The 72,089-nt window shown below is 45.1% G+C and overlaps 1 protein-coding gene across 1 annotated transcript; it reads right to left on the bottom strand.

Annotated features, from left to right (window-relative positions):
- Positions 1 to 20,519: 20,519 nt before the first annotated feature.
- On the bottom strand, positions 20,520 to 51,444 carry LOC123993816 (nectin-2-like). Its single transcript, XM_046296286.1, has 3 exons — positions 51,305 to 51,444; positions 27,840 to 27,933; positions 20,520 to 20,756 (listed from the first exon to the last, which is right to left on the bottom strand). Exons 1-3 carry the CDS (start codon positions 51,442 to 51,444, stop codon positions 20,520 to 20,522), a joined length of 471 nt encoding a protein of 156 aa, XP_046152242.1.
- Positions 51,445 to 72,089: the final 20,645 nt, after the last annotated feature.

Genomic DNA, 72,089 nt, shown 5'->3' on the forward strand with positions numbered 1-72,089 from the left:
GTGCCCCATTTTTAATTCAGGCTGTAACACAACAAAATGTGAAAAAAGTCAAGGGGTCTGAATACTTTCTGAAGGCGCTTTATGTGTGAGACACGGAAAGAGCAAGAAAGGAGGGGGAGGAGTAAACAACAAATGTCACTATTAGTTTTGTGTGAGAGTGTGGGAGGCAGTTGAAGAATGGAAGAATGGAAGACAGATGGAAATAGCAAGAGAAACAGAAAGAGGACTGCATATCAATTGAGGATGTGTGGAAATATTTAAAAAAGGGTGCTATGAAATGAGAGAGGGTCGTACGATCATGAGAGAGGGTCGTATGGTCATGAGAGAGGGTCGTACGGTCATGAGAGAGGGTCGTACGGTCATGAGAGAGGGCCCTATGGTAATGAGAGAGGGTCATGCGATAATGAGAGGGTTAGGGTTCGGGTCCTATGATAATGAGACAGGGTCCTATCATAATGAGATGGGGTTAGGGTTCGGTTCCTATCATAATGAGACAGGGTCCTATGATAATGAGACAGGGTCCTATGATAATGAGATGGGGTCCTATGATAATGAGACAGGGTCCTATGATAATGAGACAGGGTCCTATGATAATGAGATGGGGTCCTATGATAATGAGAGAGGGTTCTATGAAAATTAGAGAGGGTTAGGGTTCTGGTCCTATGATAATGAGACAGGGTCCTATGATAATAAGACAGGGTCCTATGATAATAAGACAGGGTCCTATGATAATAAGACAGGGTCCTATGATAATAAGACAGGGTCCTATGATAATAAGACAGGGTCCTATGATAATGAGATGGGGTCCTATCATAATGAGATGGGGTTAGGGTTCGGTTCCTATGATAATGAGATGGGGTCCTATCATAATGAGATGGGGTTAGGGTTCGGTTCCTATGATAATGAGACAGGGTCCTATGATAATGAGACAGGGTCCTATGATAATGAGACAGGGTCCTATGATAATGAGACAGGGTCCTATGATAATGAGACAGGGTCCTATGATAATTGGGCGAGACAGAGTCAAGACTGAGATGGGGAGAATGGGCCCGAGACAGAGTCAAGACTGAGATGGGGAGAATGGGCCCGAGACAGAGTCAAGACTGAGATGGGGAGAATGGGCCCGAGACAGAGTCAAGACTGAGATGGGGAGAATGGGCCCGAGACAGAGTCAAGACCGAGGTCAGAAAAATGTGAGTCCAGTTCAAGACCAAGATTATTATAATTTGTCATATTACCTCCATAATAAGTTCAAAATGTCCAGTATTTACTTTAAACATTCAGAATAGTGAACATTTACATTTAAGTCATTTAGCAGACGCTCTTATCCAGAGCGACTTACAAATTGGTGCATTCACCTTATGACATCCAGTGGAACAGTCACTTTACAAAGGCATACTGAAGGCAAATAGAGCCACTCTATAAATTATTACTAACCCAAACACAGTGGGGAACAATGGGCCTTCTACGCCTTCAGAGAAGGGCTAAGGATTTACTAAATAATTATCCGGGGTGTCCTCGGATGGGGCCACAGTGTCTCCTGACCCCTCCTGTCTCAGCCTCCAGTATTTATGCTGCAGTAGTTTATGTGTCGGGGGGCTAGGGTCAGTTTGTTTATCTGGAGTACTTCTCCTGTCCTATTCAGGTGTCCTGTGTGAATCTAAGTGTGCGTTCTCTAATTCTCTCCTTCTCTCTTTCTTTCTCTCTCTCGGAGGACCTGAGCCCTAGGACCATGCCCCAGGACTACCTGACATGATGACTCCTTGCTGTCCCCCGTCCACCTGGCCATGCTGCTGCTCCAGTTTCAACTGGCCTGGGCCCTAGGACCATGTCCCAGGACTACCTGACATGAGGACTCCTTGCTGTCCCCAGTCCACCTGGCCATGCTCCTGCTCCAGTTTCAACTGTTCTGCCTTACTATTATTCAACCATGCTGGTCATTTATGAACATTTTAACATCTTGGCCACGTTCTGTTATAATCTCCACCCGGCACAGCCAGAAGAGGACTGGCCACCCCACATATGCTCTCTCTAATTCTCTCTTTCTTTCTCTCTCTCGGAGGACCTGAGCCCTAGGACCGTGCCCCAGGACTACCTGACATGATGGCTCCTTGCTGTCCCCAGTCCACCTGACTGTGCTGCTGCTCCAGTTTCAACTGTTCTGCCTTATTATTATTTGACCATGCTGGTCATTTATGAACATTTGAACATCTTGGTCATGTTCTGTTATAATCTCTACCCGGCACAGCCAGAAGAGGACTGGCCACCCCACATAGCCCGGTTCCTCTCTAGGTTTCTTCCTAGGTTTTGGCCTTTCTAGGGAGTTTTTCCTAGCCACCGTGCTTTTACACCTGCATTGTTTGCTGTTTGGGGTTTTAGGCTGGGTTTCTGTACAGCACTTTGAGATATCAGCTGATGTACGAAGGGCTATATAAATACATTTGATTTGATTTGATTTGATAATAGTAATAATAAATTATATTATTATGTTCAATGATGTATGATTTAATCTCTTCATTTTAAATGATCAAAATCTAGCTATCTCAGTCAGCCATTGGCTAGGCAATCAGAAGAAAGGCATCTGTCATTCAACTGTATGAGGGCAACATTTTGGAGTGACAGTGGAATCAACCAATCACATTTTTACATAATGAGTGGGACCGTTTAATGAAAACTTTGGCCTTCTTCTTTGTGACTTTTTAAATGTTTTACTTTAGTTTATTTGGTAAATATTTTCTTAACTCTTCTTGAACTGCACTGTTGGTTAAGGGCTTGTTAATAAGCACTTCATGTTAAGGTTTGATTTCATTTGATTTGTTATCAAAGAGGATGTTGTTGCTAATTTACATTTCAAATTATCATCATCTGGTTAGTGGGACTGTGTTTAATGCAGCACGCTTGCTGTTGTTAGCCATCTCTATGTGTAATTTAATGCAGCACACTTGCTGTTGTTAGCCATCTCTATGTGTAATTTAATGCAGCACACTTGCTGTTGTTAGCCATCTCTATGTGTAATTTAATGCAGCACGCTTGCTGTTATTAGCCATCTCTATGTGTTTTAATGCAGCACACTTGCTGTTGTTAGCCATCTATGTTTTATTTAAAAAAAAAAATGTTCACCTTTATTTAACCAGGTAGGCAAGTTGAGAACAATTTCTCATTTACAATTGCAACCTGGCTAAGATAAAGCAAAGCAGTTTGACAGATACAACGACACAGAGTTACACATGGAGTAAAACAAACATACAATCAATAATACAGTATAAACAAGTCTATATACGATGTGAGCAAATGAGGTGAGAAGGGAGGTAAAGGCAAAAAAGGTCATGGTGGCAAAGTAAATACAATATAAATAAAAATATTATAAATATAAATAATGGGGTGCAAAGGAGCATGGTGGGCCATGGTGGCAAAGTAAATACAATATCGCAAGTAAAACACTGGAATAGTAGTTTTGCAATGGAAGAATGTGCAAAGTAGAAATAAGAATAAGGGGGTGCAAAGGAGCAAAATAAATAAATAAATAAAATACAGTTGGGAAAGAGGTAGTTGTTTGGGCTAAATTATAGGTGCGCTATGTACAGGTGCAGTAATCTGTGAGCTGCTCTGACAGTTGGTGCTTAAAGCTAGTGAGGGAGACAAGTGTTTCCAGTTTCAGAAATTTTTGTAGTGGGTTCCAGTCATTGGCAGAAGAGAACTGGAAGGAGAGGCGGCCAAAGAAAGAATTGGTTTTGGAGGTGACTAGAGAGATATACCTGCTGGAGCGTGTGCTACAGGTGGGAGATGCTATGGTGACCAGCGAGCTGAGATAAGGGAGGACTTTACCTAGCAGGGTCTTGTAGATGACATGGAGCCAGTGGGTTTGGCGACGAGTATGAAGCGAGGGCCACCCAACGAGAGCGTACAGGTCGCAATGGTGGGTAGTATATGGGGCTTTGGTGACAAAATGGATTGCACTGTGATAGACTGCATCCAATTTGTTGAGTAGGGTATTGGAGGCTATTTTGTAAATGACATCGCTAAAGTCGAGGATTGGTAGGAAGGTCAGTTTTACAAGGGTATGTTTGGCAGCACGAGTGAAGGATGCTTTGTTGCGAAATAGGAAGCCAATTCTAGATTTAACATTGGATTGGAGATGTTTGATATGAGTCTGGAAGGAGAGTTTACAGTCTAACCAGACACCTAAGTATTTGTAGTTGCCCACGTATTCTAAGTCAGAGCCGTCCAGAGTAGTGATGTTGGACAGGCGGGTAGGTGCAGGTAGTGATCGGTTGAAGAGCATGCATTTAGTTTTACTTGTATTTAAGAGCAATTGGAGGCCACGGAAGGAGAGTTGTATGGCATTGAAGCTTGCCTGGAGGGTTGTTAACACAGTGTACAAAGAAGGGCCAGAAGTATACAGCATGGTGTCGTCTGCGTAGAGGTGGATCAGAGACTCACCAGCAGCAATAGCGACCTCATTGATGTATACAGAGAAGAGAGTCGGTCCAAGAATTGAACCCTGTGGCACCCCCATAGAGACTGCCAGAGGTCTGGACAGCAGACCCTCCGATTTGACACACTGAACTCTATCAGAGAAGTAGTTGGTGAACCAGGCGAGGCAATCATTTGAGAAACCAAGGCTGTCGAGTCTGCCGATGAGAATGTGGTGATTGACAGAGTCGAAAGCCTTGGCCAGATCAATGAATACGGCTGCACAGTAATGTTTCTTATCGATGGCGGTTAAGATATCGTTTAGGACCTTGAGCGTGGCTGAGGTGCACCCATGACCAGCTCTGAAACCAGATTGCATAGCAGAGAAGGTATGGTGAGATTCGAAATGGTCGGTAATCTGTTTGTTGACTTGGCTTTCGAAGACCTTAGAAAGCCATGGTAGGATAGATATAGGTCTGTATTAGTCTGGGTCAAGAGTGTCCCCCCCTTTGAAGAGGGGAATGACTGCAGCTGCTTTCCAATCTTTGGGAATCTCAGACAACACGAAAGAGAGGTTGAACAGGCTAGTAATAGGGGTGGCAACAATTTCGGCAGATAATTTTAGAAAGAAAGGATCCAGATTGTCTCGCCCGGCTGATTTGTAGGGGTCCAGATTTTGCAGCTCTTTCAGAACATCAGCTGAACGGATATGGGAGAAGGAGAAATGGGGAAGGCTTGGGTGAGTTGCTGTTGGGGGTGCAGTGCTGTTGACCGGGGTAGGAGTAGCCAGGTGGAAAGCATGGCCAGCCGTAGAACAATGCTTATTGAAATTCTCAATTATGGTGGATTTATCAGTGGTGACAGTGTTTCCTATCTTCAGTGCAGTGGGCAGCTGGGAGGAGGTGTTCTTTTTCTCCATGGACTTTACAGTGTCCCAGAACTTTTTTGAGTTAGTGTTGCAGGAAGCAAATTTCTATAATGGCTTCTAGCTTCCCTGAACAGCTGCATATCACGGGGGCTGTTCGATGCTAATGCAGAACGCCATAGGATGTTTTTGTGTTGGTTAAGGGCAGTCAGGTCTGGGGAGAACCAAGGGCTATATCTGTTCCTGGTTCTAAATTTCTTGAATGGGGCATGTTTATTTAAGATGGTTAGGAAGGCATTTAAAAAAATATCCAGGCATCCTCTACTGACGGGATGAGATCAATTTCCTTCCAGGTCGATTAGAAAGGCCTGCTCGCTGAAGTGTTTCAGGGAGCGTTTGACAGTGATAAGTGGAGGTCGTTTGACCGCTGACCCATTACGGATGCAGGCAATGAGGTAGTGATCTTGGTTGAAGACAGCAGAGGTGTATTTAGAGGGCAAGTTGGTTAGGATGATATCTATGAGGGTGCCCGTGTTTAAGGCTTTGGGGAGGTACCTATGTGTAATTTAATGCAGCACACTTGTTGTTAGCCATCTCTTTGTGTAATTTAATGTAGCACGCTTGCTGTTGTTAGCCATCTCTGTGTAATTTAATGTAGCACGCTTGCTGTTGTTAGCCATCTCTGTGTAATTTAATGTAGCACGCTTGCTGTTGTTAGCCATCTCGGTGTAATTTAATGCAGCGTGCTAAAAACACTTAAAAAAATAGGACGCTTGCCATCATTCACTATGAACTGGACTGTGTGTTTACAGACAGTAGGGCCTGCCATCATTCACTATGAACTGGACTGTGGGTTTACAGGCAGTAGGGCCTGTCATCATTCACTATGAACTGGACTGTGTGTTTACAGACAGTAGGGCCTGCCATCATTCACTCTGAACTGGACTGTGGGTTTACAGGCAATAGGGCCTGTCATCATTCACTCTGAACTGGACTGTGTGTTTACAGGCAGTAGGGCCTGTCATCATTCACTATGAACTGGACTGTGGGTTTACAGACAGTAGGGCCTGTCATCATTCACTATGAACTGGACTGTGTGTTTACAGACAGTAGGGCCTGCCATTATTCATTATGAACTGGACTGTGTGTTTACAGGCAGTAGGGCCCGTCATCATTCACTCTGAACTGGACTGTGTGTTTACAGGCAGTAGGGCCCGTCATCATTCACTATGAACTGGACTGTGTGTTTACAGGCAGTAGGGCCTGTCATCATTCACTATGAACTGGACTGTGTTTACAGACAGTAGGGCCTGTCATCATTCACTATGAACTGGACTGTGTTTACAGACAGTAGGGCCTGTCATCATTCACTATGAACTGGACTGTGTTTACAGACAGTAGGGCCTGCCATCATTCACTATGAACTGGACTGTGTGTTTACAGACAGTAGGGCCTGTCATCATTCACTATGATCTGGACTGTGTGTTTACAGACAGTAGGGCCTGCCATCATTCACTATGAACTGGACTGTGTGTTTACAGGCAGTAGGGCCTGTCATCATTCACTATGAACTGGACTGTGTTTTAACAGGCAGTAGGGCCTGTCATCATTCACTATGAACTGGACTGTGTTTACAGGCAGTAGGGCCTGTCATCATTCACTATGAACTGGACTGTGTGTTTACAGGAAGTAGACCTGTCATCATTCACTATGAACTGGACTGTGTGTTTACAGACAGTAGGGCCTGCCATCATTCACTATGAACTGGACTGTGTGTTTACAGGCAGTAGGGCCTGCCATTATTCACTATGAACTGGACTGTGTGTTTACAGACAGTAGGGCCTGCCATCATTCACTATGAACTGGACTGTGTTTACAGGCATTAGGGCCTGCCATCATTCACTATGAACTGGACTGTGTGTTTACAGGCAGTAGGGCCTGCCATCATTCACTCTGAACTGGACTGTGTGTTTACAGGCAGTAGGGCCTGCCATCATTCAATTTGACAATGAATCTTAATGGTTGTGCAGTCGTCTCAAATAAAACTGAAGGACCTCGGCGTTACTCTGGACCCTTTTGACAAAAATTTCAAGTCTGTTTCAAGGACAGCTTTTCTCCATCTATGTAACATTGCAAAAATCAGAAATTGTCTGGCCAAAAATGATGCAGAATAATTAAGCCATGCTTTTCTTACGTCTAGGTTAGACTACTGCAATGCTCTGCTTTCCGTCTACCCGGATAAAGCACAAAACAAACAGTTAGTGCTAAATACGGCTGCTAGAATCCTGACAAGAACCAAATCTTTTTATCATATTACTCCAGTGCCTAGCCTCCCTACACTGGCTTCCTGTCAAGGCAAGGGCTGATTTCAAGGTTTTACTGCTAACCTACAAAGCATTACATGGGCTTGCTCCTACCTATCTTTCTGATTTGGTTTTGCCATACATACCTACACGTACGCTACGGTCACAAGACGCAGGCCCGCTAATTGGCCCTAGAATTTCTAAGCAAACAGCTGGAGGCAGGGCTTTCTCCTATAGAGCTCAATTTTTATGGAATGGTCTGCCAACCCGAGACACAGACTCTGTCTCAACTTTTAAGTCTTTACTGAAGACTCATCTCTTCAGTGGGTCATATGATTGAGTGTAGTCTGGCCAGGAGTGTGAAGGTGAACAGAAAGGCACTGGAGCAACAAACCACCCTTGCTGTCTCTGCCTGGCCGGTTCCCCTCTCTCCACTGGGATTCTCTGCCTCGAACCCTATTACAGGGGCTGAGTCACTGGCTTACTGGTGCTCTTCCATGCCGTCCCGAGGAGGGGTGCGTCACTTGAGTGGGTTGAGTCACTGACGTGATCTTCCTGTCTAGGTTGGCGCACCCCCCTTGGGTTGTGCCACGGGGGAGATCTTTGTGGGCTATACTCGGCCTTTGTCTCAGGATGGTAAGTTAGTGGTTGAAGATATCCCTCTAGTGTTGTGGGGGCTGTGCTTTGGCAAAGTGGGTGGGGTTATATCCTGCCTGTTTGGCCCTGTCCGGGGGTATCATTGGATGGGGCCACAGTGTCTCCTGACCACTCCTGTCTCAGCCTCCAGTATTTATGCTGCAGTAGTTTGTGTCGGGGGGCTAGGGTCAGTCTGTTATATCTGGAATATTTCTCCCGTCTTATCCAGTGTCCACTGTGAATTTAATTGTGCTCTCTAATTCTCCCTTTCTTTCTTTCTTTCTTTCTTTCTCTCTCGGAGGACCTGAGCCCTAGGACCATGCCTCAGGTCTACCTGGCATGATGACTCCTTGTTGTCCCCAGTCCACCTGGCCGTGCTGCTGCTCCAGTTTCAACTGTTCTGCCTGCGGCTATGGAACCCTGCCCTATTCACCAGACGTGCTACCTGTCCCAGAACTATTATTTGACCATGCTGCTCATTTATGAACATTTGAACATCTTGGCCATGTTCTGTTATAATCTCCACCCGGCACAGCCAGAAGAGGACTGGCCACCCCTCATAGCCTGGTTCCTCTCCATGTTCCTTTCTAGGGAGTTTTTCCTAGCCACTGTGCTTCTGCACCTGCATTGCTTGCTGTTTGGGGTTTTAGGCTGGGTTTCTGTACAGCACTTTGATATATCAACTGATGTAAGAAGGGCAATATAAATACATTTGATTTGCTGTGTGTGACTGCCGTCTCTCCATCAGCCCTGTGTCGTGGTGCTTTACCATCATGCTGTGTGTGACTGCTGTCTTTCCATCAGCCCTGTGTCGCGGTGCTTTACCATCATGCTGTGTGTGACTGCTGTCTTTCCATCAGCCCTGTGTCGTGGTGCTTCACCATCATGCTGTGTGTGACTGCTGTCTTTCCATCAGCCCTGTGTCGTGGTGCTTTACCATCATGCTGTGTGTGACTGCTGTCTTTCCATCAGCCCTGTGTAGTGGTGCTTTACCATCATGCTGTGTGTGACTGCTGTCTTTCCATCAGCCCTGTGTTGTGGTGCTTTACCATCATGCTGTGTGTGACTGCTGTCTTTCCATCAGCCCTGTGTAGTGGTGCTTTACCATCATGCTGTGTGTGACTGCTGTCTCTCCATCAGCCCTGTGTAGTGGTGCTTTGCCATTATGCTGTGTGTGACTGCTGTCTTTCCATCAGCCCTGTGTCGTGGTGCTTTACCATCATGCTGTGTGTGACTGCTGTCTCTACAACAGCCCTGTGTAGTGGTGTTGGGAGAAGTGGGTATACTCTAATGTAGCCATAAAGGGCCCGCCCAGCGAAGGAAAGGCACCCTTTATGAAAAATGTTTTCCTGTTTTATTCAGATTTTCAATCTCAAAATGTAACTTCTTTTAATAGAAGTCCACCACAATGCTCAGACCACATCAATCTGATCTGAGCCTGGCTCCCCATTGGGTGGGCCTCTGCCCACCCAGGCCCATCCAAGTCTACGTCCCTGATGCAAACAGCACATGATGAACCCTTCCCAAGGAGAACATATGTTGATTGGTTAAACCAGGTATTTTATCTGTTTCCACGTCTATGTTCAGACAGCTCTTCCCTTTACCACCTGGTTGTTCTGTTCAGACAGCTCTTCCCTTTACCACCTGGTTGTTCTGTTCAGACAGCTCTACCACCTGGTTGTTCTGTCCAGACAGCTCTACCACCTGGTTGTTCTGTTCAGACAGCTCTACCACCTGGTTGTTCTGTCCAGACAGCTCTACCACCTGGTTGTTCTGTTCAGACAGCTCTACCACCTGGTTGATCTGTTCAGACAGCTCTACCACCTGGTTGTTCTGTTCAGACAGCTCTACCACCTGGTTGTTCTGTTCAGACAGCTCTACCACCTGGTTGTTCTGTTCAGACAGCTCTACCACCTGGTTGATCTGTTCAGACAGCTCTACCCTCTACCACCTGGTTGTTCTGTTCAGACAGCTCTACCACCTGGTTGTTCTGTTCAGACAGCTCTACCACCTGGTTGATCTGTTCAGACAGCTCTACCCTCTACCACCTGGTTGTTCTGTTCAGACAGCTCTACCACCTGGTTGTTCTGTTCAGACAGCTCTACCACCTGGTTGTTCTGTTCAGACAGCTCTACCACCTGGTTGTTCTGTTCAGACAGCTCTACCACCTGGTTGTTCTGTTCAGACAGCTCTACCACCTGGTTGTTCTGTTCAGACAGCTCTACCACCTGGTTGTTCTGTTCAGACAGCTCTACCCTTTACCACCTGGTTGTTCTGTTCAGACAGCTCTACCACCTGGTTGTTCTGTTCAGACAGCACTTCCCTTTACCACCTGGTTGTTCTGTTCAGACAGCACTTCCCTTTACCACCTGGTTGTTCTGTTCAGACAGCACTTCCCTTTACCACCTGGTTGTTCTGTTCAGACAGCTCTACCCTTTACCACCTGGTTGTTCTGTTCAGACAGCTCTACCCTTTACCACCTGGTTGTTCTGTTCAGACAGCTCTACCACCTGGTTGTTCTGTTCAGACAGCTCTACCCTCTATCACCTGGTTGTTCTGTTCAGACAGCTCTACCCTTTACCACCTGGTTGTTCTGTTCAGACAGCTCTACCCTTTACCACCTGGTTGGTCTGTTCAGACAGCTCTACCACATGGTTGTTCTGTTCAGACAGCTCTTCCACCTGGTTGTTCTGTTCAGACAGCTCTACCACCTGGTTGTTCTGTTCAGACAGCTCTACCACCTGGTTGTTCTGTTCAGACAGCTCTACCCTCTATCACCTGGTTGTTCTGTTCAGACAGCTCTACCACCTGGTTGTTCTGTTCAGACAGCTCTACCACCTGGTTGATCTGTCCAGACAGCTCTACCACCTGGTTGATCTGTCCAGACAGCTCTACCACCTGGTTGTTCTGTTCAGACAGATCTTCCCTTTACCACCTGGTTGTTCTGTTCAGACAGCTCTTCCCTTTACCACCTGGTTGTTCTGTCCAGACAGCTCTACCACCTGGTTGATCTGTTCAGACAGCTCTACCACCTGGTTGTTCTGTCCAGACAGCTCTACCATTTCCCGTGACAACAGGAGTGGTGGTTAACAAAAGGACAACAGAAAATAGCAGTGGAGCAATTACAACCCTGGGTAGGTCATTACCTTGCCCTAACCCTAACCCAATTACAATCCTGGGTAGGTCATTACCTTACCCTAACCCTAACCCAAACCCTAACCCAATTACAACCCTGGGTAGGTCATTACCTTGCCCTAACCCTAACCCAATTACAACCCTGGGTAGGTCATTACCTTGCCCTAACCCTAACCCAATTATAACCCTGGGTAGGTCATTACCTTACTCTAACCCTAACCCAATTACAACCCTGGGTAGGTCATTACCTTACTCTAACCCTAACCCAATTACAATCCTGGGTAGGTCATTACCTTACTCTAACCCTAACCCAATTACAACCCTGGGTAGGTCATTACCTTACTCTAACCCTAACCCAATTACAATCCTGGGTAGGTCATTACCTTACCCTAACCCTAACCCTAACCCAATTACAACCCTGGGTAGGTCATTACCTTGCCCTAACCCTAACCCAATTACAATCATGGGTAGGTCATTACCTTGCCCTAACCCTAACCCAATTACAACCCTGGGTAGGTCATTACCTTACTCTAACCCTAACCCAATTACAATCCTGGGTAGGTCATTACCTTGCCCTAACCCTAACCCAATTACAACCCTGGGTAGGTCATTACCTTGCCCTAACCCTAACCCTAACCCAATTACAATCCTGGGTAGGTCATTACCTTACTCTAACCCTAACCCAATTACAATCCTGGGTAGGTCATTACCTTACTCTAACCCTAACCCAATTACAACCCTGGGTAGGTCATTACCTTGCCCTAACCCTAACCCTAACCCAATTACAATCCTGGGTAGGTCATTACCTTGCCCTAACCCTAACCCAATTACAACCCTGGGTAGGTCATTACCTTACCCTAACCCTAACCCAATTACAACCCTGGGTAGGTCATTACCTTACTCTAACCCTAACCCAATTACAACCCTGGGTAGGTCATTACCTTACTCTAACCCTAACCCAATTACAATCCTGGGTAGGTCATTACCTTACTCTAACCCTAACCCAATTACAACCCTGGGTAGGTCATTACCTTACTCTAACCCTAACCCAATTACAACCCTGGGTAGGTCATTACCTTACTCTAACCCTAACCCAATTACAATCCTGGGTAGGTCATTACCTTACTCTAACCCTAACCCAATTACAACCCTGGGTAGGTCATTACCTTACTCTAACCCTAACCCAATTACAACCCTGGGTAGGTCATTACCTTACCCTAACCCTAACCCTAACCCAATTACAACCCTGGGTAGGTCATTACCTTACTCTAACCCTAACCCAATTACAACCCTGGGTAGGTCATTACCTTACTCTAACCCTAACCCAATTACAACCCTGGGTAGGTCATTACCTTGCCAGTGAAAGCTGCATGGCAATCTCCCAAAGACTGAGGCCTACTCATTAGTCTCCAACTCCTTCATTTTGATAATACAGAGCCCTTCTCAAACGTGGTTCCCTAAATCTCTGTGATGTCATATTGATGCCAGGGGTGTAACTGTGTATCCAGGAAAATGACCAGGAGGCAGGAAAATGGATGAGTATCTACACACAGACAGAGGATGCACTCTAGATGTGCAGACGGATACTCTAGATGTGTATATACACTGCTCAAAAAAATAAAGGGAACACTTAAACTACACAATGTAACTCCAAGTCGATCACACTTCTGTGAAATCAAACTGTCCACTTAGGAAGCAACACTGATTGACAATACATTTCACATGCTGTTATGCAAATGGTATAGACAACAGGTGGAAATTATAGGCAATTAGCAAGACACCCTTAATAAAGGAGTGGTTCTGCAGGTTCCTATGCTTCCTGGCTGATGTTTTGGTCACTTTTGAATGTTGGCGGTGCTTTCACTCTAGTGGTAGCATGAGACGGAGTCTACAACCCACACAAGTGGCTCAGGTAGTGCAGCTCATCCAGGATGGCACATCAATGCGAGCTGTGGCAAGAAGGTTTGCTGTGTCTGTCAGCGTAGTGTCCAGAGTATGGAGGCGCTACCAGGTGACAGGCCAGTACATCAGGAGACGTGGAGGAGGCCGTACGAGGGCAACAACCCAGCAGCAGGAACACTACCTCCGCCTTTGTGCAAGGAGGAGCACCTGCTAGAGCCCTGCAAAATTACCTCCAGCAGGCCACAAATGTGCATGTGTCTGCTCAAACGGTCAGAAACAGACTCCATGAGGTTGGTATGAGGGCCCGCCGTCCACAGGTGGGGGTTGTGCTTACAGCCCAACACCGTGCAGGATGTTTGGCATTTGCCAGAGAACACCAAGATTGGCAAATTCGCCACTGGCGCCCTGTACTCTTCACAGAGGAAAGCAGGTTCACACTGAGCACATGTGACAGACGTGACAGTCTGGAGACGCCGTGGAGAACATTCTACTGCCTGCAATATCCTCCAGCATGACCGGTTTGGCGGTGGGTCAGTCATGGTGTGGGGTGGTATTTCTTTGGGGGGCCTCACAGCCCTCCATGTGGTCGCCAGAGGTAGCCTGACTGCCATTAGGCACCGAGAGGAGATCCTCAGACCCCTTATGAGACCATATGCTGGTGCGGTTGGCCCTGGGTTCATTTACATTTTACATTTACATTTGGCTGGAATGTGTCAGCAGTTCCTGCAAGAGGATGGCATTGATGCTATGGACTGGCCCGACCATTCCCCAGACCTGAATCCAATTGAGCACATATCATGTCGTCTCGCTCCATCCATCAACGCCACGTTGCACCACAGACTGTCCAGGAGTTGGCGGATGCTTTAGTCCAGGTCTGGGAGGAGATCCCTCAGGAGACCATTCGCCACCTCCTCAGGGGCATGCCCAGGCGTTGTAGGGAGGTCATACAGGCACGTGGAGGCCACATGCACTACTGAGCCTAATTTTGAATTGTTTTCAGGACATTACATCAAAGTTGGATCAGCCTGTAGTGTGGTTTTCCACTTTAATTTTGAGTGTGACTCCAAATCCAGACCTCCATGGGTTGATAAATTTGATTTCCATTGATCATTTGTGTGATTTTGTTGTCAGCACATTCAACTATGTAAAGAAAAATTCATTCATTCAGATCGAGGATGTGTTATTTTAGTGTTCCCTTTATTTTTTGAGCGGTGTAGAGACTCTAGATGTGTAGATAGAGACTCTAGATGTGTAGATAGAGACTCTAGATGTGTAGATAGAGACTCTAGATGTGTAGATAGAGACTCTAGATGTGTAGATAGAGACTCTAGATGTGTAGATAGAGACTCTAGATGTGTAGATAGAGACTCTAGATGTGTAGATAGAGACTCTAGATGTGTAGATAGAGACTCTAGATGTGTAGATAGAGACTCTAGATGTGTAGATAGAGACTCTAGATGTGTAGATAGAGACTCTAGATGTGTAGATAGAGACTCTAGATGTGTAGATAGAGACTCTAGATGTGTAGATAGAGACTCTAGATGTGTAGATAGAGACTCTAGATGTGTAGATAGAGACTCTAGATGTGTAGATAGAGACTCTAGATGTGTAGATAGAGACTCTAGATGTGTAGATAGAGACTCTAGATGTGTAGATAGAGACTCTAGATGTGTAGATAGAGACTCTAGATGTGTAGATAGAGACTCTAGATGTGTAGATAGAGACTCTAGATGTGTAGATAGAGACTCTAGATGTGTAGATAGAGACTCTAGATGTAATAATAATAATAATAATAATATGCCATTTAGCAGACGCTTTTATCCAAAGCGACTTACAGTCATGTGTGCATACATGTGTAGATAGAGACTCTAGATGTGTAGATAGAGACTCTAGATGTGTAGATAGAGACTCTAGATGTGTAGATAGAGACTCTAGATGTGTAGATAGAGACTCTAGATGTGTAGATAGAGACTCTAGATGTGTAGATAGAGACTCTAGATGTGTAGATAGAGACTCTAGATGTGTAGATAGAGACTCTAGATGTGTAGATAGAGACTCTAGATGTGTAGATAGAGACTCTAGATGTGTAGATAGAGACTCTAGATGTGTAGATAGAGACTCTAGATGTGTAGATAGAGACTCTAGATGTGTAATAGAGACTCTAGATAGAGACTCTAGATGTGTAGATAGAGACTCTAGATGTGTAGATAGAGACTCTAGATGTGTAGATAGAGACTCTAGATGTGTAGATAGAGACTCTAGATGTGTAGATAGAGACTCTAGATGTATCCCAAATGCCACCCTACTTTCTTTATAGTCTTTATAGTGCACAACTACATAGGGACAGAGCCTAGCAACAGGAGAACACCAAGCCTGCATGACTTTCCCAGAGTTAAAAACGTATTCTTCTTCCCCTTCATTATCGGCAGGGACAATTGGTTTTTCATGGGGTGAAAGGATAGTAATTACGTTATGCTTGACAGATCATTCAAAAAGTGTGGTTGATATGATGATTAGGAGTGGGGGACAAAAAAGCAACGTCTTTCCTCAGGTAAGGAATGTGGGAAACCAACCTTTACAAGTGAATAAAACTTAATAAAACTAGGTAGATTTTCTTATGCCTGGCAACCATTAACATTTACATTAACATTTAAGCCATTTAGCAGACGCTCTTATCCAGAGCGACTTACAAATTGGTGCATTCACCTTATGACATCCAGTGGAACAGTCACTTTACAATAGTGCATCTAAATCTTAAAGGGGGGGGGATGAGAAGGATTACTTTATCCTATCCTAGGTATTCCTTAAAGAGGTGGGGTTTCAGGTGTCTCCGGAAGGTGGTGATTGACTCCGCTGTCCTGGCGTCGTGAGGGAGTTTGTTCCACCATTGGGGGGCCAGAGCAGCGAACAGTTTTGACTGGGCTGAGCGGGAACTGTACTTCCTCAGTGGTAGGGAGGCGAGCAGGCCAGAGGTGGATGAACGCAGTGCCCTTGTTTGGGTGTAGGGCCTGATCAGAGCCTGGAGGTACTGAGGTGCCGTTCCCCTCACAGCTCCGTAGGCAAGCATCATGGTCTTGTAGCGGATGCGAGCTTCAACTGGAAGCCAGTGGAGAGAGCGGAGGAGCGGGGTGACGTGAGAGAACTTGGGAAAGTTAAACACCAGACGGGCTGCGGCGTTCTGGATGAGTTGTAGGGGTTTAATGGCACAGGCAGGGAGCCCAGCCAACAGCGAGTTGCAGTAATCCAGACGGGAGATGACAAGTGCCTGGATTAGGACCTGCGCCGCTTCCTGTGTGAGGCAGGGGCGTACTCTGCGGATGTTGTAGAGCATGAACCTACAGGAACGGGCCACCGCCTTGATGTTAGTTGAGAACGACAGGGTGTTGTCCAGGATCACACCAAGGTTCTTAGCGCTCTGGGAGGAGGACACAATGGAGTTGTCAACCGTGATGGCGAGATCATGGAACGGGCAGTCCTTCCCCGGGAGGAAGAGCTCCGTCAGCTCCGTCTTGCCGAGGTTCAGCTTGAGGTGGTGATCCGTCATCCACACTGATATGTCTGCCAGACATGCAGAGATGCGATTCTCCACCTGGTCATCAGAAGGGGGAAAGGAGAAGATTAATTGTGTGTCGTCTGCATAGCAATGATAGGAGAGACCATGTGAGGTTATGACAGAGCCAAGTGACTTGGTGTATAGCGAGAATAGGAGAGGGCCTAGAACAGAGCCCTGGGGGACACCAGTGGTGAGAGCGCGTGGTGAGGAGACAGATTCTCGCCACGCCACCTGGTAGGAGCGACCTGTCAGGTAGGACGCAATCCAAGCGTGGGCCGCGCCGGAGATGCCCAACTCGGAGAGGGTGGAGAGGAGGATCTGATGGTTCACAGTATCGAAGGCAGCCGATAGGTCTAGAAGGATGAGAGCAGAGGAGAGAGAGTTAGCTTTAGCAGTGCGGAGCGCCTCCGTGATACAGAGAAGAGCAGTCTCAGTTGAATGACTAGTCTTGAAACCTGACTGATTTGGATCAAGAAGGTCATTCTGAGAGAGATAGCGGGAGAACTGGCCAAGGACGGCACGTTCAAGAGTTTTGGAGAGAAAAGAAAGAAGGGATATTGGTCTGTAGTTGTTGACATCGGAGGGATCGAGTGTAGGTTTTTTCAGAAGGGGTGCAACTCTCGCTCTCTTGAAGACGGAAGGGACATAGCCAGCGGTTAGGGATGAGTTGATGAGCGAGGTGAGGTAAGGGAGAAGGTCTCCGGCAATGGTCTGGAGAAGAGAGGAGGGGATAGGGTCAAGCGGGCAGGTTGTTGGGCGGCCGGCCGTCACAAGACGCGAGATTTCATCTGGAGAGAGAGGGGAGAAAGAGGTCAGAGCACAGGGTAGGGCAGTGTGAGCAGAACCAGCGGTGTTGTTTGACTTAGCAAACGAGGATTGGATGTCGTCAACCTTCTTTTCAAAATGGTTGACGAAGTCATCTGCAGAGAGGGAGGAGGGGGGAGGTGGGGGATTCAGGAGGGAGGAGAAGGTGGCAAAGAGCTTCCTAGGGTTAGAGGCAGAAGCTTGGAATTTAGAGTGGTAGAAAGTGGCTTTAGCAGCAGAGACAGAAGAGGAAAATGTAGAGGAGGGAGCGAAAGGATGCCAGGTCCGCAGGGAGGCGAGTTTTCCTCCATTTCCTCTCGGCTGCCCGGAGCCCTGTTCTGTGAGCTCGCAATGAGTCGTCGAGCCACGGAGCGGGAGGGGAGGACCGAGCCGGCCTGGAGGATAGGGGGCATAGAGAGTCAAAGGATGCAGAAAGGGAGGAGAGGAGGGTTGAGGAGGCAGAATCAGGAGATAGGTTGGAGAAGGTTTGAGCAGAGGGAAGAGATGATAGGATGGAAGAGGAGAGAGTAGCGGGGGAGAGAGAGCGAAGGTTGGGACAGCGCGATACCATCCGAGTAGGGGCAGTGTGGGAAGTGTTGGATGAGAGCGAGAGGGAAAAGGATACAAGGTAGTGGTCGGAGACTTGGAGGGGAGTTGCAATGAGGTTAATGGAAGAACAGCATCTAGTAAAGATGAGGTCGAGCGTATTGCCTGCCTTGTGTGTAGGGGGGGGGAAGGTGAGAGGGTGAGGTCAAAAGAGGAGAGGAGTGGAAAGAAGGAGGCAGAGAGGAATGAGTCAAAGGTAGACGTGGGGAGGTTAAAGTCACCCAAAACTGTGAGAGGTGAGCTGTCCTCAGGAAAGGAGCTTATCAAGGCATCAAGCTCATTGATGAACTCTCCGAGGGAACCTGGAGGGCGATAAATGATAAGGATGTTAAGCTTGAAAGGGCTGGTAACTGTGACAGCATGGAATTCAAAGGAGGCGATAGACAGATGGGTAAGGGGAGAAAGAGAGAATGACCACTTGGGAGAGATGAGGATCCCGGTGCCACCACCCCGCTGACCAGAAGCTCTCCGGGTGTGCGAGAACACGTCGGCGGACGAAGGGAGAGCAGTAGGAGTGGCAGTGTTATCTGTGGTGATCCATGTTTCCGTCAGTGCCAAGAAGTCGAGGGACTGGAGGGAGGCATAGGCTGAGATGAACTCTGCCTTGTTGGCCGCAGATCGGCAGTTCCAGAGGCTACCGGAGACCTGGAACTCCACGTGGGTCGTGCGGGCTGGGACCACCAGATTAGGGTGGCCGCGGCCACGCGGTGTGGAGCGTTTGTATGGTCTGTGCAGAGAGGAGAGAACAGGGATAGACAGACACATAGTTGACAGGCTACAGAAGAGGCTACGCTAATGCAAAGGAGATTGGAATGACAAGTGGACTACACGTCTCGAATGTTCAGAAAGTTAAGCTTACGTAGCAAGAATCTTATTGACTAAAATGATTAAAATGATACAGTACTGCTGAAGTAGGCTAGCTGGCAGTGGCTGCGTTGTTGACTTTGTAGGCTAGCTGGCAGTGGCTGCGTTGTTGACACTACACTAATCAAGTCGTTCCTTTTTCAATGGGAAAAAAACTGACATTCTGATCTTTTATTCCCAAATCGGTGTGGGTCTTCTTTCCTGTGAGAGTTTATTTAGGGAGAGCCTGACATAGTTTATCTTTTACTTCATGGACCTCAAATGTGTGAAGTTAGGACAGAATCCATCCAGACATTGAATATGAACGAGATCTTGAGTAAAATAGTTTAAGGATTCCTAGCAGTCCCAAACGTGGCATACCCACCCCTGACAAATCAGTCGTTGTGGGAGCTTATCGTCTTGCAGCTGGACATGAACAGGGGAGGAGACTGCTGCTACCGTCTGTATGTACAACCGCCTGATAGGCCCGGAGGTTGTCAGTACCCTGTACACCAACATGGCTCTGCAGTACCCTGTACACCTGTACACCAACATGGCTCTGCAGTACCCTGTACAACATGGCTCTGCAGTACCCTGTACAACATGGCTCTGCAGTACCCTGTACAACATGGCTCTGCAGTACCCTGTACAACATGGCTCTGCAGTACCCTGTACAACATGGCTCTGCAGTACCCTGTACAACATGGCTCTGCAGTACCCTGTACAACATGGCTCTGCAGTACCCTGTACAACACGGCTCTGCAGTACCCTGTACAACACGGCCCTGCAGTACCCTGTCCAACACGGCCCTGCAGTACCCTGTCCAACACGGCCCTGCAGTACCCTGTCCAACACGGCCCTGCAGTACCCTGTCCAACACGGCCCTGCAGTACCCTGTCCAACACGGCCCTGCAGTACCCTGTCCAACACGGCCCTGCAGTACCCTGTCCAACACGGCCCTGCAGTACCCTGTCCAACACGGCCCTGCAGTACCCTGTCCAACACGGCCCTGCAGTACCCTGTCCAACACGGCCCTGCAGTACCCTGTCCAACACGGCCCTGCAGTACCCTGTCCAACACGGCCCTGCAGTACCCTGTCCAACACGGCCCTGCAGTACCCTGTCCAACACGGCCCTGCAGTACCCTGTCCAACACGGCCCTGCAGTACCCTGTCCAACACGGCCCTGCAGTACCCTGTCCAACACGGCCCTGCAGTACCCTGTCCAACACGGCCCTGCAGTACCCTGTCCAACACGGCCCTGCAGTACCCTGTCCAACACGGCCCTGCAGTACCCTGTCCAACACGGCCCTGCAGTACCCTGTCCAACACGGCTCTGCAGTACCCTGTCCAACACGGCTCTGCAGTACCCTGTCCAACACGGCTCTGCAGTACCCTGTCCAACACGGCTCTGCAGTACCCTGTCCAACACGGCTCTGCAGTACCCTGAACTCCTGGCCTTTACACATGTACAACATGGAAGTATCGTACCCTGTACACCTGTTCAACATGGCTCTGTAGTACCCTGTACACCTGGCCTATACACCTGTACAACATGGCTCCGTAGTACCCTGTACACCTGTTCACCTTGGTCAAGGCTGCTCTACTCACCGGCTTGTTAGTGAAGGGTGTTGACTCAGAGGGTACCATGTCGTAATATGGAGGCTGCAGAGGAAGCTTCTTGTCCAGGGTAAGCACCTAAACAGGAAACACCACAGCTCAGAGTGGAGTAATGTGAAAATGGAGACGCCATAGAAATATCATCAGTAGAACAGACCTAGTCACCCTTATTGGTATACAATATATGACTATTACCACAGGATGGATGGAGGGTCATAAATCAAATGTCAATCATTAATAAAGCCCTTCTTACATCAGCAGATGTCAAAGTACTATAACGAAACCCAGCCTAAAACCCCAAACAGCAAGCAATGCAGGTGTAGAGGCACGGTGGCTAGGAAAAACTCCCTAGAAAGAGAGAAACCTAGGAAGAAACCTAGAGAGGAACCAGGCTCTAAGGGGTGGCCAGTCCTCTGGCTGTGCTGGGTAGAGCGGAACCAGGCTCTGAGGGGTGGCCAGTCCTCTGGCTGTGCCGGGTGGAGATTAAGAGTACATGGCCTTTAAGGCCAGATCGTACTTCAAGGTGTTCAAACGTTCATAGATGACCAGCAGGGTTGTACAGTGTGCAACAGGTCAGTATCTCAGGAGTAAATATCAGTTTACTTTTCATAGCCGATCATTCAGAGTGTCTCTACCGCACCTGCTGTCTCTAGAGAGTTGAAAACAGCAGGTCTTTAAAACACAGGCTTCCAGGGAAGGCAATTTTAGGGCTTCACCATGTTTTATCAAAATGTACAGCTAGGTGTCGTCCACATAGCAGAGAAAGTTGACATTGTGTTTCTTAATGACATCAGCAAGATGTAGAATATATAGTGAAAACCGTAGTGGTCCTAAAATGGATCCTTGAGGAACGCTGAAACGTAAATCAAATCAAAGTTTATTTGTCAGGTGTAGTGGACCTTCAGTGAAATGCTTACTTACAGGCTCTAACCAATAGTGCAAAAAAGGTATTAGCTGAACAATCTGTAGGTAAAGAAATAAAACAGTAAAAAGACAGGCTATATACAGTAGCGAGGCTATAAAAGGAGCAAGGCTATAAACAGACACTGGTTAGTCAGGCTGATTGAGGTAGTATGTACATACAGCTCTTTCAGTAGTTTAGTTAAGAGGGTCCAGATTGTCTAACCCAGCTGATTTGTAGGGATCCAGATTTTCCAGCTCTTTCAGAACATCAGATGTCTGGATTGGGGTGAAGGAGAAATGGGGGAGGCTTGGGCAAATTGCTGTGGGTGGTGCAAGGCTGTTGACCGGGGTAGGGGTAAACAGTTGGAAAGCAATGCCAGCCGAAGAGAAAAATGCTTATTAAAATGATGGTGGTAGTGACAGTGTTTCCTAGCCTCGGTGCAGTGGGCAGCTGGGGAGGAGGCGCTCTTATTCTCAGTGGACTTCACAGTGTCCCAAAACTAATTGGAATTAGTGCTACAGGATACACATTTCTTTCCTAACTGACTATGTATATTGGTTACTGACTTCCCTGAAAAGTTGTGTATCATGGGGGCTATTCGATGCTAATGCAGAAGACAGGATGTTAATGTGATGGTCAAGGGCAGTCAAGTCTGGGGTGAACCAAGCGCAATATTGGTTCTTAGTTCTCCATTTTTTTGAACGGGGCATGCTTATTTAAGATGGTGAGGAAAACACTTAAAGAGCAACCAGGCATCCTCTACTGATGGGATGAGATCTAAATCCTTCCAGGATACCCGGGCCAGGTCGATTAGAGAGGCCTGCTCGCTGAAGTGTTTTTTGGGAGCATTTGACAGTGATGAGGGGTGGTCGTTTGACCGCAGACCGATTACGGACGCAGGCAATGAGGCAGTGATTGCTGAGGTCCTGGTTGAAGACAGCAAAGGTGTATCTGGCTTCCTGGTAAGGCAAGGGCTGATTTCAAGGTTTTACTGTTAACCCTACAAAGCACTACAGGGGCTTGCTCCTACCTATCTTTCCGATTTGGTCCTGCCATACATACCTACACGTAAGCTACTGTCACAAGACGCAGGCCTCGTTGCAGTCCCTAGAATTTCTAAGCAAACAGCTGGAGGCAGGGCCTTCTCCTATAGAGCTCCATTTTTATGGAATGGCCTGCCTTGTCTCAGGGTGGTAAGTTGGTGGTTGAAGATATCCCTCTAGCGTGTGGGGGCTGTGCTTTAGCAAAGTGGGTGGGGTTATATCCTGCCTGTTTGGCCCTGTCCGGGGATATCGTCAAATGGGGCCACAGTGTCTCCTGACCCCTCTTGTCTCAGCCTCCAGTATTTATGCTGCATGAGTTTGTGTCGGGGGGTTAGGGTCAGTCTGTTACATCTGGAGTATTTCTCCTGTCTTAACCGGTGTCCTGTGTGAATTTAAGAATGCTCTCTCTAATTCTTTCTTTCTCTCAGAGGAACTAAGCCATAAGAACATGCCTCAGGACTATCTGGCATGATGACTCCTTGCTGTCCCCAGTCCACCTGGCCATAGTGCTGCTCCAATTTAAACTGTTCTGCCTGCGGTTATGGAACCCTAAGACAGCAGGAGGGGTAGACATACTCTGAATGATCGGCTATGAAAAGCCAACTGACATTTACTCCTGAGGCGCTGACCTGTTGCACCCTCTACAACCACTGTGATTATTATTATTTGACCCTGCTGGTCATCTATGAACATTTGAACATCTTGGCCATGCTCTGTTATAATCTCCACCCGGACAGCCAGAAGAGGACTGGCCACCCCTCAGAGCCTGGTTCCTCTCTAGGTTTCTTCATAGGTTCTGGCTTTTCTAGGGAGTTTTTCCTAGCCACCGTGCTTCTACACCTGCATTGCTTGATGTTTGGGGTTCTAGGCTGAGTGTCTGTATAGCACTTTGTGACATCAGCAGAAGTTATAAGGGCTTGATAAATACATTTGATTGATATTTAGAGTGCAGGTTGGTCAGGATTATATCTATGGGAGTGGTGCTGGGGGCGCAGGGCCTGGGTTAACCTCCACATGACAAGAGGAACAGAGGAGGAGTAGGATATGGGAATGTCTAAAGGCTTTAAGAACTGATCGTCTAGTGCTTTCGGGACAGAGAGTAAAAGGAGCAGATTTATGGACATGGTAGAATAGATTCAACCTAGGCATTGAGTGACAATGAGAGGTTGTCTCTAGAGGCACCAGTTTAGCCAGGTGGGGTCACCGCATGTGTGGGGGATGGAACAAAAGGGCCATGTAAGGCTTGTTGGGTGGGGCTAGGGGCTCTACAGTGAAATAAGACAATCACTAACCAAAACAGCAATAGACAAGGCATATTGACATTAGACAGGGGCATGTGTAGCCGAGTGATCATAGAGTCCAAAGAGTAGTAATAGATGAGTCAGTGAGCCAATTCAGCAGTTACTACTACGCTAGGCAAGCAGAAGCCACTGCGATTCAGACAGCTAGAGGGCCGGAACTAGCAGATAGGCCTCCAGAGACGTCGCAACGCAAGAGCCACCTCGGACGATTACGTCGACAGACCAGTTGTGATGGATCGGTGGGGCTCTGTGTCGGCAATAAACGGTCCAGGCCAATTTGCAAGAGGTATTGAAGCCCAAGAATTGGCTGGTGGACCTCTTCGGCTAGCCTGGAGGCTAGCTCAAGGCTAACTGGTGCTTGCTTCTTGACAAAGACATTAGCCAGGAGTAGCCAATTGATATCAGCTAGCTAGCTGTGATGATCTGATGATCTGGTGTAATGATTCAGCGCTTGCGGTAGGAATCCGGAGATGTGATAGAGAAATCTGTCCGATATGCTTTGGATTGATATCAGGCTGTGCAGACTGGCAGGTATTGACCGAGCTGAGGCTGTCTGGTGACCGAGTTAACAGTGAAGACCGCTAGCAGTGGCTAACTGACTACTAGCTGCTAGTCAGCTGGCTAGCTTCTGATGGGGGTTCCGGTTCTAAAGTATAAAAATAGCAGATCCATACCACTTTGGGTGAGGCGGGTTGCAGGAGAGTATATTCAGTCTGTAGATGGAAAGTGAGATTAAAATATATACAAAATATGTAAGAATAAAAACAAGGGTAAAAAAATAATATGTACACGGGACAAGACAAAACTCACGTCCGACTGCTATGTCATCTTGGAAGACTTAAAGACAGGAGGCAAACCAACTAGAGGTGTTAAACCTTCATCTATCAAAACCAAAGGAGCACTGGGCCAGCTACTCTTAAACAGCACCTGGGCCTTCAGAGGTGAAACACCTTCCCACTAACGAGATGACAACCAGTACAGGTGTAACACATACTGACTAACGAGGTGACAACATCGGCCCTACGCTCTAATGAGTTATAAACCTCAGCCTGTAACAATAAGGTTACTGTCAACATCTTGTTGTGAAAGATGTTTGTTTGTGTGTTTGTCTTGCTCACGCCATATGTTTTATATGATAAGCTATCACTGCATGTCTAACATCATTCACTTTTATGGCACTATTCAGCATTACTCTATACATTCATAGGTTGCACCTCCGTCACTCAGTCACTGTTATGAACGTTCTCAAGCCACCCTCTACTGGTGGAGCCATGGTGGTGCTCTAAAGATGTGATAAGCCCAGTCATTCTGGACAGAGGCTAACGACTGTTTATTCTAAATTTACACTATAAAGCCTGGAAATACAATGGCATTGATAAAGTAGTCAAATAATTAGAAGGAAACAACTTCGCCAGCATTATCATGTCGTCAAATGTATTTTACACAGATGGGAATGTTGTCATTAGCTAGCAAATCGACAAAACAAAAAAATGCTAGCAATGCTAACGTTAGCTAACTAAAATCCAGTGTCTTCCCCTCAATCTTAGCTCGCTAGCTAACGTTATACTGCATCTAAAGTCAATCTGGCGACATCAAAATGATGACAAAATGTTTTCCTACTATGTCTTCTTTTGAATGGCATTTTATTTCCAAGCCACTGTACTTCTGATAATCTTAATCAGCGCTCATTAACAATGCGTCCAAAATTAACGTTGAAAACAATACTGTGACTAAACATGCAACCAAAGAATAGATCTACTCACAACACAGGAAAACAGAGAGGAAAAGAGGGATTTACAGTACAGAGAGAATACAAGAGGACACAGTTTATTATATGATCCACACAATCAATGTTCCCTCAAAAAAAAAACTATTGGCCATTGAGCAAATTTCAGGTCTGCTGAGCGCAAACTTGAACGTGTGAAAATTCTGTGCAACTTCTGGCATGAGTTTATTGTGAACACTGAGGCTGTACCCGCTTTAAGTTACAGTTATAACAGTGGCCAAGTAGACTACTGTGGCTGTTTGATCATAATGTAGGCCTGCCAGAGTGGCCTAGCATCAAAAACAAAGGACAAATGCATCCCATAACATTTTAACATGGAAATAGCTGTTCTATCATTCAGCCTACAGTAGCAGCCAATGTGTGGTGTTCAATATAGGCCTACATTCAAATCGGGATAAAGTGACTATGCATTGATAATTAACAGCGAGTAGCAGCTGTATAAAAACAAAGGGGGGGAGGTGAATGTAAATAGTCTGGTGGCCATTTGATTAATTGTTCAGCAGTCCTATGGCTTGGGGGTAGAAGCTGTTAAGGAGCCTTTTAGACCTAGACTTGGTGCTCCAGTACCGCTTGCCGTGCGATAGCACAGAGAACAGTCTATGATTTGGGTGACTGGAGTCTTGGACGATTTTTTGGGCCTTCCTCTGACACCACCAAGTATATAGGTCCTGGATGGCAGAAAGCTTTGCCCCAGTGATGTACTGGGCCACACGTACTATCCTGTGTAGCACCTTGTAGTTGGAGGCCGAGCAGTTGTCGTACCAGGCAGTGATGCAACCGGTCAGGATGCTCTCAATGGTTCAGCTGTATAACATTTTGAGAATCTGGGGACCCATGCCAAATCTTCAGTCTCCTCAGGGGGAAAAGGTGTTGTCGTGCCCTCTTCATGACTGTCTGGATGTGTTTGGAATGTTTGTTGGTGATGTGAACACCAAGGAACTTGAAACTCTCAACCTGTCCCGTCAATGTTAATGGGGGCATGTTCAGCCCTCCTTTTCCTGTAGTCCACGATCAGCTCCATTGTCTTGCTCAGATTGAGTGAGAGGTTGTTGTCTTTGACCTCCTCCCTATTGGCTGTCACATCATTGTCGGTGATCAGGCCTAGCACTGTTGTGTCATCAGCAAACTTAAACTTAACCATGGTGTTGAAGTCATGCTTGGCCACGCAGTCGTGGGTGAATAGGGAATGCAGGCTCACGTCAATGGGCAGATCACGGCTGGATTTCCCTTTGCAGTCCATAATAGTTTTCAAGCCCTGCCACATCCGACGAGCGTCAGAGCCAGTGTAGTAGGATTCAATCTTAATCCTATATTGACGCTTTGCTTGTTTGATGGTTCGTCTGAGGGCATAGCGGACCCGGTTATTACCGAGGGGCTTTCTACTGGGCCCACCCACAATCACAGCCATACTCTGGACCTGGTTATTACCGAGGGGCTTTCTACTGGGCCCACCCACAATCACAGCCATACTCTGGACCTGGTTATTACCAAGGGGCTTTCTACTGGGCCCATCCACAATCACAGCCATACTCTGAATCTGGTTATTACCAAGGGGCTTTCTACTGGGCCCATCCACAATCACAGCCATACTCTGAATCTGGTTATTACCAAGGGGCTTTCTACTGGGCCCACAATCACAGCCATACTCTGGACCTGGTTATTACCGAGGGGCTTTCTACTGGGCCCACCCACAATCACAGCCATACTCTGGACCTGGTTATTACCAAGGGGCTTTCTACTGGGCCCATCCACAATCACAGCCATACTCTGAATCTGGTTATTACCAAGGGGCTTTCTACTGGGCCCATCCACAATCACAGCCATACTCTGGACCTGGTTATTACCAAGGGACTTTCTACTGGGCCCACCCACAATCACAGCCATACTCTGGACCTGGTTATTACCGACAAAACACACACACATTATACATATATATATATATAATTTTTTTATCCCAGCCCCTATCCCCACAGGAGGCCTTTTGGTAGGCCGTCATGGTACATAATAATTATTTCTTAACTGAGAAGTTAAAAGGTGTTTTAGCAGCTAAAACTTTCAGATTATTATTATTATTATATTTAAAAAATATGTAAATTAACTTTTTCAAAAATTTGAGGAGGATCTTACCTGGATGTCATCGGATGTCAAGTGGCCCTTCAAATCACTGCTCCTCTTTTTGGGCGGCGGAGGGGCCGGCTTGTGGGCGGGCGGGAGGTCGGTCCTGTTATCACAGAGGGGTGAGGAGAAAAACATGACACTCTGCACAGTGAGGGCTTTCCACCTCTACCATTCCAGCCCGCTCACACCACTCAACCTGTATGACTGCAGTAATGACAAGCTGTCTGGCTGCACTTGCCTTGGTCTCTCTCTCCCTCTTCCCTCCATCGTTAGGACGGAGTTCTGACAGACATCAACCATCGTGTTCCGACCGACCGTGGGGCCAGCAGCAGCCATTTCCTGTTTGTCCACCTTTTCTGCTGATGCAGCCCCAACAGGGTGGGACATTAAACTACCTGATGCTGCCCCAACAGGGTGGGACATTAAACTACCTGATGCTGCCCCAACAGGGTGGGACATGAATACCCCTGATGCTGCCCCAACAGGGAGGGACATTAAACTACCTGATGCTGCCCCAACAGGGAGGGACATTAAACTACCTGATTCTGCCCCAACAGGGTGGGACATTAATACTCCTGATGGGTAGGACATGAAACTACCTGAATGAACCAGAAGACAGAGAGAGCTATGTACCTATACATACACAAAGGTGATATCGGCACTGAATAAAAATATAAATGCAACATGTGAAGTGTTGGTCCCAGGTTTCATGAGCTGAAATAAAAGATACCAGAAATGTTCCAAACAAACAAAAAGCTTATTTCTCAAATGTTGTGCCCAGATTTATGAACATCTCTGTTAGTGAACATTTCTCCAGCCACCTGAGAGGTGTGGTATATGTAGAAGCTGATTAAACAGCATGATCATTACGCAGGTGCACGTTGTGCTGAGGACAATAAATGGCCACTCCAAAAGTTGTCACACAACACAATGCCACAGATGTCTCAAGTTTTGAGCGTGCATTTGGCATGCTGACTGTAGGAATGTCCAACAGTGCTATTGCCAAATAATTTAATGTTAATTTCTCTACCATAAGCCACCTCCAACATTGTTTTAGGAAATTTGGCAACACGTCCAAACGGCCTCACAACCGCAGACCAAGTGTAGGGCGTTGTGTGGGCGAGCACTATGCTGATGTCAACGTTGTGAACAGAGTGGTGGTAGGGTTATTGTATGGGTAAGTATAAGCTAAGGACAATGAACACAATTGCAACATTCCACAGGCCACAATCAACAGCCTGATAAACTCTGTGCAAAGGAGACGTGTCACACTAAATGAGGCAAATGGTGGTCACACCAGATACTGACTGGTTTTCTGATCAAATCAAATTGTTTTAGTCACATGCTCTGAATACAACAGGTTACAGTGAAATACTGACTTACGAGCCGCTAACCAACAATGCAGTTTAAAAATGTACAGATAAGAATAAGAGATAAAGTAACAAGTAAAATAAGAGCAGCAGTGAAATAACAACAGCGAGACTATATACAGGGGGTACCGGTACAGAGTCAATGTGGAGGCTATATACAGGGGGTACCAGTATAGAGTCAATGTGGAGACTATATACAGGGGGTACCGGTACAGAGTCAATGTGGAGGCTATATACAGGGTGTTACGGTGTTACGGTACAGAGTCAATGGAGGGAGGCTAGAGTCAATGTGGAGGTATACAGGGGTACCAGTATAGAGTCAATGTGGAGACTATATACAGAGTCAATGTGGAGGCTATATACAGGGGTTACGGTACAGAGTCAATGTGGAGGCTATATACAGGGTATTACCGGTACAGAGTCAATGTGGAGGCTATATACAGGGGGTACCAGTATAGAGTCAATGTGGAGACTATATACAGGGTGTTACGGTACAGAGTCAATGTGGAGGCTATATACAGGGTGTTACGGTACAGAGTCAATGTGGAGGCTATATACAGGGGGTACTGGTACAGAGTCAATGTGGAGGCTATATACAGGGGGTACTGGTACAGAGTCAATGTGGAGGCTATATACAGGGTATTACGGTACAGAGTCAATGTGGAGACTATATACGGGGTGTTACGGTACAGAGTCAATGTGGAGGCTATATACGGGGTGTTACGGTACAGAGTCAATGTGGAGGCTATATACAGGGTGTTACGGTACAGAGTCAATGTGGAGGCTATATACAGGGGGTACTGGTACGGAGTCAATGTGGAGGCTATATACAGGGGGTACTGGTACAGAGTCAATGTGGAGGCTATATACAGGGTATTACGATACAGAGTCAATGTGGAGGCTATATACAGGGTATTACGGTACAGAGTCAATGTGGAGACTATATACAGGGTATTACGGTACAGAGTCAATGTGGAGACTATATACAGGGTATTACGGTACAGAGTCAATGTGGAGACTATATACAGGGTGTTACGGTACAGAGTCAATGTGGAGACTATATACACGGTATTACGGTACAGAGTCAATGTGGAGACTATATACAGGGGGTACCGGTACAGAGTCAATGTGGAGGCTATATACAGGGTATTACGGTACAGAGTCAATGTGGAGACTATATACAGGGTATTACGGTACAGAGTCAATGTGGAGACTATATACAGGGTGTTACGGTACAGAGTCAATGTGGAGACTATATACACGGTATTACGGTACAGAGTCAATGTGGAGACTATATACAGGGGTACCGGTACAGAGTCAATGTGGAGGCTATATACAGGGTATTACGGTACAGAGTCAATGTGGAGACTATATACAGGGTATTACGGTACAGAGTCAATGTGGAGACTATATACAGGGTGTTACGGTACAGAGTCAATGTGGAGGCTATATACAGGGTGTTACGGTACAGAGTCAATGTGGAGGCTATATACAGGGTGTTACGGTACAGAGTCAATGTGGAGACTATATACAGGGTGTTAGGGTACAGAGTCAATGTGGAGGCTATATACAAGGGGGGTACCGTTACAGAGTCAATGTGGAGGCTATATACAGGGGGTACCGGTACAGAGTCAATGTGGAGGCTATATACAGGGGATACTGGTACAGAGTCAATGTGGAGGCTATATACAGGGGGTACTGGTACAGAGTCAATGTGGAGGCTATATACAGGGTATTACGGTACAGAGTCAATGTGGAGGCTATATACAGGGTATTACGGTACAGTGTCAAAGTGGAGACAATATACAGGGTATTACGGTACAGAGTCAATGTGGAGACTATATACAGGGTGTTACGGTACAGAGTCAATGTGGAGACTATATACAGGGTATTACGGTACAGAGTCAATGCGGAGACTATATACAGGGTATTACGGTACAGAGTCAATGTGGAGACTATATACGGGGTGTTACGGTACAGAGTCAATGTGGAGGCTATATACGGGGTGTTACGGTACAGAGTCAATGTGGAGGCTATATACAGGGTGTTACGGTACAGAGTCAATGTGGAGATTATATACAGGGTGTTACGGTACAGAGTCAATGTGGAGGCTATATACAGGGGGTACTGGTACGGAGTCAATGTGGAGGCTATATACAGGGGGTACTGGTACAGAGTCAATGTGGAGGCTATATACAGGGTATTACGGTACAGAGTCAATGTGGAGGCTATATACAGGGTATTACGGTACAGAGTCAATGTGGAGACTATATACAGGGTATTACGGTACAGAGTCAATGTGGAGACTATATACAGGGTGTTACGGTACAGAGTCAATGTGGAGACTATATACAGGGGGTACCGGTACAGAGTCAATGTGGAGACTATATACAGGGTGTTACGGTACAGAGTCAATGTGGAGACTATATACAGGGGGTACCGGTACAGAGTCAATGTGGAGGCTATATACAGGGTGTTTGTTACCTAGGATAGGATAAGTAATCCCTCTCACCCCCCCCCCTTTAAGATTTAGATGCACTATTGTAAAGTGACTGTTCCACTGGATGTCATAAGGTGAATGCACCAATTTGTAAGTCGCTCTGGATAAGAGCGTCTGCTAAATGACTTAAATGAAATGAAATAAATGTTACGGTACAGAGTCAATGTGGAGGCTATATACAGGGTGTTACGGTACAGAGTCAATGTGGAGGCTATATACAGGGTATTACGGTACAGAGTCAATGTGGAGGCTATATACAGGAGGTACCGGTACAGAGTCAATGTGGAGGCTATATACAGGGGGTACCGGTACAGAGTCAATGTGGAGGCTATATACAGGGGGGGTACTGGTACAGAGTCAATGTGGAGGCTATATACAGGGGGGTACTGGTACAGAGTCAATGTGGAGACTATATACAGGGGGGGGGGGGGGTACTGGTACAGAGTCAATGTGGAGGCTATATACAGGGGGGGTACTGGTACAGAGTCAATGTGGAGGCTATATAAAGGGGGGTTACTGGTAAAGAGTCAATGTGGAGACTATATACAGGGGGTACTGGTACAGAGTCAATGTGGAGGCTATATACAGGGGGTACCGGTACAGAGTCAATGTGGAGGCTATATACAGGGTTTATTATGGTACAGAGTCAATGTGGAGGCTATATACTGGGGGTACCGGTACAGAGTCAATGTGGAGGCTACATACAGGGGGTACCGGTACAGAGTCAATGTGGAGGCTATATACAGGGGGTACCGGTACAGAGTCAATTTGGAGGCTATATACAGGGGGTACCGGTACCGAGTCAATGTGGAGAATACATACAGGGGGTACCGGCACAGAGTCAATGTGGAGGCTATATACAGGGGGTACCGGTACAGAGTCAATGTGGAGGCTATATACAGGGGGTACCGGTACAGAGTCAATGTGGAGGCTATATACAGGGGGTACCGGTACAGAGTCAATGTGGAGACTATATACAGGGTTTATTATGGTACAGAGTCAATGTGGAGCCTATATACAGGGGGTACCGGTACAGAGTCAATGTGGAGGCTATATACAGGGGGTACCGGTACAGAGTCAATGTGGAGGCTATATACAGGGTTTATTACGGTACAGAGTCAATGTGGAGGCTATATACAGGGGGTACCAGTACAGAGTCAATGTGGAGACTATATACAGGGTTTATTACGGTACAGAGTCAATGTGGAGGCTATATACAGGGTTTATTACGGTACAGAGTCAATGTGGAGGCTATATACAGGGGGTACCGGTACAGAGTCAATGTGGAGACTATATACAGGGGGTACCGGTACAGAGTCAATGTGGAGACTATATACAGGGTGTTACGGCACAGAGTCAGTGTGGAGGCTATATACAGGGGGTACTGATACAGAGTCAATGTGGAGGCTATATACAGGGGGTACCGGTACAGAGTCAATGTGGAGGCTATATACAGGGGGGGTACTGGTACAGAGTCAATGTGGAGACTATATACAGGGTTTATTACGGTACAGAGTCAATGTGGAGGCTATATACAGGGGGTACCGGTACAGAGTCAATGTGGAGACTATATACAGGGGTACCGGTACAGAGTCAATGTGGAGGCTATATACAGGGTGTATTACGGTACAGAGTCAATGTGGAGGCTATATACAGGGGGTACCGGTACAGAGTCAATGTGGAGGCTATATACAGGGGGTACCTGTACAGAGTCAATGTGGAGGCTATATACAGGGTATTACGGTACAGAGTCAATGTGGAGGCTATATACAGGGGGTACCTGTACAGAGTCAAAGTGGAGGCTATATACAGGGTATTACGGTACAGAGTCAATGTGGAGGCTATATGTAGTCAACAACTACAGACCAGTATCCCTTCTTTCTTTTCTCTCCAAAACTCTTGAACGTGCCGTCCTTGGCCAGCTCTCCCGCTATCCCTCTCTGAATGACCTTCTTGATCCAAATCAGTCAGGTTTCAAGACTAGTCATTCAACTGAGACTGCTCTTCTCTGAGGCGCTCCGCACTGCTAAAGCTAACTCTCTCTCCTCTGCTCTCATCCTTCTAGACCTATCGGCTGCCCGATACTGTGAACCATCAGATCCTCCTCTCCACCCTCTCCGAGTTGGGCATCTCCGGCGCGGCCCACGCTTGGATTGCGTCCTACCTGACAGGTCGCTCCTACCAGGTGGCGTGGCGACAATCTGTCTCCTCACCACGCGCTCTCACCACTGGTGTCCCCCAGGGCTCTGTTCTAGGCCCTCTCCTATTCTCGCTATACACCAAGTCACTTGGCTCTGTCATAACCTCACATGGTCTCTCCTATCATTGCTATGCAGACGACACACAATTAATCTTCTCCTTTCCCCCTTCTGATGACCAGGTGGCGAATCGCATCTCTGCATGTCTGGCAGACATATCAGTGTGGATGACGGATCACCACCTCAAGCTGAACCTCGGCAAGACGGAGCTGCTCTTCCTCCCGGGGAAGGACTGCCCGTTCCATGATCTCGCCATCACGGTTGACAACTCCATTGTGTCCTCCTCCCAGAGCGCTAAGAACCTTGGCGTGATCCTGGACAACACCCTGTCGTTCTCAACTAACATCAAGGCGGTGGCCCGTTCCTGTAGGTTCATGCTCTACAACATCCGCAGAGTACGACCCTGCCTCACACAGGAAGCGGCGCAGGTCCTAATCCAGGCACTTGTCATCTCCCGTCTGGATTACTGCAACTCGCTGTTGGCTGGGCTCCCTGCCTGTGCCATTAAACCCCTACAACTCATCCAGAACGCCGCAGCCCGTCTGGTGTTCAACCTTCCCAAGTTCTCTCACATCACCCCGCTCCTCCGCTCTCTCCACTGGCTTCCAGTTGAAGCTCGCATCCGCTACAAGACCATGGTGCTTGCCTACGGAGCTGTGAGGGGAACGGCACCTCAGTACCTCCAGGCTCTGATCAGGCCCTACACCCAAACAAGGGCACTGCGTTCATCCACCTCTGGCCTGCTCGCCTCCCTACCACTGAGGAAGTACAGTTCCCGCTCAGCCCAGTCAAAACTGTTCGCTGCTCTGGCCCCCCAATGGTGGAACAAATGGTGGGTTAGGGTGACGCAATACGAAACATGTCCCAGTCCACGTGATGGAAGCAGTCTTGGAGTGTAGAGTCAGCTTGGTCTGACCAGCGTTGGACAGACCTCAGCGTGGGAGCCTCTTGTTTTAATTTCTGCCTGTAGGCAGAAATGGCCAGGGCGTGATACCTTTGTAGTAGTAGTAACAATAGTAGTAGTGGGATATGTTTTCCATAGGTGGAGGAATTAGCTAGTTACTGACGCTAAAGTGCCGTGTTGGAATTTAAATTCCCAGAATAACATAAGGATATCTACTGAGAGTAAGTTACACGCTGTCATGTTTAAACTTGCCTCCACAATGAACTGGTCTTGTTGTAAACTCAGACCTACATCAACAGCTAACAATGTGCACCTCCATTAATGGGAGAAAACAACACTTTCATCAACAACACCAGCAACCTGAAGTTGCATGAGGTAGCATCTCTGATCAGTCACAACAACAACTTCTGTAGTGTGTATGTACATAAAGCTACATAGGATGGAGAAGCAGCCAGCCAGCGTGACTTTGTGATAGGAAGACACAAATGAAAAACAACAAACAGCTGTAGCCCCAGCTCACCAGAGCATTGTAGAGACCAAGCAATGACCAGGAAGAGAAACAGAGGAGCAGAGAACCATGAGTTACTACCAGTTCCCTCTGCTCTCTACTGAACAGCTGTGGTTCAACCAGTTCCCTCTGCTCTCTACTGAACAGCTGTGGTTCAACCAGTTCCCTCTGCTCTCTACTGAACAGCTGTGGTTCAACCAGTTCCCTCTGCTCTCTACTGAACAGCTGTGGTTCAGCCTGATCCCTCTGCTCTCTACTGAACAGCTGTGGTTCAACCAGTTCCCTCTGCTCTCTACTGAACAGCTGTGGTTCAGCCTGATCCCTCTGCTCTCTACTGAACAGCTGTGGTTGAACCAGTTCCCTCTGCTCTCTACTGAACAGCTGTGGTTCAGCCTGATCCCTCTGCTCTCTACCGAACAGCTGTGGTTGAACCAGTTCCCTCTGCTCTCTACTGAACAGCTGTGGTTGAACTAATTCCCTCTGCTCTCTACTGAACAGCTGTGGTTCAGCCTGATCCCTCTGCTCTCTACCGAACAGCTGTGGTTCAACCAGTTCCCTCTGCTCTCTACTGAACAGCTGTGGTTCAGCCTGATCCCTCTGCTCTCTACTGAACAGCTGTGGTTCAACCAGTTCCCTCTGCTCTCTACCGAACAGCTGTGGTTGAACCAGTTCCCTCTGCTCTCTACTGAACAGCTGTGGTTGAACCAGTTCCCTCTGCTCTCTACTGAACAGCTGTGGTTCAGCCTGATCCCTCTGCTCTCTACCGAACAGCTGTGGTTGAACCAGTTCCCTCTGCTCTCTACTGAACAGCTGTGGTTGAACCAATTCCCTCTGCTCTCTACTGAACAGCTGTGGTTGAACCAGTTCCCTCTGCTCTCTACTGAACAGCTGTGGTTGAACCAGTTCCCTCTGCTCTCTACTGAACAGCTGTGGTTCAGCCTGATCCCTCTGCTCTCTACCGAACAGCTGTGGTTGAACCAGTTCCCTCTGCTCTCTACTGAACAGCTGTGGTTGAACCAATTCCCTCTGCTCTCTGCTGAACAGCTGTGGTTCAGCCTGATCCCTCTGCTCTATACCGAACAGCTGTGGTTCAACCAGTTCCCTCATGCAGTCAGCCCCAGGCAGTCAGCCCCAGGCAGTCAGCCACAGGCAGTCAGCCACAGGCAGTCAGCCCCAGGTAGTCAGCTACAGGCAGTCAGCCACAGGTAGTCAGCTACAGGCAGTCAGCCCCAGGCAGTCAGCCCCAGGCAGTCAGCCCCAGGCAGTCAGCCCCAGGCAGTCAGCCCCAGGCAGTCTTTACCTCTTCCGAATAGCTTTTCAAGTCTCTCTCTTTTGTTGTCACTCATTCTGCAAACTAGAAGACTGTTCCTATAATACACAAATTAACTAAAATCTTCATTTGGTAAGTCAAAAGGTCAAACCAGTTGATAGCCAGTGCACTGTAACAGCATATTGGTAAGGAGCTTTTAAAAAAAAAAATTAAAATGGACCCCACAATACTCTTCTGAGACTCTATCTTGAAGACCTTCCTCCTCCACGGTCAAAACACTACAGAATGCTCAGGGAGGTTCAGGGGGGATAGCCAGGTAAAAACATGAGTAATCCCGAAACAGAAAATAATCATTTGTGACAGGGATTTTACAAAAATGGAAAATTACTTTTAGGGACACGTTGACAAAAAAAGTAGCTGATATTGGGATCCCTGGTTTGAGGTAAAGCACATTTTCTAAAGAGAATATTCAAGTAAGATCAGTCTGACAGTTTGTCAAGCAGGTTTATGCCTTGATCAAACCATTTGCCCCATATTTATCAACACGACTGCATACCTATAAATCTATAACAATATCTCTAACTATATAACAATACCTATAAATACCTATAAATCTATAACAATATAACTATATAACAATATAACCATATTTATACCTATATAACCATACCTATAAATCTATAACAATACCTATAACTATATAACCATATAACCATATTTATACCTATATAACCATACCTATAAATATATAACAATATCAATAACTAGATATACATGTTTATAACTATATATCCATATATCAATAACTATATATCATGTGTATAACTATCTATAACTATCTAAATAAACATATCAGTCACAGTCTACTGCAGAGATAGCCTGCAAAGTAATGTCATACTTTCCAGGTCCATACCCAAACAGTTTGAACTACTAATTTTGAAAATGACTCTCTCCAGAAATAAGTCTCTCACTGTTGCCGCCTGCTACCGACCACCCTCAGCTCCCAGCTGTGCCCTGGACACCATTTGTGAATTGATCGCCCCCCATCTAGCTTCAGAGTTTGTTCTGTTAGGTGACCTAAACTGGGATATGCTTAACACCCCGGCAGTCCTACAATCTAAGCTAGATGCCCTCAATCTCACTCAAATCATCAAGGAACCCACCAGGTACAACCCTAACTCTGCAAACAAGGGCACCCTCATAGACGTCATCCTGACCAACTGGCCCTCCAAATACACCTCCGCTGTCTTCAACCAGGATCTCAGCGACCACTGCCTCATTGCCTGTATCCGCCACGGAGCCGCAGTCAAACGACCACCCCTCATCACTGTCAAACGCTCCCTAAAACACTTCTGTGAGCAGGCCTTTCTAATCGACCTGGCCCGGGTATCATGGAAGGACATTGACCTCATCCCGTCAGTTGAGGATGCCTGGTCATTCTTTAAAAGTAACTTCCTCACCATTTTAGATAAGCATGCTCCGTTAAAAAAATGCAGAACCAAGAACAGATACAGCCCTTGGTTCACTCCAGACCTGACTGCCCTCGACCAGCACAAAAACATCCTGTGGCGGACTGCAATAGCATCGAATAGCCCCTGTGATATGCAACTGTTCAGGGAAGTCAGGAACCAATACACGCAGTCAGTCAGGAAAGCTAAGGCCAGCTTCTTCAGGCAGAAGTTTGCATCCTGTAGCTCCAACTCCAAAAAGTTCTGGGACACTGTGAAGTCCATGGAGAACAAGAGCACCTCCTCCCAGCTGCCCACTGCACTGAGGCTAGGTAACACGGTCACCACCGATAAATCCATGATTATCGAAAACTTCAATAAGCACTTCTCAACGGCTGGCCATGCCTTCCGCCTGGCTACTCCAACCTCGGCCAACAGCTCTGCCCCCCCCGCAGCTCCTCGCCCAAGCCTCTCCAGGTTCTCCTTTACCCAAATTTACCAGATAGCAGAACCCAAATTTACCTTTACCCAGATAGCAGATGTTCTGAAAGAGCTGCAAAACCTGGACCCGTACAAATCAGCTGGGCTTGACAATCTGGACCCTCTATTTCTGAAACTATCTGCCGCCATTGTCGCAACCCCTATTACCAGCCTGTTCAACCTCTCTTTCATATTGTCTGAGATCCCCAAGGATTGGAAAGCTGCCACAGTCATCCCCCTCTTCAAAGGGGGAGACACCCTGGACCCAAACTGTTATAGACCTATATCCATCCTGCCCTGCCTATCTAAGGTCTTCGAAAGCCTAGTCAACAAACAGGTCACTGACCATCTCGAATCCCACCGTACCTTCTCCGCTGTGCAATCTGGTTTCCGAGCCGGTCACGGGTGCACCTCAGCTACACTCAAGGTACTAAACGATATCATAACCGCCATCGAAAAAAGACAGTACTGTGCAGCCATCTTCATCGACCTCGCCATGGCTTTCGACTCTGTCAATCACCATATTCTTATCGGCAGACTCAATAGCCTCTGTTTTTCGGATGACTGCCTTGCCTGGTTCACCAATTACTTTGCAGACAGAGTTCAGTGTGTCAAATCGGAGGGCATGCTATCCGGTCCTCTGGCAGTCTCTATGGGGGTGCCACAGGGTTCAATTCTCAGGCCGACTCTTTTCTCTGTATATATCAATGATGTTGCTCTTGCTGCGGGCGATTCCCTGATCCACCTCTACGCAGACTACACCATTCTATATACTTTTGGCCCGTCATTGGACACTGTGCTATCCAACCTCCAAACGAGCTTCAATGCCATACAGCACTCCTTCCGTGGCCTCCAACTGCTCTTAAACGCGAGTAAAACCAAATGCATGCTTTTCAACCGATCGCTGCCTGCACCCGCATGCCCGACTAGCATCACCACCCTGGATGGTTCCGACCTTGAATATGTGGACACCTATAAGTACCTAGGTGTCTGGCTAGACTGCAAACTCTCCTTCCAGACTCACATCAAACATCTCCAATCGAAAATCAAATCAAGAGTCGGCTTTCTATTCCGCAACAAAGCCTCCTTCACTCACGCCGCCAAGCTTACCCTAGTAAAACTGACTATCCTACCGATCCTCGACTTTGGCGATGTCATCTACAAAATGGCTTCCAACACTCTACTCAGCAAACTGGATGCAGTCTATCACAGTGCCATCCGTTTTGTCACGAAAGCACCTTATACCACCCACCACTGCGACTTGTATGCTCTAGTCGGCTGGCCCTCACTACATATTCGTCGCCAGACCCACTGGCTCCAGGTGATCTACAAGTCCATGCTAGGTAAAGCTCCGCCTTATCTCAGTTCACTGGTCACGATGGCAACACCCATCCGTAGCACGCGCTCCAGCAGGTGTATCTCACTGATCATCCCTAAAGCCAACACCTCATTTGGCCGCCTTTCGTTCCAGTACTCTGCTGCCTGTGACTGGAACGAACTGCAAAAATCGCTGAAGTTGGAGACTTTTATCTCCCTCACCAACTTCAAACATCAGCTATCTGAGCAGCTAACCGATCGCTGCAGCTGTACATAATCTATTGGTAAATAGCCCACCCATTTTCACCTACCTCATTCCCATACAGTTTTTATACTGTTTTTATTAATTTACTTTTCTGCTCTTTTGCACACCAATATCTCTACCTGTACATGATCATTTATCACTCCAGTGTTAATCTGCAAAATTGTATTATTCACCTACCTCTTCATGCCTTTTGCACACATTGTATATAGACTGCCCATTTTTTTTCTACTGTGTTATTGACTTGTTAATTGTTTACTCCATGTGTAACTCTGTGTTGTCTGTTCACACTGCTATGCTTTATTTTGGCCAGGTCACAGTTGTAAATGACAACCTGTTCTCAACTGGCCTACCTGGTTAAATAAAGGTGAAATAAAAAATAAATAAAAATAAAAACAAATAGTTAACAATCAGGATGCAATCTTTAATGTATCAGGACACGTATAACTATAGGTCCAGTATAACCAACCAGCTGCTCAGAGAAGAGCTAAATAAAAATCCGGGAGTTAAGAGAAGGCCTAAAGGGGCTAGCGGACCATATCTGGGGCTCAATAAACCAGCTGCAAATACCCAGAGGAGGGCCAATCATTTTCTTCAAAAAATGACAGCGCTGGATGATATGGAAGCATATCTTACCACCTTCGAAAGGACGGCAGAGAGGGAGAAGTGGCTGAAAGAAGAATGGGCAGGGCTTCTGGCACCACACCTGGCAGGGGACGCTCAAAAAGCGTATTTCCACCTGGAGTTGAAAGATGCACAGGATTACGATAAACTAAGGGGGGAGATCCTGAATAGACTGGGATTGACCGATACCGTGAGGGCACACCGCTTCCACCAGTGGTCCTACCGACCAGGACATCCCCCACGAACACAGATGTTCGACTTGATTCACCTGGCACGGAAATGGTCAAACATCAGCTATCCGAGCAGCTAACCGATCGCTGCAGCTGTACATAGTCTATTGGTAAATAGCCCACCCATTTTCACCTACCTCATCCCCATACTGTTTTTACACTGTTTTTTATTTATTTACTTTTCTGCTCTTTTGCACACCAATATCTCTACCTGTACATGACCATCTGATCATTTATCACTCCAGTGTTAATCTGCAAAATTGTATTATTCGCCTACCTCTTCATGCCTTTTGCACACATTGTATATAGACTGCCCATTTTTCTTTTCTACTGTGTTATTGACTTGTTAATTGTTTACTCCATGTGTAACTGTGTTGTCTGTTCACACTGCTATGCTTTATTTTGGCCAGGTCGCAGTTGCAAATGAGAACTTGTTCTCAACTAGCCTACCTGGTTAAATAAAGGTGAAATAAAAAATAAAATAAAAATCAATAACTATATATACATGTGTATAACTATATAATCATATCTTTACCTATATAACCACATCTATAACTATATATCATATGTATAACTATATAGCTTTATCTATAACTATCTAAATAAACATATCAATAACTATATATACATGTGTATAACTATATAACCATATCTACAACTATATAACCATATTTATAAATATATAACCATATCTATAACTATACAACTATAAACTCATATATATAACTATATAACCATATCTATAACTAAATAACCATATTTATAACTATATAACCATATTTGTAACAATATAATCATATCTATAACTATATAACCATATTTAAACTATATAACCGTATTTATAACTGTATAACCATATTTATAACTATATAAACATATATATAACTATATAACCATATTTATAACTATATAATCATATCTATAACTATATAACCGTATTTATAACTATATAACCACATCTATAACTATATAACCATATCTATAACGATATAATCATATCTATAACTATAAAATCAGATCTACAACTAAATAACCATATCTATAACTATATAACCGCTCAGCCCTGCTGTAGAGACAGAGTGATGACACCATCAGCCCTGCTGTAGAGACAGAGTGATGAACACATTAAACCATCAGCCCTGCTGTAGAGACAGAGTGATGACACCACCAGCCCTGCTGTAGAGACAGAGTGATGAGCACATTAAACCATCAGCCCTGCTGTAGCGACAGAGTGATGAACACATTAAACCATCAGCCCTGCTGTAGAGACAGAGTGATGAACACATTAAACCATCAGCCCTGCTGTAGAGACAGAGTGATGACACCATCAGCCCTGCTGTAGAGACAGAGTGATGAACACCATCAGCCCTGCTGTAGAGACAGAGTGATGACACCATCAGCCCTGCTGTAGAGACAGAGTGATGAACACCATCAGCCCTGCTGTAGAGACAGAGTGATTAACACATTAAACCATCAGCCCTGCTGTAGAGACAGAGTGATGAACACCATCAGCCCTGCTGTAGAGACAGAGTGATGAACACCATCAGCCCTGCTGTAGAGACAGAGTGATTAACACATTAAACCATCAGCCCTGCTGTAGAGACAGAGTGATGAACACCATCAGCCCTGCTGTAGAGACAGAGTGATTAACACATTAAACCATCAGCCCTGCTGTAGAGACAGAGTGATGACACCATCAGCCCTGCTGTAGAGACAGAGTGATGAACACCATCAGCCCTGCTGTAGAGACAGAGTGATGACACCATCAGCCCTGCTGTAGAGACAGAGTGATGACACCACCAGCCCTGCTGTAGAGACAGAGTGATGAGCACATTAAACCATCAGCCCTGCTGTAGCGACAGAGTGATGAACACATTAAACCATCAGCCCTGCTGTAGAGACAGAGTGATGAACACATTAAACCATCAGCCCTGCTGTAGAGACAGAGTGATGACACCATCAGCCCTGCTGTAGAGACAGAGTGATGAACACCATCAGCCCTGCTGTAGAGACAGAGTGATGACACCATCAGCCCTGCTGTAGAGACAGAGTGATGAACACCATCAGCCCTGCTGTAGAGACAGAGTGATGACACCATCAGCCCTGCTGTAGAGACAGAGTGATGACACCATCAGCCCTGCTGTAGAGACAGAGTGATGAACACCATCAGCCCTGCTGTAGAGACAGAGTGATGAACACCATCAGCCCTGCTGTAGAGACAGAGTGATTAACACATTAAACCATCAGCCCTGCTGTAGAGACAGAGTGATGAACACCATCAGCCCTGCTGTAGAGACAGAGTGATGACACCATCAGCCCTGCTGTAGAGACAGAGTGATGAACACATTAAACCATCAGCCCTGCTGTAGAGACAGAGTGATGAACACATTAAACCATCAGCCCTGCTGTAGAGACAGAGTGATGAACACATTAAACCATCAGCCCTGCTGTAGAGACAGAGTGATGAACACATTAAACCATCAGCCCTGCTGTAGAGACAGAGTGATGAACACCATCAGCCCTGCTGTAGAGACAGAGTGATGAACACATTAAACCATCAGCCCTGCTGTAGAGACAGAGTGATGAGCACATTAAACCATCAGCCCTGTTGTAGAGACAGAGTGATGAACACCATCAGCCCTGCTGTAGAGACAGAGTGATGAGCACATTAAACCATCAGCCCTGCTGTAGAGACAGAGTGATGAACACCATCAGCCCTGCTGTAGAGACAGAGTGATGAACACCATCAGCCCTGCTGTAGAGACAGAGTGATGAACACCATCAGCCCTGCTGTAGAGACAGAGTGATGAACACCATCAGCCCTGCTGTAGAGACAGAGTGTTGACACCATCAGCCCTGCTGTAGAGACAGAGTGATGACACCATCAGCCCTGCTGTAGAGACAGAGTGATGAACACCATCAGCCCTGCTGTAGAGACAGAGTGATGAACACATTAAACCATCAGCCCTGCTGTAGAGACAGAGTGATGAACACCATCAGCCCTGCTGTAGAGACAGAGTGATGACACCATCAGCCCTGCTGTAGAGACAGAGTGATGAACACATTAAACCATCAGCCCTGCTGTAGAGACAGAGTGATGAACACATTAAACCATCAGCCCTGCTGTAGCGACAGAGTGATGAACACATTAAACCATCAGCCCTGCTGTAGAGACAGAGTGATGACACCATCAGCCCTGCTGTAGCGACAGAGTGATGAACACATTAAACCAAGCAGACACATCGATGGCTCTGAACAAACTTTATTTAACTCTTTGCAAACTGGAAACCATTTATCCGGAGGCTGCATTCATTGTAGCTGGGGATTTTAACAAAGCTAATCTGAAAACAAGACTCCCTAAATTTTATCAGCATATCGATTGCGCAACCAGGGGTGGTAAAACCCTGGATCATTGTTACTCTAACTTCCGCGACGCATATAAGGCCCTGCCCCGCCCCCCTTTCGAAAAAGCTGACCACGACTCCATTTTGTTGATCCCTGCCTACAGGCAGAAATTAAAACAAGAGGCTCCTATGCTGAGGTCTGTCCAACGCTGGTCAGACCAAGCTGACTCCACACTCCAAGACTGCTTCCATCACGTGGACTGGGATATGTTTCGTATTGCGTCAGACAACAACATTGACGAATACGCTGATTCGGTGTGCGTGTTCATTAGAACGTGCGTCGAAGATGTCGTTCCCATAGCAACGATAAAAATATTCCCTAACCAGAAACCGTGGATTGATGGCAGCATTCGCGTGAAACTGAAAGTGCGAACCACTGCTTTTAATCAGGGCAAGGTGTCTGGCAACATGACTGAATACAAACAGTGCAGCTATTCCCTCCGCAAGGCTATTAAACAAGCTAAGCGTCAGTACAGAGACAAAGTGGAATCTCAATTCAACGGCTCAGACACAAGAGGCATGTGGCAGGATCTACAGTCAATCACGGACTACAAGAAGAAACCCAGCCCAGTCACGGACCAGGATGTCTTGCTCCCAGGCAGACTAAATTACTTTTCTGCCCGCTTTGAGGACAATACAGTGCCACTGACATGGCCTGCAACGGAAACATGCGGTCTCTCCTTCACTGCAGCCGAGGTGAGTAAGACATTTAAACGTGTTAACCCTCGCAAGGCTGCAGGCCCAGACGGCATCCCCAGCCGCGCCCTCAGAGCATGCGCAGACCAGCTGGCCAGTGTGTTTACGGGCATATTCAATCAATCCCTATACCAGTCTGCTGTTCCCACATGCTTCAAGAGGGCCACCATTGTTCCTGTTCCCAAGAAAGCTAAGGTAACTGAGCTAAACGACTACCGCCCCGTAGCACTCACTTCCGTCATCATGAAGTGCTTTGAGAGACTAGTCAAGGACCATATCACCTCCACCCTACCTGACACCCTAGACCCACTCCAATTTGCTTACCGCCCAAATAGGTCCACAGACGATGCAATCTCAACCACACTGCACACTGCCCTAACCCACCTGGACAAGAGGAATACCTATGTGAGAATGCTGTTCATCGACTACAGCTCGGCATTCAACACCATAGTACCCTCCAAGCTCGTCATCAAGCTCGAGACCCTGGGTCTCGACCCCGCCCTGTGCAACTGGGTACTGGACTTCCTGACGGGCCGCCCCCAGGTGGTGAGAGTAGGCAACAACATCTCCACCCTGCTGATCCTGAACACTGGGGCCCCACAAGGGTGCGTTCTGAGCCCTCTCCTGTACTCCCTGTTCACCCACGCCTGCGTGGCCACGCACGCCTCCAACTCAATCATCCAGTTTGCGGACGACACAACAGTGTTAGGCTTGATTACCAACAACGACGAGACGAGGAGTGTGGTGTCAGGAAAATAACCTCACACTCAACGTCAACGAAACTAAGGAGATGATTGTGGACTTCAGGAAACAGCAGAGGGAACACCCCCCTATCCACATCGATGGAACAGTAGTGGAGAGGGTTGCAAGTTAAGTTCCTCGGCATACACATCACAGACAAACTGAATTGGTCCACTCACACAGACAGCATCGTGAAGAAGGCGCAGCAGCGCCTCTTCAACCTCAGGAGGCTGAAGAAATTGGTCTTGTCACCAAAAGCACTCACAAACTTCTACAGATGCAAAATCGAGAGCATCCTGGCGGACTGTATCACCGCCTGGTACGGCAACTGCTCCGCCCTCAACCGTAAGGCTCTCCAGAGGGTAGTGAGGACTGCACAACGCATCACCGGGGGCAAACTACCTGCCCTCCAGGACACCTACACCACCCGATGTTACAGGAAGGCCATAAAGATCATCAAGGACATCGACCACCCGAACCACTGCCTGTTCACCCCGCTATCATCCAGAAGGCGAGGTCAGTACAGGTGCATCAAAACTGGGACCGAGACTGAAAAACAGCTTCTATCTCAAGGCCATCAGACTGTTAAACAGCCACCACTAACATTGAGTGGCTGCTGCCAACACACTGTCATTGACACTGACCCAACTCCAGCCATTTTAATAATGGGAATTGATGGGAAATGATCTAAATATATCACTAGCCACTTTAAACAATGCTACCTTAAATAATGTTACTTACCCTACATTATTCATCTCATATGCATACGTATATACTGCACTCTATATCATCGACGGCATCCTTATGTAATACATGTATCACTAGCCACTTTAAACAATGCTACCTTAAATAATGTTACTTACCCTACATTATTCATCTCATATGCATATGTATATACTGCACTCTATATCATCGACGGCATCCTTATGTAATACATGTATCACTAGCCACTTTAACTATGCCACTTTGTTTACATACTCATCTCATATGTATATACTGTACTCGATACCATCTACTGTATGCTGCTCTGTACCATCACTCATTCATATATCCTTATGTACATATTCTTTATCCCCTTACACTGTGTATAAGACAGTAGTTTTGGAATTGTTAGTTAGATTACTTGATGGTTATTACTGCATTGTCGGAACTAGAAGCACAAGCATTTCGCTACACTCGCATTAACATCTGCTAACCATGTTGATTTGATTTGATTTGAGGTGCCCAGTAAGAGTGCTGGGGTAAAGGAGGGGGTTCATGTGGAGCTAGGCTCCTAGGTAGTGGAGGACATGCCCACTACGAGTAATGGGTTACAGGGGGGTCATGTGGGGGGGGTTAGCCAAAGGCTTAGCCTTTGTTTTTTAAGAGTGAAGCTTACTGGTTTCTCTGTGCCAGGTGTAATGAAGGGTCCCATGATAGCACTGTCTGCGTATGCAGATGACGTGACAGTTTTTATTACAGGGGGTGAAGATATGAGGTTCTCTCAAACGCTTTAACTTGTTGACTCTACCCATCCCGGTAGCGGGATAATTGTCATCAGCAACCACTGAATAGCATAGCGCCACAGTCAAATAAAATTACTAAAAAATATTCATAATCATGAAATCACAAGTGCAATATAGGAAAACACAGCTTAGCCTTTTATTAATCCACCTGTCGTCTCAGATTTTGAAATTATGCTTTACAGCGAAAGCAATCCAAGCGTTTGTGTAAGTTTATCGATAGCAAAACATAACATTATGTATGTTACTAAGCATTAAGTAGCTAGGTCACGAAAATAAAAAAAGCAATAAAAAAAATGGTTTTACCTTTGATGGTCTTTGGATGTTTTCAGAGTCCCCAGTTACACAATAAATGTTCATTTTGTTCCATAAAGATGATTTTTATACCCAAAATAATCGCGTTATGTTCAGAAATCCACAGGAAAGAGCGGTCACCACAACGCAGACGTATATTCCAAATAATATCCATAATGTCCACAGAAACATGCCATACGTTTTTTATAATCAATACTCAGGTTGTTTTTTAAATATATATTCAATAATATATCAACCGAGTGTGTAGGTTTTTCAATAACAGTGGGAGCAACAATGGCGGCTTTACTCAGTTGCGCAAAACTCACTCTGAGAGCCCCCACCTATCCACACACGCAATGTGATCCTTCATGCTCATTTTTCAAAATAAAAGCCTGAAACTATGTCTAAAGACTGTTGACACCTTCGGGAAGCAATAGAAAATAGGAATCTGGTTGATATCCCTTTAAATGGAGGATAGGCATGCATAGGAACAGAGAGGTTTCAAAATAAGAGGCACTTCCTGATTGGATTTTCCTCAGGCCTGCAATATCAGATATGTTATACTCACAGACAATATTTGTACAGTTTTGGAAACTTTAGAGTGTTTCCTGTCCTAATCTGACAATTGTATGCATATTATAGTTTCTGGGGCTGAGAAATAGGCCGTTTCAAATGGGTACGTTTTTTGTCAAAAAATTTAAATACTGCCCCCTACACGCAAAAGGTTAAAGGTGTATGAGAGGGCCTCTTCAGCTAGAGTCAATTTGGGAAAGAGTGAAGCACTGTGGGCAGGTCAGCTTCAGATTGGGTCCGCTCCACAGCTACCAGGGGGGCTTCAGTGGTGCAGAGATGGAATGAAGACTGACCCAGATGTCTTATAGGGGAAGGGTACTGGTAACTAATAATCATGCTGCCTCTACCCTGTGGCACAGACTAATAATCTTGCTGCCTCTACCCTGTGGCACAGACTAATAATCTTGCTGCCTCTCCCCTGTGGCACAGACTAATAATCATGCTGCCTCTACCCTGTGGCACAGACTAATGATTTTGCTGCCTCTACCCTGTGGCACAGACTAATAATCTTGCTGCCTCTACCCTGTGGCACAGACTAATAATCTTGATGCCTCTACCCTGTAACACAGACTAATGATTTTGCTGCCTCTACCCTGTGGCACAGACTAATAATCATGCTGCCTCTACCCTGTGGCACAGACTAATAATCTTGCTGCCTCTACCCTGTGGCACAGACTAATAATCTTGCTGCCTCTACCCTGTGGCACAGACTAATAATCTTGCTGCCTCTACCCTGTGGCACAGACTAATAATCTTGCTGCCTCTACCCTGTGGCACAGACTAATGACTTTGCTGCCTCTACCCTGTGGCACAGACTAATAATCATGCTGCCTCTACCCTGTGGCACAGACTAATGATTTTGCTGCCTCTACCCTGTGGCACAGACTAATAATCATGCTGCCTCTACCCTGTGGCACAGACTAATAATCTTGCTGCCACCAAAGGGTCTGATACAAGAGCTTCAGAGGACCCTTGTCAATTTATTCTGGTCTGGACAACACTGGATTAAAGCTGCAACCCTGTACGTGACACTGCACGAGGGTGGGCAAGGTGTGGTGGACATTTCCTCTAGGATCATGGCTTTCTTGCTTCAAGCAGCCAGAACTGTTGTACAGTGATGGTTCTAACTGGGTCGACACAGCTTACACACTGATGAGGAAATGAGGCTGTGTGGGTTTAGACAAGCACCTTTTCCTCTTAAAGCTGAAGGGGGTGAGTTGCCTGGCCTGACTACATTTTGTGAGTCTGTTATGCAGACTTGGAGGGTTCTTGTCAAGTCCCGTAAGGCCTGCACTCCACCAGGGATGTGGCTTTTTGAAGAGCCTCTTTTTTATAACACTGCTATCCAGTCCCGTGTTCTGGGTTCAGCCAGCCTACGATCATGTCTGCTAGGCGTGGGGTGTACCAAGCTGAGTCATACCCCGGAGCTGGGGGAGTTCAAGGAGGTGGGAAAGAAGGCCATGTACAGAATATGTGTAAAGGTGTCCATTGCCTCTTCCCTGGAAGGGGTAAAATCAACTAGGTGGGTGGGTGTGCTTGGTCCAGGTGCCACCCCAAAGGGCTGTTGGCGATCATTATACAAACTGCCTATTGATAAGAGGACAGCTGACCTCCAATGGAGGATAATACATGGAGCCATAGCCACCAACATGCATCTGGTACACCTGTATCCTACTGTTGGGGAGGGGTGTCCATTCTGTGCTGAGTCTGAAACTCTGGCACATCTTTACAGTGTCCCAGGTTGGTCGGGATGATTGACCTGATCACTAATTGGTTCTCAGCATTGGGAGAGGATTTCTCTCTCTCTCACTCCCTCCCTCCCTCCCATTTTTTAAAATGTTTGCAAATTTATCGAAGATAAAATACAGAAATGTCATTTACGCAAGTATTCACACCCCTGGGTCAATACTTTGTAGAAGCACTTTTGGAGGACATTATAGCTTTGAGATTTCTTTGGTATGTCTGTATCAGCTTTGCACATCTGAATTTGTGGATTTTTTTCCATGCCATATTTTCTCAAGCTCTGTTAAGTCAGATGGGGAGCGGCGGTGAACAGCAATCTTCAAGTCTTTCCACAGATTTTCAGTGGGATTCAAGTCTGGGCTTTGACTGGGCAACTCAAGGACTTTCACGTTCTTGTTCTGAAGCCATTCCAGATTTGCTTTTATTGTATGCTTGGGGTCATTGTCCTGTTGGAATGTAAATCTGCACTCTGAAGCAGGTTCTCATCAATTATTTGTCTGTATTTGGCTCCATTCATTGTTCCCTCTATCCTTACCAGTCTCCCAGTCCCTGCCGCCACCATCATGCTTCACAGTAGGGATGGTGTTAGACGGGTGATGGGCTGTGCCCATTCAGGCCAAATAGTTACATTTCTGTCTCATCAGACCACATAATATTTTGCCTTATGCTGTCAGAGTCTTTCACGTACCTTTTTGCAAACTCCAGGTGTGCTGTCATGTGCAATTTTCTCAGGTGTTGCTTCTGTCTTGCCACTCTCCCGTAAAACCCAGATCGGTGATGCTGAAGAGTCTGTTGTCTTTCTGGCAGGTTCTCCCATATCAGCCAAGGAACTCTGTAGTTCTATCCGAGTGGCCATTGGATTCTTGGTCACCTCCCTGACCAAGGTCCTCTTGCCTGGTTGTTCAGTTTGGTCGGACGGCCAGCTCTAGGCAGAGTCTGGGTAGTTCCATATTTTTTCCATTTCCCAATGATGGAGATCACTGTTCTCTTGGAAAAGTTCAATACTCTAGAAATTGTTTTATACCCTTCCCCAGATATATGCCTCATACTTGAGTAATAGTAAAGATACATTAATAGAACATGTGAAAAGTGAAAGTGAAAAGTGAAACTACCTGTGTAACAGTCTAAACGTATATGGTTTTAAATATAGTTAAGTATCAAAATAAAATTGTGATTGCAAAGATATACTTAAGTATCAAAAGTAAAAGTATAAATAATTTCAAATTACTTATATTAAACAAACAAATATATATTTATTTTACCACACTCACTTGCCCCACCCACTTGTCCCACCCACTTGCTCCACCCACTTGCCCCACCCACTTGCCCCACCCACCCTTGGGAACTCACAGGTCATTGTCAGTGTTGGTGCGTGTCTTCTGCTGCCGCCGGCAGACCATGAAGACAGTGATGGCCATGGCGATGAGGAGCGCAGCGGCTATGACCCCACCCAGCACCCCCAAGACTCCTCCGGGAGGGCCTCGGGCCATCGGCTTGTCTGTGGAGGAGAGGAGAGACGGATGATAGTTAGAACGAGAGAGCAGTTACAGTTCAGAACATCACCTGTGGCATAAAGGCTGATCGAAAGAAGAGGGAGGAGAGAGAGGGGGAAGAAAGAGGGGGCAGAGAGAGAGAGGGGGCAGCGAGAGAGAGAGGGAGCGAGAGAGAGAGAGAGGGAGCTAGGGAGAGAGAGGGGGAGCGAGAGAGAGAGAGAGGGAGCTAGAGAGAGAGAGAGGGGGACAGCGAGAGAGAGAAAGAGAGTGGGGGGCAGCGAGAGAGAGAGGGAGCGAGAGAGAGAGAGAGAGGGAGCTAGAGAGAGCTAGAGAGAGAGAGAGGGAGCTAGAGAGAGAGAGAGGGGGACAGCGAGAGAGAGAGGGAGCGAGAGAGAGAGGGAGCTAGAGAGAGAGAGAGGGGGCAGCGAGAGAGAGAGGGAGAGGGAGCGAGAGAGAGAGGGGGCAGAGAGAGAGAGAGGGGGCAGCGAGAGAGAGAGGGAGCGAGAGAGAGAGAGAGAGAGAGAGGGAGCTAGAGAGAGAGAGAGGGAGCTAGAGAGAGAGAGAGAGAGGGAGAGGGAGCGAGAGAGAGAGAGAGAGAGGGAGAGGGAGCTAGAGAGAGAGGGGGGGGCAGCGAGAGAGAGAGAGAGAGGGGCAGCGAGAGAGAGAGAGGGAGCGAGAGAGAGAGGGAGAGGGAGCGAGAGAGAGAGAGAGAGAGGGAGCTAGAGAGAGAGAGAGGGAGCTAGAGAGAGAGAGAGGGAGCTAGAGAGAGAGAGAGGGAGAGGGAGCTAGAGAGAGAGGAAGCTAGAGAGAGAGAGAGGGGGGCAGAGAGAGAGAGAGGGAGAGGGAGCGAGAGAGAGGGGGCAGAGAGAGAGAGAGGGAGAGAGAGAGAGGGGGGCAGAGAGAGAGAGGGAGCGAGAGAGAGAGAGGGGGGCAGAGAGAGAGAACTAGAGAAACTATTTCTCATCAGAAAGAATTTGTGGTTTGAATACCAACTTCAAGACCGCAGTTATAAGTTAAGTCTCTCCCCAGGCTAAAGGTAAGCTGTCCTGTAGTAAGAGAGAGAGAGACCATAGTGTTAGTTGCAGTCTGTCTGGATTTCTACTACTCCATCATCCACCCACTCTGTAGACAACTATGCGTCTGACTGAAAAGCTAATCTGCAAATATTGTTCCTTGCAACTCAACATTTTTTAAACGCGTAAACCATGACACACAAAACTATGAGCACACGCACGACGGTACACACACACTGCACAGTATTGTCATTTATCGATTGCGGTTATGATATCGTTTAGGACCTTGAGCGTGGCTGAGGGGCACCCATGACCAGCTCGGAAACCAGATTGCAAAGCGGAGAAGGTACGGTGGGATTTGAAATGGTCGGTGATCTGTTTGTTAACTTGGCTTTTGAAGACCTTAGAAAGACAGGGTAGGATAGATATAGGTTTGCATCAGGTTGGGTCTAGAGTGTCTCCCCTTTTGAAGAGGGGGGTGACAGCGGGAGCTTTCCAATCTTTAGGGATCTCAGACGATACGAAAGAGATGTTGAACAAGCTAGTAATAGGGGTAGCAACAATTGTGGCAGATCATTTTAGAAAGAGATTGTCAAGCCCACTTAGGCATCAACACTGTGACAGTCTTTTTCCATTGACTGCAATGTATTGACATAATCGTCAACCCTGTAACTCTCATCGTTTCCCATTGAACCCAATGTATTGAGAAAAACATCAACTACTGCGACAACTTTTTTTGAAAAACGTACCAGGATGACGTTTTCAGGCTGATTAATGGGCTGTCTATACATCTTCTCTCTTCTGTTTCTAAGTAGATAGACTTGATTACATAAGTGTAGTGAAGACTCCAAACTCTTCACATAATGTGTTGAGGCCTATACTTCCCTCCTCCAACACTGTGCCTAGCTGTTCCCTGTTTAGTGCAAGACTTTTGACCAGAGCCCTATGGGCTGCATTTAGTGCCGAACTCAACAGTCATGCACTAAACAGAGATTAGGGTACCATTTGGGACGCAATCACTGTCTCAGGATTATGGACACAGAGATACACAGAGACTTGATGGGTTCTTGTTGTTAAGTACACACAACACACAGTGGTCTCCAGATTGAGCAGAGAGAGACAAGATGGTAAAGTGTGTCAGTACTTGTCCACGGAGAATGATTTGGGTGCCTTCGGAAAGATACAGTGCTTTCAGAAAGAATTCAGGCCCCTTGACTTTTTCCACATTATTCTAAAATGGATTAAGTAAATAAAAATCCTCAGCAATCTACATACAGTACCCCATAATGACAAAGCAAAAACAGATTTTTTGAAATTTTGGCAAAAGATTAATTAACAAAAAAATATATTTATATATATAATAATTATATTCACAAGCTCATTAGCATAACACCACGTTAACTATTAATGAAAATCGCAAATGAAATGAAATCAATATGCTAGCTCTCAAGCTTAGCCTTTTCTTAACAACACTGTCATCTCAGATTTTCAAAATATGCTTCTCAACCATAGCAAAACAAGCATTTGTGTAAGAGTATTGATAGCTAGTATAGCATTAAGCCTAGCATTCAGGAGGCAACATTTTCACAAAAACAAGAAAAGCATTCAAATAAAAGCATTTACCTTTGAAGAACTTCGGATGTTTTCAATGAGGAGACTTTCAGTTAGATAGCAAATGTTCAGTTTTTCCTGAAAGATTATTTGTTTAGGAGAAATTGCTCCGTTTTCTACGTCACGTTTGGCTACCAAAAAAACGAAAATTCAGTCATCAAAACGCCAAACTTTTTTTCCAAATTAACTCCATAATATCGACTGAAACATGGTAAACGTTGTTTAGAATCCATCCTCAAGGTGTTTTTCACATATCTCTTCGATGATATATCGTTCGTGGAAGTCTCCTTCTCTCCCCTGAATCACATGGAACAATGCTTGCAGCTTGGAGATTAGGCAGCAATTTCGACAAAGGACACCGGGCGGACACCTGGTAAATGTCGTCTCTTATGGCCAATCTTCCAATGATATGCCTACAAATACGTCACAATGCTGCAGACACCTTGGGGAAACGGCAGAACGTGTAGGCTCGTTCAGGGCACATTCACAGCCATATAAGGAGACATTGGAAAACAGTGCCTCAAAAATTTGCCTCACTTCCTGTTTGAAGTTTCATCTTGGTTTCGCCTGTAGCATCAGTTCTGTGGCACTCACAGATAATATCTTTGCAGTTTTGGAAACCTCAGAGTGTTTTCTTTCCAAAGCTGTCAATTATATGTATAGCCGAGCATCTTTTCGTGACAAAATATCTTGTTTAAAACGGGAACGTTTTTTCAGCCAAAAATGAAATACTGCCCCTAGAGTCTCAAGAGGTTTAAAAAGCTAATTGAAATTGAAATACCTATTAAAATTTGGCTAAAACTAATTGAATGTCATTGAACCAATTTCACTTTATGGCAGCGAGTTGTAGGGTCCACTTGCAAAACAAGAAACCCTGCACCCCAGAGTCCCCTCATCCAGCTGGTCCTGGGGCTGAGTTCACTAACCTGTTCTACTAACACACTGAAGCCTCAGGACCAGAACATCCAATCAATCAGAATAAACCAAATTACAACACAGTCAAAACAAAACTACATTGCTTATTGGGAAACACAAGCACAAACACAAAGCAAAATGCAGTGCTATCTGGCCCTAAATCGACAGTACACTGTAGCTAACTATTTGACCATGGTTACTGATCAAAACCTTAGAAAAACCTTAGACAAACTACAGGCTCAGTAAGCACAGCCTTGCCATGTAGAATGGTAGACACAGGAAAACCTGGCTCCCTGTAGAGGAAAGGCTGTGCAACCACTGCACCACAACAGAACCTGAGAAGGATCTGCATTTCCTTACAACATGTCAAAACTATAAAACAATCAGAGTGTCATTTTCCCAAATTTGAAACCCTTATTCAAGGTTTCAAAGAGCTCTCTGATGAGGATAGGCTACCCGTCCTGTTGGGGGAGGACGCAGAGAGCTATGGGTTGGCAGCGCACTACATTGCTGCCTGCCATAAGTTGAGGGACAGTGTCTGACAGATCAACCTGCACATGTCCTCTACTGTATGCTTATTGTTATTGTTGAATGTATGCTTATTGTTGACTGTATGCTTATTGTTATTGTTGACTGTATGCTTATTGTTGACTGTCTGCTTATTGTTATTGTTGACTGTATGCTTATTGTTATTGTTGACTGTATGCTTATTGTTATTGTTGACTGTATGCTTATTGTTATTGTTGACTGTCTGCTTATTGTTATTGTTGACTCTATGCTTATTGTTATTGTTGACTCTATGCTTATTGTTATTGTTGACTGTCTGCTTATTGTTATTGTTGACTCTATGCTTATTGTTATTGTTGACTCTATGCTTATTGTTATTGTTGACTCTATGCTTATTGTTATTGTTGACTGTATGCTTATTGTTATTGTTGACTGTATGCTTATTGTTATTGTTGACTGTATGCTTATTGTTATTGTTGACTCTATGCTTATTGTTATTGTTGACTGTATGCTTATTGTTATTGTTGACTCTATGCTTATTGTTATTGTTGACTGTATGCTTATTGTTATTGTTGACTGTATACTTATTGTTATTGTTGACTGTAAGCTTATTGTTGACTGTATGCTTATTGTTATTGTTGACTGTATGCTTATTGTTATTGTTGACTATATGCTTATTGTTATTGTTGACTCTATGCTTATTGTTATTGTTGACTGTATGCTTATTGTTATTGTTGACTGTATACTTATTGTTATTGTTGACTGTATGCTTATTGTTATTGTTGACTGTATGCTTATTGTTATTGTTGACTGTATGCTTATTGTTATTGTTGACTGTATGCTTATTGTTATTGTTGACTGTATGCTTATTGTTATTGTTGACTGTATGCTTATTGTTATTGTTGACTGTCTGCTTATTGTTATTGTTGACTGTATGCTTATTGTTGACTGTATGCTTATTGTTATTGTTGACTGTATGCTTATTGTTATTGTTGACTATATGCTTATTGTTATTGTTGACTGTATGCTTATTGTTGACTGTATGCTTATTGTTATTGTTGACTCTATGCTTATTGTTATTGTTGAAGGTTATTTTCACCCTTGGTTATTGTTGTCCCGTTCACCATTTTAATTCTCATTTTTATCTATATTATATTGTAAATTTCCAAAATAAGCTTTGGCAATATGTACATTGTTACATCATTCCAATAAAGCGAATTGACTTTAATTGAATTGAGAGAGAGAAAGGGAGAGGGCGAGAGAGCGATCTGTAAGACTATGCCCACTCCCCAGACAAGCAAAATGTCACAGGCAGGCTGCAGCAACGCAGCACTTAAATGGAAACAGGTTGTATTCACCAGGGCCTCAAGGCCAGCTACTCTAACCCTGCCAACACACACTGTTATATTACCCATGCTGCTTCCTCATTCAATGCCATCTTCCATGCTGGGGCCTAGCAATGGTTCAGCAAACACTGGCATGGGGTAAGAAATTCACAACAGAATGATGTCACACACACTCTGTCTATACACACACACTCACATACTGACTCATATATACACACAGTCCCTCTCTCCTCTTACCTTTCCTTGGCCTCCATTTCTTACATCTCTTACATCTCTGAAAATGACCATTTTCGTGATAATTCTTTATGCACTGACTTTACTGAACTCATTGTTGCTGGGGGACATCAGACATCCAAACCATTATAGAAACCAGCTACAGACATCCAAACCATTATAACAACCAACCACAGACATCTAAACCATTATAACAACCAACCACAGACATCTAAACCATTATAACAACCAACCACAGACATCTAAACCATTATAACAACCAACCACAGACATCCAAACCATTATAACAACCAACCACAGACATCTAAACCATTATAACAACCAACCACAGACATCTAAACCATTATAACAACCAACCACAGACATCCAAACCATTATAACAACCAACCACAGACATCTAAACCATTATAACAACCAACCACAGACATCCAAACCATTATAACATCTGACAATGTGCTCTCCTGTCCATTAGTCATTTTTTCTGCGGGAACTCACTATTTTTCACTCGGTCCACTTGTCCAAGTCCCGATGTATTTGTGGCATGATGTGAACAGCACAAACTTATGTCACTACCAAAGTCTAATGGTTTTAAATTACTGTTTTGTATTGTCTGGAAATTCGCTTGCAGTAGGTTTCTTAAAAAAGAGAAGCCGTGCAAGGTTATTAAACAGAGGTACCAAGTTATTCTTCTTTTGTTGACATCAGGCAATGTGCAAACCTTACACTGGCCCTGATATGCAATGTCTACAAACCCCTGATCGTAAATCTAGATCTGGTTTTGATATTTTTCATTTAAACATGCAGCTTGTTGTCAAAAATTGATAGGGTTAGGATTTGGGCTAAATCAACTGATTGTGTTCTTAAACCTGGCTCAGCAAGTCTGTTCTTGATAATATATAAATATGATATTTGTATAAATGGTTACAATGTGTTTCGCACTGATTGAGTTAAGAAAGGTGTGGGTGTGGCTATATATGTAAAGACTAAATTCCCTTTAAGTGTGGTAAAGTCTGAAACTATTTGGAAACAGTTGGAATATCTTGCTTTGAATCTTCAAGCTTCAAATGGTCTCTCTATAACTATGATTGGCTGTTATAGACCCCCCTCTGCTCTCGGTGATGCATTTTCTTCTCTGTTGAACCTTATGTCTAAACTTCTTTACAGTGAAATTAACTTGATTGGTCAACATCTTAAGTTGTTGGATAAAGCAGGTGTCTGATCGTTTTAAAATGTTTGTAATTCTATTAATCTTACCCAGTTGATTAACTCACCCACTCGCCCAAATCTCAAATGTGCAAAAAAAATCTACCCTGATTGATTTGATATTGGCAAATGTTCCACATAAATATTTTGCGGTTGGTGTTTTTTGTAATGATGTAAGTGACCATTGTGCTGTTGTTGCTGTTAAAAATACTAAGGTTCCAAAGACAAACCCACATTTTATTTGTAAGAGAAATTTGAATAGTTTTAATTGAGCAGGCTTTCTTTCACAATTTGTTTTATTTTGACTGGAGCAGATTGATTTGATTCCTGATGTGGAAACTGCCTGGAAATTCTTTCATGATGATTTTTCCCAAATAGTAAACAAACATGCCCCATCCGCAGGTCCAGGGTTAAAGGGCGAGATAATCCATGGTTTTCTTCTGAGCTGTCTTGTATTATTCATGACCGTAATCTAGCCTGGGCTGAAGCAAGGAAATCATGTTCTGATGCTGATTGGCTTATTTGTGTTCTTTTCTTCTCAGGAAGGCAAAATGAACCAGTGAGAGCTGGTCAAATTTTTAGCTTTTTGTCATTCTCAGTGCAGGTGGTACATAAAGCCCTGAAATCATTAGATCAGAGAAAGCCTGCAGGTCCTGATCTTCTTGATCCCTGCTTTTTAAATCTGGCAGCTGATTTCATAGCTGAACCACTTACATCTCTGTTCAATCTAACCCTGGAATGTAATGACATTCCAAAGATCTGGAAATCAGCATTTGTCCTACCACTTTTAAAAGGGGGAGATCCAACTCTTTCAAATAATTATAGGCAAATCTCAAAGATGTCACCCCTGTCGAAATATACTTGAAACCTTTATTAGTGAACAGCTAAAATAGTTTTTATATACTAACTCTAATTTATCAATGTACCAATCGGGCTTCAGGAAGAAGCATTTGACTAGCAGCCATTGACTAAAAACAGCACTGTGTCTCACTTTTTATTGATCTCTCTAAGGCTTTTGATACAGCTGATCATGCTATACTGAGTGTCATGCCCTGACCTTAGAGAGCCTTTTTATTCTCTATTTGGTAAGGTCAGGGTGTGATTAGTGTGGGCTGTCTATCGTGGTCTCTGATTGGGGACCATACTTAGGCAACCTTTTTCCCACCTTAGAATGTGGGATCTTGCTTTTGTATAATTGCATGGGATACAATTAAGTATGGAAGGAGTACAAATTGAAGAAGTGGCAGAAACCAAACTACTGGGAGTGCAGCTAGACAACTGCTTATCATGGTCGTCTCAAAGAACTAATCTATGTAAAAAAATATATTAAAACAGCATGCATAATCAGAAGGATAGCTAAATATTTACCAGGGAAAATCCTTCAGCAAATAACACAGGCATTGGTTGAGAGTCAGGTGAACTATTGTTCGTTGGTCTGGGGAAATGCATCATCTAGTGAAGTTAGGAGGCTGCAGAATGCACAGAATAAAGCAGCATGGATTGTTTTAAGGTGGAGATGTGGTCCTTCTGTTGTAGTCATGGGTTGTTTTAAGGAGATATGGTTCTTCTGTTGCAGTCATGGGTTGTTTTAAGGTGGAGATATGGTTCTTCTGTTGTAGTCATGGGTTGTTTTAAGGTGGAGATATGGTTCTTCTGTTGTAGTCATGGGTTGTTTTAAGGAGATATGGTTCTTCTGTTGCAGTCATGGGTTGTTTTAAGGAGATATGGTTCTTCTGTTGTAGTCATGGGTTGTTTTAGGTGGAGAGTCATGGGTTGTTTTAAGGTGGAGATATGGTTCTTCTGTTGCAGTCATGTGTTGTTTTAAGGTGGAGATATGGTTCTTCTGTTGCAGTCATGGGTTGTTTTAAGGTGGAGATATGGTTCTTCTGTTGCAGTCATGGGTTGTTTTAAGGAGATATGGTTCTTCTGTTGTAGTCATGGGTTGTTTTAAGGTGGAGATATGGTTCTTCTGTTGCAGTCATGTTGTTTTAAGGTGGAGATATGGTTCTTCTGTTGTAGTCATGGGTTGTTTTAAGGTGGAGATATGGTTCTTCTGTTGTTTTAAGGTGGAGATATGGTTCTTCTGTTGTTTTAAGGTGGAGATGTGGTTCTTCTGTTGCAGTCATGGGTTGTTTTAAGGTGGAGATATGGTTCTTCTGTTGCAGTCATGGGTTGTTTTAAGGTGGAGATATGGTTCTTCTGTTGCAGTCATGGGTTGTTTTAAGGTGGAGATATGGTTCTTCTGTTGCAGTCATGGGTTGTTTTAAGGTGGAGATGGTTCTTCTGTTGTAGTCATGGGTTGTTTTAAGGAGATGTGGTTCTTCTGTTGTTTTAAGGTGGAGATATGGTTCTTCTGTTGTAGTCATGGGTTGTTTTAAGGTGGAGATGTGGTTCTTCTGTTGCAGTCATGGGTTGTTTTAAGGAGATATGGTTCTTCTGTTGTAGTCATGGGTTGTTTTAAGGTGGAGATATGGTTCTTCTGTTGTAGTCATGGGTTGTTTTAAGGTGGAGATATGGTTCTTCTGTTGTAGTCATGGGTTGTTTTAAGGTGGAGATATGGTTCTTCTGTTGCAGTCATGGGTTGTTTTAAGGAGATATGGTTCTTCTGTTGTAGTCATGGGTTGTTTTAAGGTGGAGATATGGTTCTTCTGTTGCAGTCATGGGTTGTTTTAAGGTGGAGATATGGTTCTTCTGTTGTTTTAAGGTGGAGATATGGTTCTTCTGTTGTAGTCATGGGTTGTTTTAAGGAGATATGGTTCTTCTGTTGCAGTCATGGGTTGTTTTAAGGTGGAGATATGGTTCTTCTGTTGTTTTAAGGAGATGTGGTTCTTCTGTTGTAGTCATGGGTTGTTTTAAGGAGATATGGTTCTTCTGTTGTAGTCATGGGTTGTTTTAAGGTGGAGATATGGTTCTTCTGTTGCAGTCATGGGTTGTTTTAAGGTGGAGATATGGTTCTTCTGTTGCAGTCATGGGTTGTTTTAAGACAGAGATATGGTTCTTCTGTTGTAGTCATGGGTTGTTTTAAGGAGATATGGTTCTTCTGTTGCAGTCATGGGTTGTTTTAAGGTGGAGATATGGTTCTTCTGTTGTAGTCATGGGTTGTTTTAAGGAGATATGGTTCTTCTGTTGCAGTCATGGGTTGTTTTAAGGTGGAGATATGGTTCTTCTGTTGTAGTCATGGGTTGTTTTAAGGAGATATGGTTCTTCTGTTGCAGTCATGGGTTGTTTTAAGGTGGAGATATGGTTCTTCTGTTGCAGTCATGTGTTGTTTTAAGGTGGAGATGTGGTTCTTCTGTTGTTTTAAGGAGATATGGTTCTTCTGTTGTAGTCATGGGTTGTTTTAAGGTGGAGATATGGTTCTTCTGTTGCAGTCATGGGTTGTTTTAAGGTGGAGATATGGTTCTTCTGTTGCAGTCATGGGTTGTTTTAAGGTGGAGATATGGTAAGGTGGAGATCTTCTGGTTGTAGTCATGGGTTGTTTTAAGGTTGGAGAATGGTTCTTCTGTTGTAGTCATGGGTTGTTTTAAGGTGGAGATGTGGTTCTTCTGTTGTAGTCATGGGTTGTTTTAAGGTGGAGATATGGTTCTTCTGTTGTAGTCATGGGTTGTTTTAAGGTGGAGATATGGTTCTTCTGTTGTAGTCATGGGTTGTTTTAAGGTGATTGGTTCTTCTGTTGTAGTCATGGGTTGTTTTAAGGTGGAGATGTGGTTCTTCTGTTGTAGTCATGGGTTGTTTTAAGGTGGAGATATGGTTCTTCTGTTGTAGTCATGGGTTGTTTTAAGTTGTGGAGATATGGTTCTTCTGTTGTAGTCATGGGTTGTTTTAAGGTGGAGATATGGTTCTTCTGTTGTAGTCATGGGTTGTTTTAAGGAGATATGGTTCTTCTGTTGTAGTCATGGGTTGTTTTAAGGAGATATGGTTCTTCTGTTGTAGTCATGGGTTGTTTTAAGGTGGAGATATGGTTCTTCTGTTGTAGTCATGGGTTGTTTTAATATGGTTCTTCTGTTGTAGAGATATGGTTCTTCTGTTACAGTCATGGGTTGTTTTAAGGTGGAGATATGGTTCTTCTGTTGTAGTCATGGGTTGTTTTAAGGTGGAGATATGGCTCTTCTGTTGCAGTCATGTGCAGTGTTCTTGGTTGGTCATCAAACGACAAGATAATTGAAAAAAACATGCTTATATTATTTTATAATATACATAATTTAAAATGGCCAAGTTCTATTCACAATGGTATTCAGTTGGTAAGAGACAGACATTCAGTAAATACTAGGAATAGATTGTCCACCATCTATGCGTTATCCAGACAGAAAAAAGAAATGGGCAAAAGAACATTTCGATTTAGAGCAATAAAGAAATGGAATAAATGAACTGAGCAAACTAGAAACCTTTCAATATATAAGTTTAAACATTATTTAAAAACAATTTAAATATAGTATATATAAATGTTGTGGGACTATAGTAGATAAAGAATCAATATTTTTAATTTTTAGAGTGAGTATTTATTGGGTCATTATGCTTGTGTATTATGTATGTTTGTAATAGTGTGTTATATGTGAAAGCATGTTTGTATTATAAATTGTATTTTAATGTTTAAGGACTCTTGGAAGATTAGTCCAAATGGGGACTAAAAGAGAGCATAATCAAATCAAATCAAATCAAATACTGACAAAACTAATGTTGTTTTCTAAAGCAAGAAATGGACCTCTGAACCTTTCACCTATTCCTACCTGTCAGGGCAAGGAGATTGAGACTGTTACCTCATATAAATATTTTGTAATTTTAATTGATGACAGCCTTTTTTTTAAAATTGCATATTCAACAACTTACAAAAAAATTGAAGCTGAAGTTGGGATTTTTATTTTAGGAATACGGCCTGTGTTTCTTTTGAAGCCAGAAGGAGGCAAGTATCAGCTACATTTATGTTTATACTAGACTATGGAGATATTTTATATTTGAATGCTTCCGCTCAGTGTTTGAGATCAATTGACACCCTTTACCATGGAGCTTTGAGATTTATTTTAAACCGCAAAACCCTTACACACCACTGCACTTTGTATACCAGGGTTGGCTGGCCTATACTTTTATTTACAAAGCCATTTTGGGTTTACTATCATTTTATTTGGGCATTTTTATTGTTCAGAAATGTGGTGGGTACACTCTTCGTTCACAGGATTTATCCTGCTAACTGTTCCAAATGTCATAACTGAATTTGGTAAAAGGGCCTTTATGTACTCTGCGCCATCGTCTTGGAACGCCTTACAAAATACTTTTAAACTGGAAAAACTTTGGAGTTCCCGATTGATGTTTTTAAATCATTGATGAATGATTTTGAGGCTGATTCCCTGACCTGTCAATGTTTTTAAATATATATTTTATGATTTTGTTATACTCTTGTGAATTCTATGGTTTTTTACCAGATTACCTGTAGTTTTTCATGTCTGTCTGTAAATGTGTAATGACTTTGTGCTGCCTATCTTGGCAAAGACGCTCTTGAAAATAGATTTCAAATCTCAATGAGCCCTTCCTCGTTAAATAAAGGTTAAATAAATACATATGTTCACTCTGAGAATAGGAGAGAAGAGAGTCATGATATAGTTTTATAGAGTTCTAGAGTTGTTTATAGAGTTGTAGTTATAATTATGATCACTTCACAACAGTGAAACCTGGAGCTGTTGGCTTCCTTCCTTGCCATCAGATGTTTTAAATGATGTCTTCTCCATGGGGCCTCTTACACGCTCCAGCCATCCTGGGGAGGTTTTATTGGACAGATTGGGAGTCTGACTACCAACCCATGTCAGCCAGCATCATGCCAGGATCATGCCAACCAGAGACCATTGATAGTCCAAGACAGACACCTGTTCCAGAGACCACAGCCACAGTTATGCCACTAAACTGCAACGGTCTACAAATAATAAATAGGCCTATAAGAGGATAGTTGTCATGCAGGTGAAAGAGGACCCAAACGCGACTTAACAGAAACAGAGTTTATTAAAGTCCAAAACGGAATAACAGAAATCCTCTAGATTTGTAGAGGGGAAAACAACTGGAGAAGCGGCCACAGACTGCAGGTCGCTTCGGGTAGGCGCAGGCCGTAGTCGACTGAGACACCTGCTCACACGCAGCATCTGATGAAGGCACAAAACACGACAGGACAGGGTGATACACAATCACGGCAAAAACACGACAGGACAGGGCGAAACGCAATCACAGCATGGAATACAAAACAAGGAACCGACGGAACAGGAACGGATCACAAAGGAATAAATAGGGACTCTAATCAGGGGAAAGGATCGGGAACAGGTGTGGAAAGACTAAATGATGATTAGGGGAATAGGAACAGCTGGGAGCAGGAACGGAACGACAGAGAGAAGAGAGAGCGAGAGAGTGAGAGAGGGAGGGGGAGAGAGAAGGATAGAACCAAACAAGACCAGCAGAGGGAAACGAATAGCATGGGGAGCACAGGGACAAGACATGACAATAAATGACAAACATGACAGTACCCCCCACTCACCGAGCGCCTCCTGGCGCACTCGAGGAGGAATCCTGGCGGCAACGGAGGAAATCATCGATGAGCGAACGGTCCAGCACGTCCCGAGACGGAACCCAACTCCTCTCCTCAGGACCGTAACCCTCCCAATCCACTAGGTATTGGTGACCCCGTCCCCGAGAACGCATGTCCATAATCTTATGTACCTTGTAAATAGGTGCGCTCTCGACAAGGACGGGAGGGGGAGGGAAGACGAACGGGGTGCGAAGAAAGGGCTTAACACAGGAGACATGGAAGACAGGATGGACGCGACGAAGATGTCGCGGAAGAAGCAGTCGCACAGCGACAGGATTGACGACCTGGGAGACACGGAACGGACCAATGAACCGCGGAGTCAACTTACGAGAAGCTGTCGTAAGAGGAAGGTTGCGAGTGGAAAGCCACACTCTCTGGCCGCAACAATACCTTGGACTCTTAATCCTGCGTTTATTGGCGGCTCTCACCGTCTGTGCCCTGTAACGGCAAAGTGCAGACCTCACCCTCCTCCAGGTGCGCTCACAACGTTGGACAAACGCTTGAGCGGAGGGAACGCTGGACTCGGCAAGCTGGGATGAGAACAGAGGAGGCTGGTAACCCAGACTACTCTGAAACGGAGATAACCCGGTAGCAGACGAAGGAAGCGAATTGTGAGCGTATTCTGCCCAGGGGAGCTGTTCTGCCCAAGACGCAGGGTTTCTGAAAGAAAGGCTGCGTAGTATGCGACCAATCGTCTGATTGGCCCTCTCTGCTTGACCGTTAGACTGGGGATGAAACCCGGAAGAGAGACTGACGGACGCACCAATCAAACGACAGAACTCCCTCCAAAACTGTGACGTGAATTGCGGACCTCTGTCTGAAACGGCGTCTAACGGGAGGCCATGAATTCTGAATACATTCTCAATAATGATTTGTGCCGTCTCCTTAGCGGAAGGAAGTTTAGCGAGGGAATGAAATGTGCCGCCTTAGAGAACCTATCGACAACCGTCAGAATCACAGTCTTCCCCGCAGACAAAGGCAGACCGGTAATGAAGTCTAAGGCAATGTGAGACCATGGTCGAGAAGGAATGGGGAGCGGTCTGAGACGACCGGCAGGAGGAGAGTTACCCGACTTAGTCTGCGCGCAGTCCGAACAGGCAGCCACGAAACGGCGCGTGTCACGCTCCTGAGTCGGCCACCAAAAGCGCTGGCGAATAGACGCAAGAGTGCCTCGAACACCGGGATGACCAGCTAACTTGGCAGAGTGAGCCCACTGAAGAACAGCCAGACGAGTGGAAACAGGGACGAAAAGGAGGTTACTAGGACAAGCGCGCGCGACGCAGTGTGCGTGAGTGCTTGCTTAACCTGTCTTTCAATTCCCCAGACTGTTAACCCGACAACACGCCCATAAGGAAGAATCCCCTCGGGATCAGTAGAAGCCACAGAAGAACTAAACAGACGGGATAAGGCATCAGGCTTGGTGTTCTTGCTACCCGGACGGTAAGAAATCACAAACTCGAAACGAGCGAAAAACAACGCCCAACGAGCTTGACGGGCATTAAGTCGTTTGGCAGAACGGATGTACTCAAGGTTCTTATGGTCTGTCCAAACGACAAAAGGAACGGTCGCCCCCTCCAACCACTGTCGCCATTCGCCTAGGGCTAAGCGGATGGCGAGCAGTTCACGGTTACCCACATCATAGTTGCGCTCAGATGGCGACAGGCGATGAGAAAAATAAGCGCAAGGATGAACCTTATCGTCAGACTGGGAGCGCTGGGATAGGATGGCTCCCACGCCTACCTCTGAAGCGTCAACCTCGACAATGAATTGTCTAGTGACGTCAGGAGTAACGAGGATAGGAGCGGACGTAAAACGTTCCTTTAGAAGATCAAAAGCTCCCTGGGCGGAACCGGACCACTTAAAACACGTCTTGACAGAAGTAAGAGCTGTGAGAGGGGCAGCAACTTGACCGAAATTACGAATGAAACGCCGATAGAAATTAGCGAAACCTAAGAAGCGCTGCAACTCGACACGTGACCTTGGAACGGGCCAATCACTGACAGCTTGGACCTTAGCGGAATCCATCTGAATGCCTTCAGCGGAAATAACGGAACCGAGAAAAGTAACGGAGGAGACATGAAAAGAGCACTTCTCAGCCTTTACGTAGAGACAATTCTCTAAAAGGCGCTGTAGAACACGTCGAACGTGCTGAACATGAATCTCGAGTGACGGAGAAAAAATCAGGATATCGTCAAGATAGACAAAAACAAAAATGTTCAGCATGTCTCTCAGAACATCATTAACTAATGCCTGAAAAACAGCTGGCGCATTGGCGAGACCGAACGGCAGAACCCGGTACTCAAAATGCCCTAACGGAGTGTTAAACGCCGTTTTCCACTCGTCCCCCTCTCTGATGCGCACGAGATGGTAAGCGTTACGAAGGTCCAACTTAGTAAAGCACCTGGCTCCCTGCAGAATCTCGAAGGCTGATGACATAAGGGGAAGCGGATAACGATTCTTAACCGTTATGTCATTCAGCCCTCGATAATCCACGCAGGGGCGCAGAGTACCGTCCTTCTTCTTAACAAAAAAGAACCCCGCCCCGGCCGGAGAAGAAGAAGGCACTATGGTACCGGCGTCAAGAGACACAGACAAATAATCCTCGAGAGCCTTACGTTCGGGAGCCGACAGAGAGTATAGTCTACCTCGAGGAGGAGTGGTCCCCGGAAGGAGATCAATACTACAATCATACGACCGGTGAGGAGGAAGGGAGTTGGCTCGGGACCGACTGAAGACCGTGCGCAGATCATGATATTCCTCCGGCACTCCTGTCAAATCGCCAGGTTCCTCCTGAGAAGTAGGAACAGAAGAAATGGGAGGGATGGCAGACATTAAACACTTCACATGACAAGAAACGTTCCAGGATAGGATAGAATTACTAGACCAATTAATAGAAGGATTATGACATACAAGCCAGGGATGACCCAAAACAACAGGTGTAAACGGTGAACGGAAAATCAAAAAAGAAATAGTCTCACTGTGGTTACCAGATACTGTGAGAGTTAAAGGTAGTGTCTCAAATTTGATACTGGGAAGATGACTACCATCTAAGGCAAACATGGGCGTAGGCCTGTCTAACGGTCTGAAAGGAATGTTATGTTTCCGAACCCATGCTTCGTCCATGAAACAACCCTCAGCCCCAGAGTCAATCAAAGCACTGCATGTAGCACCCGAACCGGTCCAGCGTAGATGGACCGACATAGTAGTACAAGATCTAGATGAAGGGACCTGAGTAGTAGCGCTCACCAGTAGCCCTCCGCTTACTGATGGACTCTGGCCTCTTACTGGACATGAAATAACAAAATGTCCAGCAACTCCGCAATAGAGGCACAGGCGGTTGGTGATCCTCTGTTCCCTCTCCTTATTCGAGATGCGAATCCCTCCCAGCTGCATGGGCTCAGTCTCAAAGCCAGAGGGGAGATGGTTGCGATGCGGAGCAGGGAAACACCGTTGATGCGAGCTCTCTTCCACGAGCCCGGTGACGAAGATCTACCCGTCGTTCTATGCGGATGGCGAGAGCAATCAAGGAGTCCACATCTGAAGGAACCTCCCGGGAGAGAATCTCATCCTTAACCACTGCGTGAGTCCCTCCAGAAAACGAGCGAGCAGCGCCGGCTCGTTCCACTCACTAGAGGCAGCAAGAGTGCGAAACTCAATGGAATAATCCGTTATGGACCGTTCACCTTGGCATAAGGAAGCCAGGGCCCTAGAAGCCTCCTCACCAAAAACTGAACGGTCAAAAACCCGAATCATCTCCTCTTTAAAGTTCTGGAATCTGTTAGAGCAATCAGCCCTTGCCTCCCAGATAGCTGTGCCCCATTCTCGAGCCCGGCCAGTAAGGAGTGAAATGACGAAAGCAACCCGAGCTCTCTCTCTAGAGTATGTGTGGGGTTGGAGAGAGAACACAATCTCACACTGCGTGAGAAAGGAGCGGCACTCAGTGGGCTGCCCGGAGTAGCAAGGTGGGTTATTAACCCTGGGTTCTGGAGGCTCGGCAGGCCAGGGAGTAACAGGTGGCACGAGACGTAGACTCTGGAACTGTCCAGAGAGGTCGGAAACCTGAGCGGCCAGGTTCTCCACGGCATGGCGAGCAGCAGACAATTCCTGCTCGTGTCTGCCGAGCATGGCTCCTTGGATCTCGACGGCAGTGTAACGAGCGTCTGAAGTCGCTGGGTCCATTCTTTGGTCGGTTCCTTCTGTCATGCAGGTGAAGGAGGACCCAAACGCGACTTAACAGAAACAGAGTTTATTAAAGTTCAAAACGGAATAACTGAAATCCTCTAGATTTGTAGAGGGGAAAACAACTGGAGAAGCGGCCACAGACTGCAGGTCGCTTCGGGTAGGCGCAGGCCGTAGTCAACTGAGACACCTGCTCACACGCAGCATCTGATGAAGGCACAAAACACGACAGGACAGGGTGATACACAATCACGGCAAAAACACGACAGGACAGGGCGAAACGCAATCACAGCATGGTGAATACAAAACAAGGAACCGACGGAACAGGAACGGATCACAAAGGAATAAATAGGGAGTCTAATCAGGGGAAAGGATCGGGAACAGGTGTGGAAAGACTAAATGATGATTAGGGGAATAGGAACAGCTGGGAGCAGGAACGGAACGACAGAGAGAAGAGAGAGCGAGAGAGTGAGAGAGGGAGGGGGAGAGAGAAGGATAGAACCAAACAAGACCAGCAGAGGGAAACGAATAGCATGGGGAGCACAGGGACAAGACATGACAATAAATGACAAACATGACAATAGTAGAAAAATAACTCAACTGGGGAAAATGCAGTAAAATTTCATTTTAAGCAATTTCTTCCATTTTTATATCCTGTCTTGTTATCTTGTTTTACAGCCTGTTTTTATGTCCTCCTTTAATATCGTGTTTATATCCTGTCTTGTTATCTTGTTTTACATCCTGTTTGTTATCTTGTTTTACAGCCTGTTTTTATGTCCTCCTTTAATATTTATAACCAGTATTTATATCGTGTTTTTATATAATGCATTTATAACCAGTATTTATATTGTGTTTTTATATAATGCATTTATAACCAGTATTTATATTGTGTTTTTATATAATGCATTTATAACCAGTATTTATATTGTGTTTTTATATAATGCATTTATAACCAGTATTTATATCGTGTTTTTATATAATGCATTTATAACCAGTATTTATATTCTGTTTTAATATGCTGTCTTTACAATCTGTTTTAATATGCTGTCATTACAATCTGATTTAATATGCTGTCTTTACAATCTGTTTTAATATGCTGTCTTTACAATCTGATTTAATATGCTGTCATTACAATCTGATTTAATATGCTGTCATTACAATCTGTTTTAATATGCTGTCATTACAATCTGATTTAATATGCTGTCATTACAATCTGATTTAATATGCTGTCTTTACAATCTGTTTTAATATGCTGTCATTACAATCTGATTTAATATGCTGTCTTTACAATCTGTTTTAATATGCTGTCTTTACAATCTGTTTTAATATGCTGTCTTTACAATCTGATTTAATATGCTGTCTTTACAATCTGTTTTAATATGCTGTCTTTACAATCTGATTTAATATGCTATCTTTACAATCTGTGTTAATATGCTGTCTTTACAATCTGATTTAATATGCTGTCATTACAATCTGATTTAATATGCTGTCATTACAATCTGATTTAATATGCTGTCTTTACAATCTGTTTTAATATGCTGTCATTACAATCTGATTTAATATGCTGTCTTTACAATCTGTTTTAATATGCTGTCTTTACAATCTGTTTTAATATGCTGTCTTTACAATCTGATTTAATATGCTGTCTTTACAATCTGTTTTAATATGCTGTCTTTACAATCTGATTTAATATGCTATCTTTACAATCTGTTTTAATATGCTGTCTTTACAATCTGATTTAATATGCTGTCTTTACAATCTGTTTTAATATGCTGTCTTTACAATCTGATTTAATATGCTGTCTTTACAATCTGATTTAATATGCTGTTTTTACAATCTGATTTAATATGCTGTCTTTACAATCTGTTTTAATATGCTGTCTTTACAATCTGTTTTTATCCTGTTTCAATACACTGTTATCATATCCTGTTTTAACATATTGTTTTTATAAACTGCTTTTAAAAACTGTTTTTATATCTTATTTTTATATCTTATTTTTATATCTTATTTTTATATCCTGTTTTAAAATATTGCTTTTACAGACTGTCGTGTCTTTACTATCATTAAATTGAAGACTTAGTTTTATCAAAGATTCTCTGTAATTAGTATTACGCGATCAAACTGATTAATCATGTAACTGTAATTAACTAGGAAGTCGGGGCACCAAGGAAAAATATTCAGATTACAAAGTTATCATTTCCCCAGATAACCCAGTCTTCACTATGGGTTATCCATACATCAATTGTCTCAAATCATTTATTTATTACTAACTAAGTAATTCACAGAAATGCATAAACAAACAAGGTAAATATGGTTACAAGTTATGATAGGGGAATGTGCCCTAGTGGGCTAAACCGGCATCGCAGCTTGGTGGACAAAAGGGGGAGTCAGCTGAGAAGTCACTAAAGAGTGATAATTATAACAATTGAAATGCTAATCCTTTGCACATGAACGCTCACTCATTCGGGAAAAATTGCAATCAATATATATATTTACGCTCAGTGTGTCGTCTTGATCGCTGTTGAAAAGTCTGTTAGAGAGTTTCATCCTCTCTCTCTCTCTCTCTCGCTCTCTCTCTCTCTTGGTTAGAGGGGATAGTTCAGAGTGACATTCATTCATTTGTTATAGAATGGGTGTTTCGGCGGTTGTCGTTCTTCACGTTCAATGATACCGAATTCCTAGCTGCTGACTAGTAATTAATATCAAAGACTTATTCTGTCTGTATCGATAGTCTAAGAGTTTAACCACGTGGTATAGTTAAAAGATTCAGCAATGGTTTACAACCTTTGTCTCCTCATAATGGAGAAAAACATGGTCTGGTGATAATTTCTCAAAGTTGGGTTTTATTCGGATTTGCAGAAAAGGGCTGCCCCAGGACGTCTGACCCTATCTGGGCTCAGGGGCGGTCCTCTGATTTAGTTCAATTAAAAAAGGGAATTGGAGTTTCCTGCATTAAACAGTCCAAAATCACATTGTAAAATTGTGTAAACAGTATCATACTCACTCATTTATCTTATACAGCAATTAGATGTAAACCTCATATCTGAGGCTATTATATAAACAGTGTTATGG

The sequence above is a fragment of the Oncorhynchus gorbuscha genome, linkage group LG13 (assembly GCF_021184085.1).
Source record: "Oncorhynchus gorbuscha isolate QuinsamMale2020 ecotype Even-year linkage group LG13, OgorEven_v1.0, whole genome shotgun sequence".
Taxonomy (NCBI): domain Eukaryota; kingdom Metazoa; phylum Chordata; class Actinopteri; order Salmoniformes; family Salmonidae; genus Oncorhynchus; species Oncorhynchus gorbuscha.

What these genes read in the sequence shown, in the direction of transcription:
- LOC123993816 (XM_046296286.1), bottom strand. Translation starts at nt 51,444, where the DNA reads ATGGCCCGAGGCCCTCCCGGAGGAGTCTTGGGGGTGCTGGGTGGGGTC. An exon ending in ACCAACACTGACAATGACCT is followed by an intron (nt 27,934 to 51,304) that starts GTGAGTTCCCAA and finishes CTGTGATAACAG; the next exon opens with GACCGACCTCCCGCCCGCCC. An exon ending in TGACATCCGATGACATCCAG is followed by an intron (nt 20,757 to 27,839) that starts GTAAGATCCTCC and finishes TTTCCTGTTTAG; the next exon opens with GTGCTTACCCTGGACAAGAA.